Raw genomic sequence first — 60,948 nt, forward strand, 5'->3', positions numbered from 1 at the left:
ACCCTGAATGCCCTTGACTTGGGCATGCCAGGAGCTCATGTACACGTTCTTAGCTTTCCCTGAGGACACGGGCTGGAGCTGATCCTCTAGTCTCGGAGAGCAGCCTGTTTGGTCATAGATCCAGTCAGGCCTGTCTGGAGTTCCTCTGGTCCTCTGTCCTGGAACTGACTAAGGTAATTCCAAGAATGGATGATGAACGTTAGGTTTCTGTCTATAAGATATCTTGTACAAATTGCTGTTTTGATCCTTATGTTAAAAGTAGATATTGAAGCAGGTCCAGATAAGTTCTTTATTTCATTTAGGCACACAACCATCACTAATTGATAACTTCATCATTATTATTTCTTATGCATTCTTGTGTTGATAACTACAATCTTTCTGAATAGAGGGTATCAATGTTTAGAATGGCTAACTATGATTTTGGATATCACTTCAAAAAATGCAAAGAATATCGCACAAAACTCAGGAAAGTTTTTCTAAAGATTTCTGCTCTTTAAGTCTGTTTACATAATTATTATTGCAATGATCCATGAGTTGCCCACACTTGGGATGTGCACAGGACGACCAGCAGATGGCAGATGCACGTGAACTCCTCTGCATCACACTAGGACAACCAGCAGGTGGCAGATGCAGGTGAACTCCTCTGCATCACACTAGGATGACCAGCAGGTGGCAGGTCTATAATCCTTTAGCGTCATTCATGGATTAGTAGCCACTTGTAGACTGTTAATCTACATCACTGAGCATTTCCAACTGACGGCACTTTGTGCGTTTAAGTCCTCTGCATCCTGGAGAATTGAACACAACCCTTGCCTGTTCTGCCGAGCGTTATTGCTTTCTGTGCACATGTAGTCCATCAGCCCTTATCAAACAATATCTTGTTACTCTAATGGGTTTGATTTAATTTTGCTGCTTAAACTAAATGTTAATTTTGTGTTTTAATGGCATGACCATGCATTATATCTGCTGCATCCTTGAAGGCATTATAAGATCCTTTCAGGCAAGTAGAATATCCCCAATGTGTTCTTTAGGTAAATTCATATACACAAAATTTGGCATTTAGAATGCACAATTCAGTGGCTTTTAACATATTCACAGATTAGTGTGAACACAGACTATCCAATTGCTTTTTAAAAAAGATTTATTTATTTATTTTTATTGGAAAGTCAGATGTAGAGAGAGGAGGAGAGAGACAGAGAGGAAGATCTTCCATCCAATGATTCACTCCCCAAGTGGCTGCAATGGCTGGAGCTGAGCCAATCAATCCAAAGCCAGGAGCCAAGAGCTTCTTTTGGGCCTCCCACGTGGGTGCAGGGTCCCAAGGCTTTAGACCGTCCTCAACTGCCTTCCCAGGCCACAAACAGAGAGCTGGATGGGAAGTGGGGCTGCCAGTGCCCAGATGGGATCCTGGGCGTGTAAGGCAAGAACTTTAACTACTACGCTATTGCGCCAGGCCCCAATTGCATTTTTGCTTCTCCCTTAAAGACTTCACATCATAGATTTCAGCATACACTGGTGCTTATGAGAGCCAGGATGGGTGTAGAATGGGGTAAGCTAGGTCATGGCTTTTGCTGAACCATGCAAAAGCTGTGTCTTGGTGTGGACCAGGGGTGGCTGGGCAATAACACCCAACAGTAAGAACTGGAATAGATGTGAGTCAATTGGGCAATGCCATTGTTCCTGTCACAACAGAAGATAGACTAAGTCGGCCTGGGCCAAGAACCCGCTGGTGTGCATAAAATTTGCCACTGGGAGGACACCTAAGAGAGGAGCTTCAGGGATTCCTTCGTCAGGGTGCAGTCCCTGCATGTGGCCACAACAACCAAGGCAAAGAGCAGCTCAGATCAGTCCAGGTTACAGTACCCACCAGCACATGTGTGGCTCAGATCTGGGGGCAGACCAGGCTGGGCTAGTTTATAACACTCACTGGAAGATCTGAGAACCAGTACAGGGTGTGCGCTGGGCCATGTGGGGCCACAGCATCAGTCAGTCCACATTAGGGCCAGGACTTGGGGCTGGCTGGCCTGGGTTGGTGGCAGCACCCACCAGCACGAGCTGGAACTGTGGCTAGATGGGGGATGGGCCAGACTACAGGGGTGGGTGTGAGCCCAGCAGGGAAGCTGTAGGGACTGTCCTGCTGAGCCATTCCTCCTGCTGGTGAACATTGTACTGGATTGTTTGCTTGTGTTGACTGCTGATTTACCTCCTCTGCATTCTACCCCCAAAGCTATGATTTGTAAGAGTCCATTTTTTTGGCTTACAATTGTGGTGTAATTTTAAGGAATCTATGATGAAATTCGCAATTAGAAAAATTTGAGCCTGTATTTTCTTGGAAGAGCATCATGATTTCAGTTTCTGTTCATGTCAAGGTGATTTCCATGTGCAGAAGCAGGCAGGAGCTCAGTTCCATCTTTTGCGTATGAACACCTGGTTGTCTCTGCGTCATTAGCCAAGAGGCCCATGCTTTCTCTATTGCATTTTTATACTCGTGTCAATATTCAGTTGATCTTGGATTTGAGTGTTGACTTCTGAGCTCTGGATTCAACCTCATACGCCTATAAATCTATCTCATGTTAATATTTACTAACACAGTCTGACAGTGATGACGGATTCCAGGAGGCTCCTCTCTTCTAGGGCTCTTGCACACAAATATCCCACAGCAACACTGGGGTCGGTTTTTCAATATCCAGAGGAATGACTGCTGGTACCCACAGCAATAATATGGTATCTACTGATCAATTTTACAAGAATTTTTATTTTGACAACAAATCATCTGATTAATGGATACTACACTTTGTGTTTCTTTATATCAATCTTATAGTTATGAGGTATACAAATATTAAAGTGTGTTATCATTTACATTTAGTGTAAAGTTATGTTGATTTTGATTGTTGTGTCAGTGTTTTTTGTTCAAATTCCAGTGATGCTACACTTTACACGTATGCTTGGCCCCTTTTCACCGTTTTTATGATTGTCTTCATGGAAATGACTTGTGCAGTAAGAGTGTGATTCAATAGTAACTCTATCTGTATCCCTGAAGTCACTTGGAAGGTTCCCCTATGAAATCCTCACTGTGGTCCTCTCCTCCACCAGGGGCAGGCTGTGGTCCTCTCCACCAGGGGCAGGCTGTGGTCCTCTCCACCAGGGGCAGGCTGTGGTCCTCTCCACCAGGGGCAGGCTGCATTCATAGCCCGCAGAAGGGAGTTGGTGCAGTCTGATGCATGTTCCATGCAGACCTTACTGGCCCTGCTCCACTGTGGCTCAGCACATGGTCAGCGTCCTTAATCTACAAGTTTATCTTCAGGTAGGCAACTTTGCATAAGAGCCTTACAACAAATTTTACAGCCATATAGTGTAGGTTGACTCACATTATGAATTTGGAAAATATAATAATCGAGGGAAGTCTTGGAACCCAGCTCTTGGACTTCCCTGGATGCATGAAGAAAGAGCAGCAGGTTGGCTCAGACTGGAGCAGTGAAGGGGCCCTGGGACTGGATGAGCGGGAGGACAGGGAGGTCCCATGCTGCTGCCTGGACTTCCTTGGACTCTGTTTTGGATGACAGGGACCATTAGGACACTTCAGCAAGGACGTGTGCTGCCCATGAATGCATGAGGCCCCAGACGTTCCCGACAACCCCACGTGCTTGGCTTTGTGTCCTGAGCAGCAGCTGACTGAGTGGTGCAGTTCATGACTGAAGCCCAAGCCTGCAACACCTCTGCTTTAGGGGCGGGTATTTCTCCACTGCCTTTAGTACCAGAGTCTCTGGGGCTCCACATCCCACCTTCAACCAAGCACAGGCACAGCCGGCAGGTTAGGTAGGAGGTGTTTATGGGGATGGGCAGCTGAGGCAGGAGCAGGACAATCCTGCCCTGAGTGCATGGGTCCCTTTCAGGAAGGCCAGCAGAGCCTGTGGCTACTGAGGATTAGAGGGGAACTGAGTTCCTGGGTCTGGGTCCCGAGGTGTTGAGACCCCACTGTGCCCTCTCCACTAGCATGTGCACCTGCCACTCTAAGTCAGAACAGCAGTGACACCTGCTGCCTCTCGGGGGAACAGGCCTCAGGAATGTGGTTCCCAAGTGTCCGCCCCTTTGTTTGCAGAGCTGTGATACAACTGAGTGAAACACGGGGCTCCCAGAGGCCCCCCAAGGCTTGCCTGCTGAGACACACTGCACATTGCAGACTGATTGAGAGGTTGCTCCAAGCTTCCCTCTGCCCCAGCCAGTCCCGGGGTCATAGGGTCCACTGTGTAGCCTCTTACGTGGGCCTGCTGCAATTCACATGCATAGTGACAAGTCTCAGGGACCGTGCAGGCTTCCACGTCTCAAGGACTGTGCAAGTCCGTGTCTCAGAGACTGTGCAGGCTTCCACGTCTCAACAGACTGTGAGCGCAAGTTGAGAGTCATGTTGTTTCCTTGTAACCCAGGCAGTCACAGACTTGGCTTCACTGTCTGCACGTGCCTGGGGGGTGGGGATGTTGGCTAACCAGGTGAGGAGGATGTAAAACCCCACAAGCCCGGTGTCCCTGCTCCACGCTGGGCCAGGAATGGCCTTAATTGGTGGAGTACTGGTGCAGCTTGTTTAACCAGGCTTCCGGGATCACTGTGGAAAACTTTTAATGAGGTTGGCAAGGCTGGGCACACGGATCCTTGTTAGCATCTCCCAATTACCAAGAGTTGCAACTTTATTTGTTCCTCTGGGACTGGGGATTAATTGGAGTCTTGGGGTGCTAGAGGAGTGGAGGGAAGTTCTTGGGGATCAATCAGGGCCCTTCAAGCCAATGCACAGGAGACAGTCAGGAGGTTGCCATGGTGACCCTTGGCCGAGAATGTCTCAGGGCCGTGAAGTCACTTTCCTCCAAAGTTACACCCAGTCTGCCAGTGGTTGCCAGCCTGTGCTTGGCAAAACAAGATTACCCGCAATGGGATGAGCTTTCAGCAGCACAAAGTTACCACTGTGCCACCCTACAGGCGTGATGTTAATTCAGACTCACAGATGCAGAAGGAAGTAGACTAATTTGTCATGCTTACAGAAAACTAATTTTCCCTTCCAAATACAATTACTGTGTCATCTGCTGCCAGGCCTATGGTGGACATCTGCCTTCCAGCTACATCCTGGGGACTTCTGCCTCTCCCTGGGGGAGGGCCAGTGCATGTCCAGGCACAGGATGGACAGTCCCTGGGACTGCTGAGGACTGTCCCTGACTTGGGATGTCTAATAGTCCCATCTACCAGATGAGAGGGAGAGCTTCAAACCCAGAGTAATTTAATAAAAGGAAATAGTGCTTGATTTGAGAATATTTGAAATATTCAGGAAAAAGTAGGGGATAGCATAATAAATATACAGACATTTAACACTTGGGTCCAAAAGGCACGTGTCTCCCCAGACTACATCCTTTTGTTTAAGATTTATTTATTTTTATTGGAAAATCAGCTATACAGACAGGAGGAGAGACAGAGAGGAAGAGCTTCCATCTGATGATTCACTCCCCAAGCGGCCACAATGGTCGGAGCTGAGCCGATCCAAAGCCAGGAGCCAGGAGCCTCTTCCAGGTCTCCCACGTGGGTGCAGGGTCCCAAGGCCTTGGGCCGTCCTCTGCTGCTTTCCCAGGCCACAAGCACCAACAATGATATGTGGAAACTGAAAGTGAAAAGATGCAAAAAGATATCCCAAGCTAATTGAAAGGAAAAATGAGCAGGTGTAGCCATTCTAATATGAGGCAAAATATAAGTTTGATGTGAAAAGCATTGAAAGAGATGAAGAAGAACACCATTCAGCAAGAAGTCATGATAATAGATCTCTATACACCAAATGTAGGGCACCCAGCTACGTGAAATAAATACTAGCAGAATTGAGGGGAGAAATAGACTCCACTACAATGGTAGTGGGTGCCTTAACAACCTACTTCAATGGACAGATCAATGAGAGAGAAACTCAGCAAGGAAACAACAGAGCTCACCAGACAATGGAACAAATGAACACAACTGCTATCTGTAGAACCTTTCATCCTACAGACACAGAGTACACTTTTTTCATTAGTACGTGAAACCTCTCCAGGATTGATCATATTATAGGCCACATAACAAGTCTCAGCAAATTTTAAAAAATAGAAATCATACCATGCATCTTCCCAGACCATCAGGAATTAAACTGGAGGCCAACAAGTCAAAATATGCCCAGAATGCATGTAAATACCTGGATATCAAATATGGGAGCCCATCAAGGCAGTGTTAGAAAGAAAATTTATTCCATTAGTGCCCATGTCTTTACAAATGCTGACCAGGTAAGTGGGCTAGCCATACATCTGAAAGAGCTAGAAAAACATCAAAATAATTCCATTGTATTGATGGGCTGTTTGGGAAATATTTGGTCAAACATGTATTAACTTGGTTATAATTGCATTTAGAGCAAACACACAAATAAAGCTGTGAAAATAGCCTGGGAACACTGTCTTTAGTTACTTCAAGAATTTCTAGGGTGTTTTGAAGTACAGTATGGTTAAAATAATTTTTATTACTTCAGAGAGGACAATCAACGTGAGAAAACAAATGGACTTTCTTTTTGTGGGGATTATGGGTAATTGCTTCACATTCTTTCTTTGTTCTTAAAGTTAGACTGACATCTAGCTTTGTCAATCACAGTGGATTTTATTTTCCTGATAATGCTGTGTTTTATACTATAGTTTTATACTATTGTGTGTGCTGGTGAATTTTAAACTGTGTGCTAGCTGCAATAAATTATATGAACTGAGAAAAAAAAAAAAAACACAATCTCAAGGTTAGCAGGAAAAAAGAAAGAACCAAAATAAGGGAAGAAAGAAACCAAAAACAGACAAGAACAACTCCTAAATTCACTGAATCAAAACTCTGGCTCTTTGAGAAAATCAACAAAATAGATTCCCCACCTCTCAACTAATCAAAAAAGGAGAGATAACATATGAATCAATAGGATCAGAGACAGGAGAAAAAGGAAATATAGCAACGGACACCTCAGACATACATGAAATCGTTAGGGAATATTTCAAGCAACTATATGATACCAAATTGGAAGACCTAGAAAAACCAGATTTTTGGATATATAAAATTTGCCAAAATTGAATTATGAGGAAATTAAAAATCAAAATGGGCCTATAACCGGGATGGAGATTGAATTAATAATTAAATCCTCCCTAACAACAAAAAAAAGCTCTGGACCAGATAGCTTCATTTCAAAATTCTATCAAATGTTCCAACAAGAACTTACCCCAATCCTCCACAAACTATGCAAAACAATAGGGAGCAATCCTTCCAAACTCTTCCTATGAAGCCAATATCAGCTTAATCCCACAGAGAGATAAAAATACAACAGAAAAAGAGAACTACACACCTATATCCCTGATGAACATAGATGCAAAAATCTTCAACAGAATACAAACCAACAGGATCCAGCAATACATCAGACAAGCCATCCTTTCAGATCAGGTGGTATTTATCCCTAGCATGCAGGGATGGTCTAACATAGGCAAATCAATAAATATGATACGCTACATCAACAAATTGAATTATAAAATTATATGGTTATCATAATAAATGGAGAGATGGAATTAAGAAGAACATTCTACAACACAATCAAAGCAATATATGAAAAACCCAATGTCAGCATCATACTGAATGGGGAAAGACTGAAAGCTTTTCCACTAAGATCTGGAACTAGACAAGGGTGTTCACATTGACGCTGCTGCTCAACACAGTACTAGAAGTCCTTGCTATAACTGCTGGACTAGAGAAAGAAATAAAAGGAAATCAAATTGGAAAAGAGGGATTACAACTACAGTTGCTCAAGGGTGACATGATTCTATGCATAGGAGAACCAAAAGACTCAATCAAGAGACTATAGCAACTCATAAGGGACTTTGGCAGGATAGGGTACAAAATCAGTAAACATAAATTGATGGCAATAGTCAGTAATATACACAAATACTCCATGGCTGAGAAAGAACTTGTAAGCAGTCTCCCTTAAAATAGAAGGGCCTCTGAAAAAGAGAAGAACCTTAAATATCTTGAAATAAATCAACCAAATATGTGAAAGACCTATATGATAAAAATTGCAAAACAGTTAAAAAAAAGAAAGAAGTGGAAGAAGGCATTAAATTGTGAGGAAATTTACCATGTTCCTGGATTGATAAAACCAACATCTTCACAGCATCTGTATTACTAAAAGTAATGTACAGACTCAATGTGATTACAATTAAAATCTACATTCTCAGAAGTAGAAAAGATGACGCAAAAGCTCATTGAGAAACGCAACAGGCATGAATAGTCAAAGCCATCCCGAAGAACAAAAGTAAATCTGGAGCAATCACAATTTTAGACTTTAAAACATACCACAAGGCAGTGGTAATCAAAACAGTCTGGTACTCACAGAGAAATAAACATCAGTGGAACAGAATAGCAATCTCAGAAGAGAACCCACACGTGGACAGCCAACTATTCTTCAACAAGAAAACAGAAAATAACCCTGGTAGAAAGGGTAGTCTCTTCAACAAATGCTGTTGGAACAATTGGATAGCTGCTAACAGAAGTAAGAACCAAGACCCTGACTAGTCATTTATTAGGAAAATCAGTTTATCCACAAATTAATCAAGGCCCTAAATTTTCACCCAGAAACCATCGAATTATTAGAGAAATACAGAGGAAGCATTCTGCAAGATATAGGCATTGATAAAGACTTTTTAGAAAATCCAAAATACAGCTAGTCAAAGCCAAAATAAATAAATGGGACTATATCAAACTAAGAAGCCTCTGTATAACAAAGAATACAATCAACAAAGTGAAGAATCAAACAACAGAACGGGAGAAAATCTTTGCACACTAAACATCAGAGAGCAACTAACATCCATGATTTACAAAGAGCTTCAGAAACACAACCACAGAAACGCAAACAGCTCTGTGTGAAGACATGCAGAAAGGAAATGAGCAAGTATTTTTCAAAAGAACAAGTTCAAATGGTTAATACACATCTGAAAAATGCTCAGGCCCCCCAGCTAACAGGGAAATACAAATAAAAATCACATTCAGGTTCTGTTTAACTCCAGTGAGAATGGGCTGCATTTGGAGATCTTCCAGTAACACCTGCACGAGGATGTTGGGAGAAAGGAATATACTCCACTGTTGGTGGGATTGTAGATTTATTCAGCCACTATGGAATTCGGAATGGAGAGTGCTAAGACACCTGAAAATCCATCTACTGTATAATGCAGCTCTCCCACTTCTGGGAATATATCCAAAGGAATTGAAACCTGCATACGAGAACTTGACCTGCAACCATGTATTTATAACAGCACAATCCACAATAGCAAAGACATGGAAATCACCGAGATGCCCACGGAAAGAGGAGTGGATAAAAACACTGGTACATTTGCTCTATGTAATACTACTCAGTCCTTAAAAAGAATGAAATGCTATTACTTCCCAACTAGAGTCCATTTGCTCAGAGAAATAAGCCAATCATAAAAGGATAAATTTCACATTTTCTTTCTGATATAAAGCGACCTTCATGCAAAATACAAGCTCAATAGGTATACAGGTAAGCAAGTTTGTATAGTTCCTATTGTCAAGGTGTATTTAACAAGTTTCCTTGGGAGTTCTCCGTTTATTTAGTAGTAGAGATGCATACAGGGACGTATCTTTCCTTCTCAGTATGCAAGTCTCCATTTTAAGTTCATCTATGAAATCTTCCATCCACAATATGGCCACAATAGCCAGAGCATGACCAAGTGGAAGCCAAGGGCCAAGAGACTTGCTGCATCTCCCCTGGGGTCACAACAGCCCAAGGATCTGAGCTGCCTTTCACTGGCTTCCCAGGAGCATTAGCAAGGAGCTGCTTTGAAAGAGGAACAGCCGGGACTTGAACCAGGGCCCATATGGGCTGTTGGCATCATGGCAGCAGCTTAACTCACTGCCATAACACCAGACCCTTATTTCTCATCTTTAAATCCGGTTATTTGCAATGTGTTTTTTATTATTTAATAGTGAGTTGTCTATATTTCGTATATGGTTTTGAATATTAATCTCTTATCCCATACATCACCTGTAAGATATAGGCATTGATTTTTCCTAGATCTTATTCTTAAGCACAGGACATACGCTTATCTGTGTCTTTGACTTTATTTTGTAAATATTTCCCTATCTTCAGTGCACCAATCTTTCATCTTCTTAGGTGCATTAATTATGAAATATTTGTGTGGCAACTGTAAGTGTAACATTTTGTGTCGCTCATTTTAAGGTGTGGAAGTGTTGCTGAGTTTTACCCACCAGCTATGTATCCTCAACATCCTAACAGCTCTGGTGGCGTTTGTAAAGTAAGATCACATCATCAGGAGACAGAACAAAATTCTTTCCTACTCGGATTTTCATCTTAGTTTTAGATTTTTTTTAAAGCTCATTTTTCTTATCTAATTGCTCTGTGCTAACTCAGGAATTGGTTTCTCTTTTTTCCCAGTTCTTTGAAGTGCTGACTTGCAGTTTGTTTACTGTTTGGTTTTGCATTTATCACTATATTTTGTCTATGAACTGCTTTTGTTGACTCATGTAGGTTTTGGCGTGTGAATGTGTATTCAGACTCATCACCCCCTGTCCAGATGACACATGACAGAAAGTCTGTTATCAAAGCCTGCTTCCTGCTGCAGTTGTGCGCACCCCCTCTAGCTGTTCAGATCTATTCTCATCTGCTTTATACATCTAGTGTGAGGACTGACTCGAACATCATCCCTGAAGGACCCCCATCATTGACTGGGTACTATTTTAGGTATCTGCTTTGCCTTCCCAAGGCTCCCAAATTTCACACTGTTCTGGTTGCGCACCAATCCACTGTAACCTCACGGCACCGTCTCTGACTATTGCTATTGTCACCAACCCTTCGCGGTCCCTCCCACTAATCTCTGTCCTTCTGCCAAGCCTGTGGCTCTGACAATCCCGTCCACCAATCCCTCACAGCCTGTAATGCCCACCCCCACCACAAAGCAGGTACACTCTGGTGTGTGTGTCTCTCTTCTCCCTTGGCATGGTTCCCCCTTCCCCTCCCCTTGCAGCCCCCAGGTCAGAAGACATTTGCCTTCTCTCTCCCTCCTTCTGCCTCTGCTCTTGCCCTTACCCGGCTGGAATCATAACACCTCCTAGGTGCCCCACTGCATCTGGTATTTTGGCTTATTGCAGCAAACTTACCCTGAAAAGAGGACCTGGTTCCACATAAGAGCTAACATCTAGGGGTTATAGCATTGGGAGCAAATGAATTCCAAATTGTTCCATCATCGTGAGGAATTTGATCACTTTTGCCTCAATGTCGACTTTGCTGTACATACAACTTCCACTCTCCTGTGCATCTTCTGCCTTCCGTTTGCATGGAGAACCTTTGTTCAGCCTTTAGTTTTCTCTTTTTTCCTTTATTCAATTTTATCAATATGGGGCTTCTCCCCCTACCCCTCTCCTTCCTCCCTCTCCCTTCCTCCCCACCTCATTGTCCCCTGTATTTTATAATAATACAGTCCTTCAGCTACATGACATTGTAGATGAATTTTCAGGTGTCTTAGCACTCTCCATTCCGAATTCCATAGTGGCTGAATAAATCTACAATCCCACCAACAGTGGTAACACCCAGGCAGAACCCAAACTCTCGTGTGTTCCGTTATCCCAAGAGATCCTTGCTGCCTTCTGTCAAATGGTCATGATCCAGCCGGCCCTGCAAGGTTCTCATCACTGGACTCAAGGAGTCATTTGTTTCTCCAATAGGCAAGAACCTTGATGGCCAGTGCAGTCTGGGCAGAAGATTACTACTACATTCATATAACCCGCAGGTCTACAGGAGCCAATGTGGCCATCATGAATTCCGCTACGTCCACGGGAAGCCTGGAATTATGCACCGACTGTTTAACTCCTTGATCCATGCTTTGCAATAAACAGCAATTCCCTTTAACCTCCCCATGTCAGTGATTGGTTTTCTGTGTTTTGGGTGCGACATTTCAGTATGTCCATAGCACTGCACCATATAAAAGGCCACCAAAGCCAATTAGAAACTGGGGAGACTTTATTAGCCAGCAAGCGACTGCCCCCACTCAGAAGAGGTCTGAAGGAGACAGCCCCCAGCTGTCAGGGCAGTGAGCTTGTAAAGGCAGAAACTGGGAGGCAAGATGGCTGTATATGGTGTAGACAGGTTTAAACTGAGGGAGAATCATAAGCCAGGGTGAGGCACAAAGGGAAGATACTAGGAAAAAATAGAGGCCTGACCAATGGCAGAGGCATAACTGGAGACCCATGGACACGGGGAAACAGTGGCGACAGGGAGGGCTATTGCTGGAACCAGATAACCAAGTTGGCAAGCAGTGATCAAATCCAAGTTCCAGCAGCAGCCATATTTTTAGCTGTAGCCAAAGCAGCGGCAGCCAGGCGGGAAAGGGAGTTCAGCAGGAGCTCGGGAGGCACACAAGCAAAGAACTGCCCATCCTGCTGATTTGTGTGGCCAGACCACAAGCAGAGACAGAGCAGCAGACTCCAGGGGTGGTGCAGGAACAGGGTGGATCTCACAGCACAGATCCCACCAGTGCCATTCTGTGAACTGGGGCAAAGATTGTGGATCTCAGGGACAACTGGGAGCTGGTTCATTTCTGGGCCAGTGCTTGGCACTGATCCACAGGGAGGGCAGTGCCAACTTCGCATCCTGCAGGTTCCACATGCAGTGGGTCCCAGTTTGGGGGTTCTACAGCAGCATCTCCAACCAGTTCAAGGAGTTGCTCAGCAACAGCATTAAACTGGGGGCAGTCAGTGTCCCCAGATCTCCAGAAGTGCCATGTCAGGAGCCATTTTGTGCAGGGGGGCATAGGCTGAGTGACAGCAGGAGCAGTAAGCCACACATGCACTGCAACAGGAGTGACTAGATGCTGTTTTCACAGAACCAGACACTGAGACTGGAGGGACAACAGTGAGCTGTGCAAGTGCTAAACTAGGAACAAAATCACTTCCGGCTTAGTGCATTGCACTGATGCTCCAGAAAAATCAGTTCTGCAGGTTTCACCCAAAATAGGTCTGGGTGGCCCACAGACCTAATGGCCAGCAAATGTCTGCATGATCAGCACCACTGACAATCCAGAAGTGGGAAAAAGACAACGGAGTGGCCATAGCACAGGATCACTGGAGGTGGAGAGTGCTGAGCCAGAGGCTGGGGCTACGGAGGGAATTTGTGGCGGAAGTCTAACACAAGAGCCCAGGCCTGAAGTTCAGTAGAAGTGGCACAAGCTACTCAGCCATTAAAAAGAATGAAATTCTATCATTTGCAACCAAATGGTACTGACTAGAGACCATTATGCTCAGGGAAATAAGTCAGTCCCAGAAGGACAAATACCATATGTTCTCTCTGATGTAAGGCAGCGTTAATGCAAATTATAAGATCAATGACCCTTTCAATATGGTTTTGCTGCAACCAATGGGTTTTGATATTGTTTTATTTCCATTTGTTCCAAATAGCTTTTTTCCCCCTCTGATTAAATTCTTCACTGACTCATAGATTACACAGTAGCATAATTTTCTCCAAGAAGTTGTTGTGGTGTTGTAATTTTTTATTTTTCTTCCCATTGTTGATTTTGTTTTGTGGCTTCTCATTTAAGGGGCTGTATAGTAACTGTGTAATAGAGACTATCATATCCAGTTTTGAAGATACAATGCAGTATTTATCTCTACTTCCAAATCAAAGATGAATTCCCAAGGAAACTGTTGGATGTATCTTGGCAATAGTATGCTGGACTGTCTGCCATTGTCTGTGCCAGCATTGTCAGAGCACACTTATATAACAGAATGATGGACTTACGACTACTTATGAAGTGCTACATATTGCAATAAAATGGGAGGAGGGTACTTGGGGAAGGGGTAGGGGAAATCCCAGAGCTTATGGAATTGTATCATAAATTTAAAAATAAAATAGAGAGGGGGAAAAGGAAAAACCCTCATCTTGGTGGCCTTTACGCGGCAAGCAATCAACCAAGGGAACAGAAGCTACAATAAGGTTAGAGCCACGGTGAGCAATTCTGTAGTTATAGTTGCAGTTTAACTTGTTGGAAATTGATTCTATTTTTTCTTGGCGCTCAGTTCCCAGGCCCTGGTTCCTCCTAAATGGGGAGTGTCAGTCTAACCTGACCAGTGACCTGTGCATATGCTCATCCTGTCACAAGTACATGTAGAAATCCAGCATAGCGCGTTAGACAGAAGACTTCCAGAACTGGCTGATGGTGATGGCAACAGCATATTATAAGCACACTCATTAACAGGCATAACTCAAAAACCGTTCCAATGTGGGGTGGGTGTTGTGATGCAGTGGGGGTAAGATGCCACTTGCTATCTGTGTGTCATGTGAGAATGCTGGGGTTCATGTCCAGACTCTGCTTCTGATCCAGTTTCTTACTAATGCTCACCCTGGGAGGCAGAGATAATGACTCAAGTACTTGGTCCCTGCCACCCACATGGGAGACCCCGGTGGAGCTCGTGGCTCCTGCCCAGCCTCGCCCAGCCCTGGCATCTGTGGCAGGTCTGTCATGCCAAGGTTGCCTGTGCACCTCCCTTAGCCTATGCACCTTTGCTCAACTCTGCAGGAAGCAGTAAACAATGTGTCAGGTCGGCCTGTGTCCCACAGTTCATGGAAACACTATAGAGACAACTTCCTCACCGAGAGTTCCTCATGGTCAGGACTCTCAGAACCCAGTTTCCATTCAACCCACCATCCTTAGTGGTCCTAAGATATGTGCAGGTGTGTGGCTCATCATTTAAAGCAGGAGAACTCATTTGGTCAGTTTTGTGTGTGCTGTGTTGCTTCCTACAAGCACTAGTTATTATGGACAATCTTAAATTTTTCTGCCCCCCTTTTCAGTGTTAAGACATCCCAGGACACAGAAACATTCAAAGCACTTATTTTTTGGTGAGTTGAGTAGATGACAAGGTTTCCTAGCCAATTGATCACTCCACGCCATGTCATCCGGATATTTTAGAATTTCCCTGAGGGGGCACAGTTCTAAAGAATTGAGATAAGACCCCATGTGAAAGCCTAGTGCCTAAAGTTCTCACCTAGCATGTGCAAGGGACCCCGTTGGGCCACCAGTTCATATCTTGGCTGCTCCACTCCCTTCCAGCACTCTGTGGCCTGGGAAAGCAGTCGAGGATGGCCCAAAGCCTTGGACCCTGCATCCATGTGGGAGACCTGGAAGAAGCTCTGGCTTCAAACTGGTTCAGCTCTGGCCATTATGGCCTCATGGGGAGTGAACCTGCAGATAGAAAATCTTTCTCTTGATATCTCCTCTTTCCAACAAAAATTAATAAATATTTTCAAAAATTAGGAGTACTTTCTTGGGGACTCCCCCCACTGCACAAATGCGTCACTGGACTCAGAACTCCAACCACGGTGAAATTCACAGAATCTGTGGCCTGACCGCTGAGTATATATCTCAGAACTGGTTCTCCAGTTACTGAGGCCTGTGCAGTGGACAGCATGCCCAGAGGACATGAAAACCAGTTCATTAGGCATGCAGAGGATGTCTAGTACCATGGAGGGCATAAAAAAAGTGGACAGTTCTCTCCGTCAAGCTATGACACATAGTATATGGGAGAACTGAGACTCAAAGGTGGACTATGTCAACAAATGGACCTTGGAAGGATTTCCTCAACCTTGAAGCTAAAAAATCAAAAGCATTTCCGAACTATTAAAATAACTTTAGTAATATTCTCAGAACATGCTCCACCCTGGAGACTCTGAGAGGACTGGGGTGTCTGTTCCCCATTTCTGTATATCGATGCGGTGAGGTTTCTGAGAGCAGACCTCTCACCTTCTCCCCACACTTCCAAAACACAGAAAGAAAAAAAAAGAGATTGGAGGCAGTGGTCTCATCCACTTTCTCCCATTTGTCAAAATCCCCATTCATTAATGATCCACATGGGCGTGTATCCCAATCATGTATGTAATCACCATAAATAATAAAATCAATTTATTATTTAACGAAAGAATTAAGGTCAGCAGTAAAGCTGCAAGCAGTTGCCAACGCCAAGTTGAACAGTGCAATCTAGACTTATCATACAATGCAACAGCAGGTTAAACAGAACACCTGTAAGAGACAATTGGATTGATACTTCACCAAATCCATGCTCTGTCCTTTCCTTCCACAAGTGCAAGAAAGTGTCTTGTCAAGCAAAACTTAACTTATTGTACCTCACTAATTCCCTCCAGAATCCCAGCACACAGCAGGCAGGAAATGGCCACAATGCCAGTTGTACCCTCATTCCGTGGAGGCCTTGGACATACACTACTCATTCATCAGGTACCCTGGGTCCCCAACAGATTGAGGGCTCCCACACGCTTTAGGAAAACCCCACCGCTCTCAGCTCCTGTTCTTCCTCAGAGCGGTTCCCTCTGCAGTCAGATTTGGGCAGTGCTTGCCCTCAGCAGAGTAGATTCCATGCTAGAGTTCAACAGTTCAGGCCCGAGCTGATCTCCACCTCCACATAAAATGCAACGAAATGACCAAGGCACAGGTCTCCGTGGAGTGGGACACTGGGGATCAATTAGAGGGGAGAGAGCAGTGTCTAGAGGTGAGGCGATGGGCTCTGCACACAAAATACAGCAGCCCACACCTCGGACTCCACGCAAAGCCCAAGGCAGCTGAGGGTGACCGTCCCATTTTCACAGGACAAGGTGATGCAGATTTGGGCCCAGCTCTACGCATGCACAGAAGAGAAAGAATTCAAAGATGCAGCAAAGATGTTTTCCGATCCTAGCATGAGGAAAAGCGCTAGAAGTGAGTGTGGTTAGGAAGGAATTTGATGAGACGTCTAGAAATATCCTTCTTCTGACTGATTCAGCCCAGGAAATCTAAGCGCTGTAGAGGAGATTGGCTTGATGAGGACCCCTTGATCTCTGATGGTTCCTGTGGTCCCTGCCTTGGCGGCAGCTCTGGGACCACGCTGTGGCACGGAGACATTTTCAATAAAATGTCGTTGGGCTGTCAGAAGGAAACGTGACTGCTGCATCGGTTTCCTCTCCCACACATCACTGCAACCTGCAGACAAGGTGAGTTCAGGAACAACACTGCCTTCTGATACCTCAGTCAGCTCTCACCAAGGGAGTCATGAGACAGGAACCACAGTCACTGGGCAGTTCCATGAGAAAGCAGAAAGTCAAGATGATTTCCAAGTGGAGACACAGTGTACGCACCTGCTGTCCTGTCCCGTGTGGGGCCGAGTCCCTCTGGAGTCAGGAGGCCTGACCGTGGTTAACATGGAGGGGGGACACGCAGGGTGGCACCTGGGGTCCCGGCGTGTGTGAGTCTGCCGAGCTCACTCAGCGCTGTCCTGTCCCGTGGTGGGGCCGAGTCCCTCTGGAGTCAGGAGGCCTGACCGTGGTTAACATGGAGGGGGGACACGCAGGGTGGCACCTGGGGTCCCGGTGTGTGTGAGTCTGCCGAGCTCACTCAGCGCTGTCCTGTCCCGTGGTGGGGCCGAGTCCCTCTGGAGTCAGGAGGCCTGACCGTGGTTAACATGGAGGGGGGACACGCAGGGTGGCACCTGGGGTCCCGGCGTGTGTGAGTCTGCCGAGCTCACTCAGCGCTGTCCTGGGATGCTGCTGCGTGTGGCAGAGGCTCAGGCAACTTGCCCGTATTCCTGAGCTCACGGGAGCAGTTCAGAGTGTGGATAAACTTTCAGTTCCATACAATGAATCAGGATCCTGCACGTGCTGTGCTCATGTGTAGTGTTCCTGATTTCCTCTGCACTCTTTCAGTCTTAACCCCCTATTGGGTTCAGCAATACACCTTTAGAATGACTAAGAGAGTTATGAATCTCAGACCCATTCCACAGCTATAGGAGCTTTATTCTCCAGGGGTAGCAGAACAGGTGTGGTGTTTCATGTGAGAACAGAGCATCCAAACAGGTCCCTACCCAAGAAGGTGCTTGACATCAGTGGAAACAGACCCTGAGCTCAGCTCCAGGGCCCTGTGTTAGAGCTGGTAGTCTATGGTCTAGGAGCTCTGAATAGGAGCAGTCTCTACTGTTGCCTGACATCATGTGTTTCAGTCTGGAAAGCCAGAAAGTGGTTACTCACTACCCTCAGGTCATCACTTTGATGCACTGAGCTCAAACTATACCTCTGATGCCCCACATGTAAACCTGGGCTCCCCTCAATCAGGAAGTCTGTGGAAATCCTCAACTCACAGGCCACGATGTTCAGGGACACTGTTGGACACACGTGCAGGCAGCCTAACTAAAGTCTTTCTTCCCTTCATTCTAATCCCAGATCAAACAAAGTGATGCAGAAATCGGCCAGAGGCAATTCCACACTTATTTCACTGATTCTGTTTGTGTGTTGTGTGTGTGGATAAGAGGAAATACAATTGAAATTGTTTCACTTCACAAGTGTGAACTCACGTAAGGTCTTGGTTTTAAGTAAAGCTCTGATTCCATATGACAATAAACAGTTGGGCATTCGCATGCAGGCAGTGATGGTCACCGCCGGTGCCCCATGAGTTGGTGAGCTGATGTGGGGTGTGGCAGAGCAAGCAAGCACCCTTAGCCCTGGGATCTGCCCCATAGAGTCACTGCTCATGCGCATCTGACTGAAGTCCTTATCTCACAAGCACTTGTCATGTCCCTCAAACATTTCATCTGGAAACTCTTGTTCACCAGTTCAGCCACACTTAGCAAACACACCGAAAGGACCAGCTGAGAGGCAGCTGTTGAAAGTGAGTAATCACAGTTTGCTCTCATTTGCTGCTTTTCGCAACGGCACAATAAGGACTCTGAGTGTCACCCAGCTCCATGTCCTTGACACAGTACTGCTCAGGTAAGCAGCTGCTCAGAGACCAAGGACAGGGACAGACATATGGTAAACAAAAATGGAATCCAGTTCAGGAGGGAGAGGCAAGGAAGAATACCGTCACCACAGCCCCACGCCGTGACCCAGGATGACCACATGTCCACGCAGCCCCATTGTAGTTACTTAATGCGAGTTCATTGCGTGCTCTGGGCACTGATAGACATTTCCTGAGCAACCGGGAAGGCTGAAACTCTGCTTAGCCGAAGCTTGAAGCAGCCACATGGGTAAAGCCCATGATGGTGTGAGGTTTGCATTCAGTGCAGCGACGGGACATTGGTTGGGAGCCCGGCCTCATGTGTGTGGGTGTTTTGGTTCTAGTCCGGGTTCTGCCTCTGCATGTGGCTTCCTGAAATGCGCTGGGAGTCGGCAGATGGTGCCCCACATCACTGAGAGCACTCAAATCCAGTGTGAGCTCTGGACAAGCTACCGTGAGTCGTAAAGGATTGTGAGTTTGACCATAAAGCAGTGATACTGGGGATCTCCCTGGGGGGAGACCATGGAGAGAACAGTGTCCTTGGGTTTGGTGCTTGCCTGAGAGGAGTACGAGGGACTCAACTGTAGGAGACGGTAAGTCAACGGTGAGCCTAGAATTCACAACTGGAGCAAATCTCGCAGTCACACTTGGCAGCTTCTACTGTTACTGAATTAAACAAAGACATTGGGGAGTGCAGGGAGCCCTGCCTTAGCCAGTACCCCTGAGCAGGGATAGCATGGGTGGATGGGATGTGGCCAGAGAACGCTCAGGAGGATGCCGTCTGTTTCTCCTTGCAGCCTGTGGTGCTGCTCCTCCTGGACTCCACAGCAATGGAAATGTCACCACATGGTTTTTGGGAAATGCATGTTATGCAGACCTCTGTGTGAAGAACACCAACTGCCACAAACCAAGCTCATCATTCAGCATTGCATTGCTGATATACTGAATCCCTCACCAGAGGGGATGGGGGGAGGGCCCTGGGTTCCAATGCTGTGGACGACCTGCAGGGCTGCTGAACGTCCATCCCAAACATGTCTGAGTCAGAGTTCTCTCCTGCAGGTGTCTCCTCCACCATGCTGGGCTCCTCACTGCTTCTTCCCCTTGCCAGGACCCTGAGACACTAAGAGCTCATGGAGAAATGGAACCACACTTCCAGTGATTTCATTTTGTTGGGACTCTTTCCCCAAAACCCAACTGGAATCCTGCTCTTGTCGCTCACCATCTTGGTGTTTGCTATTGCAACATCTGGTAACCTAATTATGGTCCACCTCATCCACGTGGACGCCCGGCTGCACACACCCATGTACATCTTGCTCAGCCAGCTCTCCCTCATGGACCTCATGTACATCTCCACCACTGTGCCCAAGATGGCCTTCAACTTCCTCTCTGGACAGAACACCATTTCCTTCCTGGGATGTGGAGTGCAGATCTCTTTCTTTCTGACAATGGCAGGCTCTGAAGGCTTGCTGCTGGCATCCATGGCCTACGACCGTTACTTGGCCATCTGCCACCCTCTCCACTACCCTGTGCGCATGAGCAAGCAGGTGTGTGTTAAGATGATCCTTGCCACCTGGGTCATAGGCACCGTTAACTCCATTGCACATGCATACTATGTTCTCCACATCCCTTACTGCAGGGCCAGGGCCATTGACCACTTCTTCTGTGACATCCCAGCCATGTTGTCCGTTGCCTGCATGGACACTGGAGTCTATGAGTACACAGTCTTTATGAGCACTAGCTTTTTCCTCCTCGTCCCTCTCCTGGGCATCAGTGTTTCCTACGGCAAGGTTCTGTATGCCATTTTCCGCATGCGCTCCAAAGAGGGGAGGAAAAAGGCTTTCACCACTTGTTCAGCTCATTTAACCGTGGTAACTTTCTACTACATTCCATTTGCCTGCACCTATCTTCGGCCAAGGAACCTGCGCTCCCCCACCGAGGACAAGGCCCTGGCTGTCTTCTACACCATCCTCACCCCCATGCTCAACCCCATCATCTACAGCCTCAGGAACAGGGAAGTCCTGGGAGCCGTGACTAGGGTGTTTGGGGTATTCCCTTCCAGGAAGACATGAGCCTGCCTGCCCTATCCTCATCCTGGCTTCCCTATCCCATGTGATGAAGCCACACTATTGTCCCTCTTAAAGCAATAACACTAGTCACATACATGTTCTTCATGTTCTAGCATGTTCACGTGCATGTAATGACCCTTCGGAGCAGCTTTCCATTCCAGGTTCTCCATCATGTACCATTGGCATCCGTATTTCTAATAATAATTTAATGGCATGAAATTGGTTCGTACCCACTGAATCACTATGTGATTGAATGCTTTGAGAACATCTTAGAAGGAATGCCTTCTACAGAGCAGTTGCCCATGCGGGGCTGAGCCTCACATTATTGTCTCCACTGGGAGCTGGACTGTGATGGGGGCGGGGCAATCATGGGTGGATTGGATGCACTGATCACCAAGTGAGCAAGGCACGTGCCTCTCCTGGTAGACTCAGGTGCCTTTGGGGAGCTGACCATCGAGCCCCCTGGTTCCCTGAAAGCAAGACTGGTATCTGGATCTCTTCCGCACTGTACTGCCGTGTCCAGGGGAGCATCTGTGGGCAGTGGGATCAGAAGTGTCGGCAGAACGTACCTAGGCACTCTGATTTTAATTGCTATGTCAATCATATCTCAGTTTTTTAACTTTTGCTTGCTATAATATTTTAAAGTATTTTTCTGAGTTTCAAAAAGCTTTCAATAGTGTTTCTTTGTCTGATGGGTCTTCATCCATTTAATTTAATGCAATCGAGTGCGATGCCCATGGTATGACAACATAGTGCTTCAAGCAGCAGCAGTGTGACGAGACCCCGACTGTGAAGTCAGCTCTGGACCGGCCTTCCCAGAGCCCTGCCGTAACCTGTGGTGCAGCCATTCATCACGTTTGGTTTGCCAGTCCCTGTTCCCACACTACAGCTTGAACCAGCCCACAAAGGACACGGGCAGGATGCTCGTCCCCATCTCCCACGCTCCTATGCTCCCACCACTGCATGCAAGCCGGGCTCCTCCACTATGTGAGCAGCCGGCTCCAGCTCCCAACCCTTCGCTTAGCCACCCCCCCTTTGTCCCTTAGCTGTTGAGGGGATTGTAGAATAGGAGTCGGGATCTCTCTGCCTGCTCATTTCCAAGAGAGACACCTACAATTGAAAATTGCCTGCTGAACAAGAAGGCTTTTCACGTCCTGTTGTGTGCACTGCTTACTTAATGAGGAAGACAAATACTCGTTGCGGATACAGCAGGAGACGCTGTGAAGCCCCGGGAGCATGTGACTGTTTCTGTGGTGTGGAAGAAATCACTAACACAGCGCTGGCTTTGTATTCAGATGAACCCATGCTTGCATGAAACACATTTCTGTAAAGTTAGAAATTTTGAGAAAATCTCCCATTCAAGCATTATCATCCACAAGACATTTATTATAAAATAATTGATCCAGAATTTTCCCGAGTGTTTTGAAGCCTGCAATCATTCCTGAAAGCATGTCTCACAAAACCAATGGATTTTTCTCAAAGCAAAAATGTATTGAAATTAATGAAGGTTGACTCTGTGGCAAGTCTGACTGACAGCACTTAAATTATGTCAGACACTTACACAGTTGCTGAAAGTCTGACTTTTTGAAAATGATTTATTATAGAGGAAGAGGAATGGCCGGAGGGAATGTTCTGCCATCTGCTGATTCCCTCCCAAACGGTGGCAGAGCCAGGGCTGGGCAAGGCTGGGGCTGGGAGGGGAACTCCACCCATCTCCCAGAGGGTTGTAGGGCCCATTCCTGGGTCACCTTCTCCTGTTTTCTCTGGTGCATTAATGCAGAGCTGGGTCAGAAACAGATTAGCTGGAATGAAAACCAACACCCCAACCTGTGTGAGAGTCCGATGTCCCAGGTGGGAACCTCAGTAATAGACCTAGAAGTACAAATACTCAGTGCTAACCAATTCCTCTCGACAAAGTGAACCATGCAAACGTCAGTAAAAACATTGTACGGGGGCCCGGCGCAATAGCGTAATGGTTGAGGTCCTTGCCTTAAATGTGCTGGGAAATCAAATGGGCTGCTGTCCTGCGCATGCGCTCTGCGGAGGCCTGCAGGAAGGCCCTGGCCACCTGCTCTTCCCACCTGGTGGTGGTGGGACTCTTCTACGGAGCAGCTTTGTTTGAACACATGAGGCCCGTGTCCCACAGGTCGGCCAGCCGCAACAAGGCTGAGTCGGCCTTCTACACCATCTTCACCCCTGTGCGGAACAGTGATGTCAGGGGCGTCCTGATCAAGTGCAGGGCTCAGGCGGCCGCCTTTCTCAGCATGATCCCAGCGATTAGCCCCGTCTTTCATGCCTGTGCAAAGTGATTTTGTGGGACTTCCAGAGAATGTTCGGTAGCTCCTGTTGTTCACCGGGGCTTGCATTGTGGTCCCCAGAGAGGGCCTACTATTTCAGACGGCGGAAGAGCAGGTAACCGCATGCCTTCTCCCCTGGACTGTGCACTCTGCCTGTGTCTATGACTTCGACAGGAAACAGTGTCATTGCTGTTCCTCAGAGCTCTGCAGCAGCACTTGTTCTGCCTTAGTGATCTTGGGCTCCGTTTCCTTCTCTATTAAGTGGAGAACATTCACCTTTTGTAAGGCCTATTTTATTCATTTGAAATAGCGACAGAGGAGGGAGACAGAGACACACAGAGATCTTCCATCACCTAGTTCACTCCCCAAATGGCTGCAACAGCCACAGCTGGGCCAGGCTGAGGCCAGCATCCCTGTCCACACCAGGCACCCAACGACTTGAACTGCCTACCCACGTGCGTTAACAGGGAGCAGATGGAAGACCTTTCTCTTTTCCATGTCTCATTTTCTCCCTATAACTCCACCCTTCGAATGAATAGATAAATCTTTACATTATATTTGCATGCATACTTATATTTTTATGTTGACTTTTCTGCATGTATGTGAAAACCCAGTGGGAACAGCATCAACGGGCAAGGTGGGCCGCGTGCACCCCACATCTGGCTGGAAGGAGCTGCGGCTCCTTCTGACAACTGTTGGCAGAGCCCTGAGAGTCCAGTGCACACACTGCCTCTTCTGTGACCTCAGGAGCTGGGAAAGCTGCCCTGTGAAAGCCGTGACACTGAAATCACTTCATCCAGGCGAGTCTATGCTATTTTGTTTGTTGCTAAGAAAGACACGTCACAGATTTCTGGAATTTCTTTCATTCTTTTCATTCACTTATTTTGACCAACAGAATCAGAGACAGATCAGATGTGCAGATCTCCCAGCAATTGCTCACTCCTCAAAGACTGCTGCAGTCAGGACCACAGCAGGCTGAAGCCTGCAGACCCCTAATCCATAAGGTCTCCCACGTGGGTGTAGGGACCCAAGCATCTTGGACCACCAACTGTGGCTCTCTGGGTGCATCAGCAGGAAGTGAATAGGGCACTCTGGGCCATCACTTGCAAAGGCCACATCCCCAGGGGGGCCCAGACACTGTGGGGTGGGATGTGGGTCATGCCAGCATCAGCCAATCGTCCACCCCACAGCTTTCACTGAATTTGGCCTGTGGACGCTGAGTCTTAGTGGAATGGCAGATCCCACTACCTTACATGGTCTGCTGGATAGTTTAGTTGTAGGCATCATTCCCAAAGGCTGGGGTTTGCCCTGCCAGGCGCGTGATCTGTGGGCTGCCCAGGGTGTTATTTTGCTGTGCAGTTACTTCTGATTTTCAGGGTCTTATTTACTTTTGGTTTTGCAACTTGCTTTTGTGGAGATATATAAAAAATAAAATAAAGTGACCTGCCAAGGCTCACATTACAGAGGTGTCCTTTGAACGTTAGTGTCCCAGGTCTGGAGTTGAGGTGTTTCAAAGCCACTTGTGTTGACTTTCCTTTATGGGGTAAGACTATAGGATACCAGTGCAACTTATTTCTTTTGTTGTGGAAATTCAGTTTTCTAGATTACTTGTTGGAAACTTCTTTACTGTTCATGTGTTGATGAATTGTGAGGCAGGCCAGTGTTTGCTTAAAGACATTTTCAAATGAGGAAATTACCAACAACAACAACAACAACAAAGCAGAAAGATGGAAACACATCCCGTCCAGCTACACATGCAGCTATTACTTCATGGTGCCCACCGGGGCCATGTGTCCGCTGCACTGCAAACTGTGCTGGAAAGCCGGGTGCATCTGGCCTGTCTCCATGGGACAGTACACCCCTGGCACAGCTCTGACTTGCTGCAACCCTGGCCTTCTTCCAGGAGGAGGAAATGGATCAAGTAAGTTGTCCTCCTGCACCCAGAAACAAGAAACTTCTAACAAGAATACCTAGGCCATTCTGAGGGCGACTTGGAAAATTGCTTGATATCTTAAACGTAAAAACTTGAGTAAATGGAGAATGTAAATCTGTCTGAGTAAGTGGGGAAAGGTTGTACACAGATGAGAAGTAAGTAAACAGAAAGTTATAACAATGCAGTCATCTGAAGCCCACATCAATGCTATGCAGGCAAAACAATGTTGCTTATTACAAGGTGGAGGAATCCACCATGGGGGGAGGACTTGGGGAGGGGTGGGAGAATCCCAGTACCTATAAAACTGTGTCACATAATACAATGTAATTAATAAATAAATTTATAAAAAAAGTTGCTTATCAATTCAAACACACTGCATCAAGAACACAACCAAATGTGCACAACCAACTTTTTGACTATGTGGTGTATTTTTTTATAAAGATTTAATTATGAGATTTGTCATTTTGTCTCTTTTGGACCAATAGTCTAATTTATAATTGGTATTTTTCTCCAGTAAGTAGTACTTTTAAAATACCTTATTTGGAACACATTTTAGCAACTATTAAGATTATGGTTTATTATTCTGGCTTTCAATAACATGGCATAACAAATTCAGCAGAAAATACAATTTTGACACTGCCATTATGCTGGAATTCTTTGTGTTTCTGAATCTCAGGCTAACTAAGCTGAGTTCAAAATGAGATTTCTAATCAAAATGAGAGCTCACGTCTGTCCACACAGATCTCCTGGGAACACTTGGTCTCCTGGCCACAATTAAACTCAAATTAAAAAAAAAAAAAAAGTGATGGTTCATTCAAACCGGTCTTTGGTTTCAGGACAATCAGCAATACAGCATTGATGAGGTGAGTTCAAAGCCAAAACAGTGTGATTACAGTAAAAGTATTCAAAGCCAAGATTTCAGCTTGGCTCTCCAGGGCTACAGTCAGCATTTGATATGCACATCACGATTCAGTTGTTTTTCAGGGAAAGGCCTCTTATTATTCAATCATTCATTAGCTTATTCAACATAACTTACAGATTATTATATAAGGACCAGGAAAAACATGCAAGGCCTCTGAATCCAAGCAAGCCATTACCCTCTTCCCAAGATGCCCACTGTGGCCATGGGGACAACAGGTCAGCACTGCCCGTTGCGAGGGATGGATGTTCATGGGACATCAGGTCAGCACTGCCCCTTGGGAGGGAGGTTCGTGGGTGGATGGTCAGCACTGCCCCTTGGGAGGGAGGCACATGGGACATCAGGTCAGCACTGCCCCTTGGGAGGGATGTTCAGGGTCCACACTCACACGGACTCCATGTGCTCAGGCTGAGGGTGGCTCATCTCAGCAGGCTGACGTGAGGAGGAAGGGATGATTGGGGAGACACATCAGATCCAGGGTTACTGAAGGCATGAAAACTAAGTGAAGAATTTGTAAGTGAATTTAGACCTGGGTGAAAACGTGGCAGGAGCCCAAGTGAGTTAATCCTTAGGCAGCCATCACCCCAACACTGTAACTATCTCAGAGCTGTTGGGGAGAAGTGTTACTACACAGATAAAAGTTTAGAGAGAGAAAGCTGGCAGGGTATAACAGTCACCCTATCAAAGAAAGTTAGTTCTAATTGCATATTTCCATTTTCCATTTTAAAAAAGCAGAGTAAGAGCTGTCATTTTGTCACAACTTCTATAAGCAGTGAGCTCCAATACTATACAGATTTAAAAATCAAATGAAATTTGAGAAATTATACATGAACAAAAGTTTGAGAAGGAAATAGAAACTAATAAAATAAATGGAAATCCTGGAGACGAAGAGTGCAAAGGCTGATACAAACATTACAGTGCAGGGACATTCCCCTCCATGCAGTCCCCTCCTGCAGTAGGACAGGAGTCCTTCCCCTTTTTTCCTAAATAAATCCTAATTTGCAAGCTAGAGTTGTCCGCTTGAAAATTTTGAAGAAAACATTATTTATCACTCTCTTACTAACTTGGGGCTGATGCCCCACGTTCTGTACAAGGGCACCTGACGCCTTACTACGACGAAAGGGCAGTGCCTTCAACTGTTACAATCCACTTGGGGTCTGATTCCTCCTGTGGTGACACAAGTCCCTCATGTTTCTCCACAAGAAGCTGTTTTCAGGAATTCCAGGTACATAATTTGCACGACCTCCTGTTTGAAACCTATGAGAGGAGACAGGTTTTGCCCACAGTCACACATGGGGCAGACGTCCACCCCTGCAGGAAGCTCTGTGTGCCAAGCAGGCATGAGAAGCCTGAGAACATGTTGTATTTTAAGGCTCACGTAGAAGGCAGTTGGATTGTGCAGTAGACAGCATGTCCAGATGCACACAGCGGACCTGAGAGCTCATCTAGGCCAGCAGGGTACAGCAACCGCCTCATCAGAAGATGAGAAGAGCAATGGTTGCACAACTCTCCAAGCTTTGGCAGGAAGTGTCTGGGAGAGTGGTTGCACTAAGGTGGACTTTCTCAGACAGTAGACCTTAAATTTTTTTCAACCCTAGAGCAACAAAATAAATAACTTCTTAGAACTGCTAAAATGACTCAAGTAACAGCCTCAGAACACTCTTCTCCTCATTGGAGTCTGTAGGGCATCATCAAATGGCCACCCCCATCCCCAGGTGCTGACCACCCCCATCCCCAGGTGCTGACCACCCCCATCCCCAGGTGCTGACCACCCCCCAACCCCAGGTGCTGACCACCCCCATCCCCAGGTGCTGACCACCCCCATCCCCAGGTGCTGACCACCCCCATCCCCAGGTGCTGATGTGGTTTGATGACAAGGAGTTGCCCCCTCCATTTCACCCCTGCAGACACAGGAGGGGAAAAAACTGAAATATTTGTCCCAACTACCTTCCTCCATACCTAACCCTCTCCACCTTAATCAGAGTCCCACATGGGCATGTATCTCTCTCAACTGTGTAAATAATATTAAAAATAAAATTTAAAATAAAAAAAACAAGTCCAAATTATCAGAGGACTCTGAGCCCCTGACTTCGGAGGTGCCTTATGAAGGTCAATCTCAAGTGGAAATATCGAGACCACACCCTGCACATCCCACCTGTCACGGATGCTAGGGCCATGCCCTCTCCATCTCACTGGGGCTTTACTCTGCCCATACCCCCTTACACAGAGACACTGGGGTCACATCCCACCCATACCACTTGGCACAGAAACACTGGAGTCACATCCTGCCCTTCCCTCCTGTCATGGAGACACTGGGGCCACTTTTTCTCTTTACAGTCCTTGCCTTGTTTCAGGAAAATGTTTCACCCCAGCACATAATCAGAAAGAAAATGCAGTAACTGCAGGTGAACGGATGAGTAGATGCAATGCATGAATACGCATACTGTGTGACAAGGCTCTTATCTTTTACACAGGAAAGTGGAAATAATTCAAATCTCTGTGTTAGCAACAGCTTACCAAGACTTACATAATGGGCTGTCGAGGGAAACACTCACTGTGCTGAACTGGTGGTTCAGCATTTCAGACTATTCAGGAACAAAAGCCTATATCCAACAATTCCATCTCCTTGGCAAAATGATGCCCATACATGGGCCACTCAGCCACTGAGAGCAGCACAAGAGCAAGCGGGACTTGAACCCGTGACAGACCTTGTGGTACAGGAGGTACATGGACCTGCATGAGGCAAACAGGCAGATACCAAGGGACCAAGGCTGTGCTCTATCCCAGACGAGGCATGACCAATCACATGATGGGACAAGGGTTCATATCACGCATTTCATTACCTCTGCTGGAAGATGAGACTCCCCAGAAGCAGCCTTCTCAGAGCCCCCTTCACCTCCTTGTTCCTGAGGGTGTAGATGAGGGGGTTAAACAGGGGTGTGACGATGTTGTAGAAGAGGGTGAGGAACTTGCCCTGCTCCTGGGAGGCGCTGCGGCCGGGCTGCATGTACATGTAGATGATGTTCCCGTAGAACAGGGCCACCACGGTCAGGTGGGAGCCGCAGGTGTTGAAGACTTTGTGCCTGCCAGAGGACGACCGGATTCTGAGCACGGCGCCCACGATGTGGCTGTAGGAGACCAGGATGAACATCAGGGGGCACAGCACAATGCCCACGGCCAGCACAAACACAGCACCTTCCATGATAGATGTGTCCACACAGGACATTCTGATCATTGCTGGCATCTCACACAGGAAGTGGTCCACACGTCGGTTCCCACACCGAGGCAAGCTCAGGGTCACGGGAGACAAGGTCAGGGAGTTGGCCACCCCACAGCCCCAGGCCAGGGACACCAGACCCAGACAGACCCTCGGATTCATGATCACCAGGTAGTGCAGCGGCCTGCAGATGGCCACAAAGCGGTCATAGGCCATGACGGCCAGCAGCAGGCACTCCACGCCGCCCAGTGCCAAGAACAGGAAGAGCTGCAGAGCGCAGCCTGCATAGCTGATGGTCTTGTCGCGTCCACTCAGGTTGTAGAGCAGCTGGGGGATGGAGCTGCTGGTGAAGCTGAGGTCCAGGAAGGACAGGTGGGTGAGGAAGAAGTACATGGGCGTGTGCAGGTGAGGGTCCAGCCGCGACACCAGGATGATGGTGCTGTTGCCCAACAGGGTGAGGACATAGGCAATCAGGATGACCACAAAGAGGACTCTCTCCAGGCGGGGGCGGTCAGAGAATCCCAGCAGGATGAACCCCTCGTGGGTGCTGCCGTTAGACCCATCCATGTCCCTGCCCAGGAGCTGGGTCAGCCACACCTGCAGGAGCAGCTCACATCGAAGGGACACTGACCAGAGCCCGCCCTCCCACTCTGCTGGCCACGTCTGTGACTCAAATCTGGAACTGTCACTGTCCTCTCCTCTCACCTTCACAACCTGGATGCTCAGTGCACAGGGCTCAGAGCTGAGAGGGGCCAAGGACACGGCCCCCAGGTCCTTTCAAAGCAAGGATCCTGCCATATCCGTGCACCAACTTCCCCAGAAGCCTGGGTCCATGACCTGTGGACACTAGGAAGACTCACGACACAGTGTCCTGATGGCCAGGGGACACGGTGTGAGGAGGGATGACGATGGCGTGTGCCTCTTACCAGGACCCAAGGGTCACACTGGTCACTTCATGGAAGATACGAGGTAACTGTAGAGGGCCTGGTAGAGAGATAATGCATGAGACCGCAACCACTTATAAGGCAAATCTCCTGTAGAGCCCCTCTAGCTGCCTCCCTCTCTCTGTCTCTCTGTCTCTCTCTCTCTCTCTCCCTCTCTTTCGTTGAACCTACATGAAGAAACAGAGCATTCATGCTTTACTCCAAAGGCCTTGAGAGAATTCACTGAGCAAAAGGGAGAAGGAAGGAAGAAGACAGGGAGGGAGAGAGAGGGAAGGAAGGCCCCATGCAGCTGCCAGCAAGGACCTACATGAACACCCTCCGAATCCAGGCTCACAGCATGTCACCTACGAAGAAGAGTCTTTGCTGAGGTTCACATGAATGTTGCAGTCACACAGGGCAGCAGACATAAGACGCCCTGGGCTACACTTCTGAGCCCATAGTGGCCTAAGGTTGCCCAGGGGCTTCCACTGTGAGCCCTGGAGATGCCCTTTGCCTACTGCTCACACTTTGCCTACAATGGGACGAGGCACCCATGTACTTATTTACAGATCATCATAAGACAGGATTTCACCTGTGGAGAAGGTGACAATATGCACTCACATGTTTAGGAAGCCGCTGTGTCCTGAGAAAACACACAGTCATAAGCCTGAAGGATGAGTGGGAGGTCCAGGAATGAAAAGCCTGGAGGAGAGTCCTTCTGTGGACCTCAGGTCTAGAGTCAGCAGTCGATCATGGCGGGGAGCCCCTCTGTGGGTATCCCAAGTCCAGAGTCAGCAATGGGCATGAAGAGGAGCCTCTCCGTGTGTACCCCAAGTCCAGAGTCAGCAGTTGAGCATGAAGAGGAGCTTCTCTCTGTGTCCGCAATTCCAGAGTCAGTAGTCAAGCATGAAGGAGAGCCTCTCTGTGTGTACCCCAAGTCCAGAGTCAGCAGTTGAGCATGGAGGGGCGAATTGGGGTGGAGAAGAACCCCACTGGCGGCCCCACCAAGCCCATCACACATCTCCAATGTCTTTGTTCTACACAGTTACAGCTACCCTGAAATGAATGAGAGGAATTCTCTTCGCCTTTGAGCAGATCTTGCCAGCCAAGTGCAATGCTCAAAAGCTGGGAACCAAAATAGGACTAAATGTAACTGCATTCAACAAGAGCCACGCACTCCAACAGGTCAGCTAGCAAAGGCTGCAAGTGAATGACATTTGCAGAATACACCGAGTCTGTGGAACTCTGCCCTGTTGAACACTCGTATTTCAGACTATGGGAAGTAGACCCTTAACAGAAGAGCCATGCAAAGCAGCTCAGATGTTTCATGGGGCGTGCACATCCCACATCACAGGGCTGAGATAACCTCCCAGATCCACTGGCTAGTCCAGTCTGGTGAGAGGGGGATGCTTCACAAACAGGGCAAGAAGCCATGGTGTGCACAACCCTCAGCGGAGAGGGATGTGGCCGGCACCTGACAAGCACAGTGAGTGTCCAGGGCATCCTGTAGCTGAGGAACCCAAAGGCGTGCTGGTGGGTGAAGGAGCCTCACCCACTGGGAAGAATAAATCAGAATGAGCAAGTGAGACCCCTGTCCCGAATGAGGATGGCTCTTCCTGCTGACTCTACACCCTGAGAGAGGTAGGACAGCCCAGCATACTGCTCAGCAGCTTGCAACACTTACTGCAGAGAGCTCAGCCCAGCTGCCAGCAGCCAGTCCTCCTGCACCCAGCACAGCCCACACCCTGCAGCCCCTCCTGCACCCAGCACAGCCCACACCGTGCAGCCCCTCCAGCACCCAGCCCAGCCCACACCCTGCAGCCCCTCCTGCACCCAGCACAGCCATGTCATATCCCCTCCCCAACACTGAAGGGCACCACTGTAGCCCACCCTGCTCACATAGAGGACGAGGTGGCCCTGTGTGCAGTGTGGCCCACCTAGAACCCCAGGGTGCTGATGCTCTCAGCAGCAGGAAGCTCAGTCGGCTCACAGTGCCAGACTCTTCCAGAATATCCAGTTCTGTGTTTCCAGTTGTCTTTCTCGACTCACTTTTCCAGGTCAATGAGGTTCACTCAGAGATGAGCATATTTCAGCCCACATCAGTGGTGGCTGAACTGACTTCCTACCCAGAACACAGCGACCATCTCCCTGTGGGAAGAGCTGGGACCCTGCACTGTGGGCCCCTGTGCTGTGTGTCCGGCTCAAGCTCCCATGGCTACCTGCTTCCTCAGAACTGTCAGACACCCAGACCTGCCCTGTGGGTGTCTGTACTGTGTGTGTCTGGTTCGAGTCCCCACACCACCTGCATCCTCAAGCTGTCACAAACAGACCCTCTGCCCACACTCCCCACCCATGGCCATCCAGGTCAAGACTCGCATCTCAAAGGAAATTACCCACAAATGCACAAGATGCCATGACAGGGACACAGCAAAGAGCCCTAAGTGTGGTTTACAAAGAATAGAGAAAATAAGAGATTCCAGAGAGGAGACAGGAGGGCAAGGCTCCACACAGACACAGGACAGGGCCATGGAGGAAGAGGAGACGGGCAGGGGAGGCAGGAGGCCTGGCCGTCAGCAGTGACTGCAGAGCCGAGCCCTGGTCCCCGGGTGACTGCTTCCCCTCCCTCCTCCAGCCCCACTCTTACAACTGTCCTCTCACTACCTCCACACCGTGTGACCCAGCCATGAAGAATGGCCCAGCACAGTGGCAGGAGCTGAGCTGCTGCTGGCTTCCCTGCCAGGGACACTGGCCCAGGAGGAAGGCCCCAGTGCAGAGGCGTCTGGGACAACACAGGGCGCTGCCCCAGGACGGCCCAGGTTCCGGTCCTAAGGCTGCATGCCTGGGGTCCCAGGGTGGTCTGCCTGAGCCATGGCCCCTGCTACCCTGGAGGGGGCTGCCTACCTTGCCTGACTCTCACAGCACGGGCTCAGGGAGGAACTGCCCTGCCCAGGTTGGGCTCAGGTGACCCTGGGTATTGAGGGTGCAGCAGGCACCACTGCCCGCTCAGCTCGGTGCTCTCTGGCAGCTCTTCCCAGGGGCATGCGCAGCTGCTCTGCCAACCTGCAGATCCAGCATGAATTCCATCAGCAGGTGGAGGACCACAGCAGCACAGGGAACATGGCACAGAGACAGCGGCCCCTACCACAACACCCCCTGCTGAGCCGAGCTGCCATGACCTGCTGCTCCCTGGATCCAAGGCTTTGAGGACCAGGACTGTGGCCCTACGCAGCCAGTGCCCTCTAAGGGGTCTCCAGGGAGTGTGTGTCCACCGTCCCCTGGGCTGGGACTGTTGCAGCTGTGTGCGCAGAGACAAGCAGGCATGCCAGCCCTCAGTGGAGGGAGGCTGAGCAGCCCAGGGGTTGAGGGCAGAGAAGCCAGCCCAGCCCTCAGCCCTTCTCCATCTCCCATCCTTGGCATGTGCCCTTGTCCCCAGATGCCCTCTGTCATGTCCCATGTCTTCTGCCTGGGCACTGGCACACAGGTCTACCACAGCCAGTGTGACATGATCAGTGCTGGAGAGGGGCAATTGTCAGTTATGAAATAAGAAAAGAGACAGACACAAGATAAAGACTACAAAATCAGGCAGCCAGAGGGATATCCCTTCCTCTGAGGAAGAAGGTTGACCTAGAAGGCTTGCTGCCTCAATCTTTACTGAAATGCTTAGGAAGTCAAATCATAGGAATTGATGTAGCGCAAGCATTTTTAGCCATGTCCCATGCTGATGTTAGCCAAAGTTGGATGATCAGGAACCAACAGTGTGACCCAAGCACAGACGTCAGTATGGAGTGTCTCAAAGAGCTTCAAAATCAACAGCCCTGTGGCCTTGGGAGTTGTCCAGAACTGACCCACACCTGCTGGCCTCTACCTTGGACCATCGCCCAGCTGCAGACCCACACCTTCTGCCCTCCACCTTGGCCTTGGCCTTTGCCGACTCACACGTCGCTATGTGCAGTTTACGCTTGGTCTCCAGACGCAGCAGCCTGAGTGTTCAGGATTCCCAACAGTCTCTCCTGGTCATTCTTGTCAAGTCATGTCGTTACTTTTTGAAACTACCCATGCAAGCTCACGTTAGGTCAGAGCAGATTGCAGAAAATGGAGAAACAACTGAGGAAGATAGAAGGAACTGCAAGAGCACACAAGGAGTGTGAGCTGTGGAACACACCCGCTGCCTGTGGGAAGAAGTCCTGGTGGGGACACGGGCACTGGGGATCTGGGTCACGCTGAAACACCAGGAACCCAGGAAGGGAGCAAGAGGGACAGAGGCAGAACCCAGGGCAGCACAGCTCTGCCCTCCTGTGGTCAATGGTGCACATTACCAGAAGCAGACCCCAGGACAGCACAGCTCTGCCCCCCATGTGATCCACACTGCACATCGCTGGGTGCATGTCCAGGTCAGCTCCAGCTCTCCCTGCACCTGCCATACAGGCCAGCTGTAGGAGCAGTGGGCAGGTGGTAGACTGAGCCGTGCTCCAGATCCTAGAAACCCCAAAGCCTGGGTACCATTGGCAGAAAACATGATGGGCATTGCAGGCTCACAGCACATTTCATTCAGTCCTGCGCTGCCAACAGAGTCCAGGACAAAGTAACTTCAGTGGTAGCAGCCTGGCTCTCCTGCTTACCCCTTCCCCAGCGCCAGGCTCCCCAGAAGCAGCCTTCTCAGAGCCCCCTTCACCTCCTTGTTCCTGAGGGTGTAGATGAGGGGGTTAAACAGGGGTGTGACGATGTTGTAGAAGAGGGTGAGGAACTTGCCCTGCTCCTGGGAGGCGCTGCGGCCGGGCTGCATGTACATGTAGATGATGTTCCCGTAGAACAGGGCCACCACGGTCAGGTGGGAGCCGCAGGTGTTGAAGACTTTGTGCCTGCCAGAGGACGACCGGATTCTGAACACGGCGCCCACGATGTGGCTGTAGGAGACCAGGATGAACATCAGGGGGCACAGCACAATGCCCACGGCCAGCACAAAGACGCTGCCTTCCACCGCCGCCGTGTCCACACAGGCCAGGCGGATCAGGGCCGGCATCTCACACAGGAAGTGGTCCACACGTCGGTTCCCACACCGAGGCAAGCTCAGGGTCACGGGAGACATGGCCAGGGAGTTGGCCACCCCACAGCCCCAGGCCAGGGACACCAGACCCAGACAGACCCTCGGATTCATGATCACCAGGTAGTGCAGCGGCCTGCAGATGGCCACAAAGCGGTCATAGGCCATGACGGCCAGCAGCAGGCACTCCACGCCGCCCAGTGCCAAGAACAGGAAGAGCTGCAGAGCGCAGCCTGCATAGCTGATGGTCTTGTCGCGTCCACTCAGGTTGTAGAGCAGCTGGGGGATGGAGCTGCTGGTGAAGCTGAGGTCCAGGAAGGACAGGTGGGTGAGGAAGAAGTACATGGGCGTGTGCAGGTGAGGGTCCAGCCGCGACACCAGGATGATGGTGCTGTTGCCCAACAGGGTGAGGACATAGGCAATCAGGATGACCACAAAGAGGACCCTCTCCAGGCGGGGGCGGTCAGAGAATCCCAGCAGGATGAACCCCTCGTGGGTGCTGCCGTTAGACCCATCCATGTCCCTGTCCAGGAGCTGGGTTCTCTTACACGTTGGTTCAGTGACCCACATCAAGACTGTCTTATCATGTGTCATGCAGCAACAGAGTTGTCTGGATGGCATGTTAAAGGATGCAGTCCACCTCAGAATCTGGAGAACTCGAACAAGCATGATCAGTCCATGCTGTTGGACGTCTGCCTGGCTAAGCTTACAGGATAAACCTGTGACAACATAGGAGCAGATGGTTTCTCTGAAGAAGTGTCTCATGGGGAAAATGCTGATTTACATGCAAGTGACTTTCAAACATCAGAAATGTCCTCATATTAAACTGACCTGATGGAACCTCAATCGAACATCAGGCTGGTCTCTTTTTGACATTTACGTATTAGAAGAGTCGTCATACCCAGTTCTCAGAGCTGCTATTGGGGAACTCATTCATTCGCATGAACTCTTTGGGTGTAAATTGGAATGGTAATTCTGAGGAAGTTTTCAAAGATTCACTATTTTTAAGCCCACACCTGCCCTGACATGGTTCATGCTACATGCCACATTCATCCTTTCAGTATGTTTAAAACTTCTTGTCAGTACAGAGTGTAGGACAGCGGCAGATGGATCTGCCTTCTGCTGCTTACTCCACCAGGTCCAGAGCAAAGCTCAGGCCAGCACAACCCTGGACGCTGGCAGCTCAGTGCAGCTGCCCCCTGGGAAGGCCAAGAACTGGGGACAGCGGCCTCTCGGTGTGTGCACCAACAAGGGGCTGGGATAGCAGGTTGAGCCCCTCCTGGGACCCAGGCACCTCTCCTGAGGCACAAGTGTCCCACTACATGGAACATCTTCCCCTGAACGGATTATTTTAACAAAAGAAACATGTCTTCCCTTAAACTTAAAATCACGTTTTTATTTTTACCTCCCTACCCAAAAGAATAATACTGCAAACCAGAGGAAAGTAAAATAGAGTGTAGTGTGAGACTGTGAGCAGCATTCTTGCCCCTGTCTCTGTCTCTCTGTTTCTCGCTCTGTGTCTCTCTCGCTTGCTCTCCTGTCACATACCCCACTACGTAGACACCTGCATGCACTGTTCAGAGCCTGTAGCCCCACGTGTGCACTTCCAGCCCCTGAGGGGAGGGGGCTGCAGTTCCTGTCTGTGAGGGGAGGGGGCTGCACTTCCCGTCTGTAAGGGGAGTGGGCTGCACTTCCTGTCTGTGAGGGGAGGGGGCTGCACTTCCAGCCCCTGAGAGGAGGGGGGGGGGGGGGAGGGATTGCACTTTCCCGTCTGTGACGGGAAGCTCAGGGCAAGGTCCATGTTTGCATGACCCTGTCTTTAATGTACAACCACCAGGAACCCTCGCCATTTCAAATTTTTAGAATGTGTGTGTGTGTGTGTGTGTGTGCGCGTGTGTGCGCGCGTGTGTGTGCGTGTGTGCGCGTGTGCACGTGTGCGTGTGTGCGCATGTGTGTGTCATAGAGGCTTTTCTCATTAACGCCCCTACAATCCCTTTGCCTGAAGTTGCTGATGTGTTGTTTTCACTGTCTCTTCCTCCTCCTCCAAGACAATTGCCCTGTTCACCTTAGGAAAAACAAAATAATTCCTGAAGCTTAACAAACTGAAAGAGGTGAGCAGCAGGGAGAGAGGCAGGAGACAGCATGCCCAGGACAGACAGCAGCATTCCACAGAGCCCGCTGCAGCGCTAAGGCCCCAGCCTCCCAACTCTGCGAGCGGCAGCGTGATGGGGGACGAGGCTGAGGTTAGGGTCCAGGTCAGACGCCCAGCCTTCCCACAGAAGCTCCCAGGACAGCTGGTGCTGTTATGGCAAAGGGGATACTAGGTCTGGCTTCACAGCATCTCCTTACCGACACCCTTCCGAGGAAGCTACACAGGGCACACAGGGGCTTGCAGTCAGAGGCCTTCTGCCCAGCTGCCCTCCACTAAGATGGGATGCACACAGACTCCCCCGCACCATGCTGGAGGCAGAAGACGGGAGGTCTCAGGATAGAGGGCCCCCTCACTCCAGAGAAAAAAGGCCCTGTTCCCCACAGGTGGACCAGAATCTGCTACCTCTGGGAAGGGCTTGGAGGGACACCCTGGCCGAGGTTGGGGTCGGGGGTCCTGGGGATGGTGGCTGTCTCCCATTTGACATCAGCGTCCCCATGTCCTGCTCCCTGGGCCACCCACCCCTCCACACCCCTCTGCAGCTAGCCAGCCCAGAGGCCCTGCTGAGGCACCTCTGCTGGCACACAGCAAAGCTCCCTGTGGATCACGTGGGTTGGCCACCACTCTCCCAGCCGGGGAAGGAGCTAGCCCGCTCAGGCTACGGACTGGGCACCCTCACCATCAGGGTGTGGCCCGCCCTGGGTCCTTTCAGTCAAAGCAAGGGTCTCATCTCAGATGTCATTTTCCTACTTCTGCCCGACAAATTCTGGAGCATTTTCCCACAAAATCTAATGTTAAAAGAAAAAAAAAAGCAGTGTCTTCACATGGTATCTGTGCCAGGCAGATCGTCGGACAAAGGGAGTACCTGGCTGAGCTGAAGCAGCAAGAGTCGCCATGGGGTGCCCCGGCCTTGTTGGTCATGATCCGCATCCTTTCAGTGGCCAGGAGGCGGTCACTAGGATGTGTAAGTGTCAGGTCAAATCCACAGGGAAGACCAGCACTCAAGCTGGATCCCCCACATGGAGCCCACTCACCGTCTTTCGCATGCGCTGGGGCAGCCCCAAAAGTCGGAGCCCAGAGCTGCTTTCCTGTCTGGCTGGCACACAGAGGCTGCAGCAGGAGAAAGCGCACCTGTGGGAGAAGGTGCTGGTACCTGTCCTGCTGCCCTGGCCTGATCCCCACAGGTCCCTGCCTTGTGCTGAGAGGAGACACCTGCAGGCTGGTGCAGCCCTCCCAAGAGGAACCGAGAGGTGCCTGGGGCCGGGTCAGCTGCACCAGCCGCCCTCAAGCAAGCATGGGGCCTTTTGACCCCAGGGACCTTGCAGCACCCCAGGGGTGTGCCACAGCCTCCATGACTCCCCAGGGTGACGCAGAAAACAGGGACCCTGAGATTTTGTCCCTTGACATAAAGAGGAAGAACTTCTCACAGAAGCACAGCTGGGAAGTGCAGGCATCGCCGTAAACAGCGCGGTCCCCAAGCACCTGCAGGCTGCTCATTCCCAAGAGTTTCTATGCTGGGGAGAAGAGCCTGTCCTCTCCAGAGGAGCACCACGGGGAGACACAGGATGACTGTCCTCACCAAGACTGCTGCCCTCTGAGCCCAAGGTGGGGGGACGTGAGGTGACTGGAGCATGGTTCTCGGGTAGAGTCCAGGCTGAGCAGGACAGCTCAGGTGCCGCAGAGCCAAGGTCACCACCTAGTCAGGGCAGAGGGGTGTGTAGCATGCGGCGGGGGGGTTGTGGACAGACCTGTGCTCCACACACATGCAGGGCCAGCACTCTCACGTACTCCTGGACAACACAGGAACAGACCCCAGGAGGCACACAGAGCAGGCTGGACATGTCCATGCCCAGTCCCCAATGGGTCCACCCGCTGGGACACCAGGTGTGGAGCCTGCCACCCACTGAGCAGGCTACTGCCCTAGGGCTGCAGGTGCCCGCCTCCCGACACCCTCACTCAGCGCCTCTCAACATGCTGGGACACACTCTCAGGATTTAATGCTGCCCTGCAGGCAGGGAGTCACACAGTCCATACACAAACAGGAGATGTGCGAGCGCCAGCCTCATGCCAGCATTGGAGGTGCTGGGAGGTCCGTCTGCAGCAGCTCAGAAGGGCGAAGGAGAAATAAATAAATGAATAAATAAATAAATAAATAACACCACAGGAGAACGCGCTGGAAGCTGCTGCATGAGGTGTAGCGGGTCTGTGGAGGGCAGTGAGGAGCTGGACCAGCAGGCTTGCAGGGAGCGGGCGGCGTGGCGCATGGGCAGCGGGTCTGGAGGGAAGGGGCTCCCAGAGCCCGGGGAAGCTCCCAGCGGAAGGTCGGTGTCAGCCCATCAGAGTGCACCTGCCCAGGCCTGAGCGGTCCTGGTGGACATCGGCAGCAAACTCGGACCTCCAAAGACTCAGCGGTTGGTGGGAAGGACAGAATCATCACCGCCTGTCCTTCTGTTCAACATTTCCTGGGAAGGCTGACCATGAGACCCTCAACATTGACCCGAACCCCGAGGGGCCGTGGCTGCCCCAGGTGCCAGAACCAGCAGCTGACTGAGGGCTTAGCATCCATCCTGCCTCTGGGTTCAGGGACTGTCTGACCCGAAACAGGAAGAATTCCCATGTTAAAGCTGCGTCCAGGTGAAGCGTGGGTAAAGCCGGACTCCAAGGGCCTCAAAAGGGAGAGGAGGCGGCAGGTGCGGGAGCTGCGCCCGGCAGTTCTTGATCCACATCTCACAGCTGGACGTGAGAGGGCGTGGAGGGTCAGCAGTAACAAGGGCCAAGCAACAGGCTCAGTCAATCAATAAACAAGGTAAGGCAGCGCTGGGGAAGCCAAGGGAGCTCTAGAGTGACGCCTCCAGGCAGTGCGCTGAGTGCCTTGGCTTGGTGGGCCTGGGGAGGCCACTCCGCAGCTGCAGCCTCCACCCCGCGCTGTCCTCCTCCACGCAGGACTCTGGGCGAGCCTCGTGACAGCGTCCTCGGAGGCGAGGGTTGCGCCAGTGCAGCCAGGGCTGGACGGTCCCGGGTCTCAGGCAGGCCCCACCCCGGCGCCAACGTCCCTCAGGGGCCACAGGAGCAGCGGAGTCCTGTCGCAGACGAAGAAGTAGGGCCGCAGCGCGCCTGAGAACAGGTGGCTGAAGGTGTAAATGTGCACGCCGGCGGGCGCGTCGTAGAAGGAGACTTCCCCCGCCTCGTAGTCCAGGAACACGCCCACGCAGCGGGGCCGCCGCGGGCGCGCACGGGGCACCGGGGGCGAGGCCAGCACCAGGTATTCGTCTTCCCGCAGCAGCCACACGGCCCAGACTCCATGCTCAGGGGACGGCGTGTGCTCCCCCTTTCGGGCAACGGCGTCCCGGCACACGCCCAGGCCCCACTCGGCGCCCTCGCCCACAGCCACTTCCCAGTAGTGGCGCCCTGAGGAGAAGGTCTGCAAGCCCAGCACGCATGGCCACGTGTCGAAGCGCTCAGGGTTGCCTGGGACGGCCCTCCAGTGCTCGCCATCTTGGACGCTGCGCAGGTCGGCGGTCAGCAGCAGGCTGGGGTGCGCCGTGGCAGGGTCCAACTTGACGTCCACTGCGTTTGGAAAAGGGGACGTCTCCGGTCAGATCTCAGGAAGGCCACACGGCGTCCTTGCCCGGAGAACAGGCAGGTGACTGACAGATGGCCCTTCCTGGCACATCCCTCAGGTTCTGCCGCAGGCTGGCATGCAAGCCAGGGGTTACCCAAGAAGGCCAAGGCCATGGCAGCCAACCTTGTACAGAGCCCTCTACCGTGTAGGGCAGCTGCAGTTACCGGACTTCAGCTCTGGACCGGCAGGAAATCCCCATGGTGTAAAATCAGCCACGGTCAGCTCCCTAACCCCAACTGTTGGCCTGGTGTCTGGGTGAGGCCTGTCCTGCCATCAGGGTATCTGAGTGTGTCTGGTGGACAGGTAGGAACAACTGCAGGGACCCAGACAACCTCACCTGGGAGAGCCCAGGACCCCTGATATCCACTCACACCCACCCAGTACCACCCATCATGTGGCTCACCTTGTGACTCAAGTGTGGAGTTACAGCCCCAAGCTGCTGCCAAGCAACCCTGGGACTGGATTCTCCTGACTCCCAGGAAGCCCAGCCCGGCCAAGGAACACCCTGGTCAGGGGCCAGCTGATCCCACAAGCGAAGTGGTACATACCCCAGAACCTCCTCAGCATGTCCCTCAAGCCCGGGATGCGGCACAGGGTCCTCAGCTCCATGGGCACAGTCTCCAGCTCCAGCGGGGCAACAGCCTCACCTCTGGGTAGGCACAGAAGCAGCACAGCCACAGGTGGGCACCAGCAGGGCCCCTCAGCCCTCTGGCCACCCTCCCACAGGGATGCCCAAGGCCAACGTACCTGCTCAAGGCTCCTCCTACTCCCTGCAAGTGAAAGGGAACACACACAGGGCTCAGACCTCAGGATGGCTCTGTCCCCGGGACGGCTCTGTCCCCAGGACAGCTGTGACCTCAGGACAGCTCAGACCCTGGAACAGCTCTGTCCCCAAGGATGGCTCTGTCCCCAGGACGGCTCCGTCCCCAAGGATGGTTCTGTCGCCAGGACAGCTGTGACCTCAGGACAGCTCAGACCCTGGAACAGCTCTTCCCCAAGGATGGTTCTATCCCCAGGATGGTTCTGTCCCCAGGATGGCTCTGTCCCCAGGACGGCTCTGTCCCCAAGGATGGTTCTGTCCCCAAGGATGGTTCTGTCCCCAGGATGGCTCTGTCCCCAGGATGGCTCTGTCCCCAAGGATGGTTCTGTCCCCAGGACGGCTCTGTCCCCAGGATGGCTCTGTCCCTGGGCTGTCTCAGACCAGCTTGTGGCCTGGGAAAGTAGTGAAGGATGGCCCAAAGCCTTAGGACCCTGTGCCCACATGGGAGACCCAGGAGCAGTTCCAGGCTCCTGGCTTTGGATTGGCTCAGCTCCAGCCATTGAGGCCATTTGAGGACTGACCAGCAGTTGGAAGATATCTCTCTCTTCTTCTCTGCCTTTCAAATAAAAATACATAAATAAGCTGATATTTGAGACTTGGTAAGGCAAGACAGTGAATGCTACTGAGAAAATTTAAATTCTTGCATTATTTGCTATCACTTAAACATTGTTATAAGGTGCTCCCCGCTCATAAGGCAATTGGCATAACAATGATTCCAATACTGTTAATAATTTTGACTTTTATCTGGCTATTTTGAGGATGAAATGAGAAGATTTTAATTAAAATGCCTTGTAAATAAAAATGGTAGTTTCTATAAGATCCCTCACTGGTTACCAACCATCCTGTAGGAATCACACAGAGCCTAAGGCTGCCAGCTACATTCACGGCATCCACAGCGAGCAAGATGTTTCACTGATGTTTCATCAGTGAAAAATCCGATCAGGAATTGGGGCTGAGGTGGGAGAGGGAGGCCCAGACGTTGCTTTTCCTTTCTTTTCTCCTATTTACTTGTTTTCTTCGAAAGGCAGAGAGACCAAAATAGAGCTGGAACGCAAGCTCTCAATCACTGAATCACCCCCCAAATCCCCACAGTGACTGAGGCTGGACCAGGTCAATCAGAACTCCACTGGCTCTCCCTCCTGGGTGGCAGGGACCCAAGCACCTGTTTGCTACCTGCTGGTCAGCGACGGGAAGCTGGAACTAGAAGCAGAGCTGACCCTGGAACCCCAAGCAAGCTGACCTTGGATACGGCACCCCCAGTGGGCATCAACTGCAGGCCTTAGAGACAGCTCACACCACCCACAACCATTCTCTGTCCACACACAGGGCCGGCCAGCTCCAAGGCACGTGTCCATCCAGTGTCCTGTGCCTCCTCCCTCAGCCCTTCACCCCCAAGCAGAGTGAGAGAGACCCTGGGAACCACCAGCCAGCCCGCGCCCCAGGCATCAGCACCTGCACACCAAGTTACCAGGGGATGTCCCACTGGACAGTGTTAACACAGAGCGAGTTCCAAGAATCATGGCTGCCCAGCATTGCTCCCTAGGCCTGGCGCTAGCCACAACCCAGTGCCCGCCTCACCTCCAGCAGGTCAAGGTCTGGGCTCCGACACCGCTGTTCCAGCTCTTCGGCCAGCTCCTTCAGGGCCTTGTTGTGCTGTGCCAGCCGGCTCTTGCTGTCCCGCAGCCTCTGCAGTGTGGCCCGCTCCTCTTCCTCCAGCCCCCGCAGCTGCAGTTGCTCCTCCATGGCCAGGTAGCCGCGGTGCTTCTCAAACTCCAGCCGGAAGCGTTGTCTCTGTGCTTCTACCTTCTCCTGCAGCCACACAGAGAATCAAAGCGTCACCCCCAGGGCGCAGTGCCAGGGCCCAAGCCTCCCGCCCATCCCTCTGTGTGCTGGTGTCTTATGCCATCCTCAAGGGAAGTGGCTTCCATGCCCGGGGTCGGACAGACAGAGACAAGGGACTGCGGTCAGATCCCTTCCTAGGGCTCTGTCCCTCAAGCTCCACACAAGATGGCCATGTCGCCAGCCCACCAGCGTGCAAGGGCATCATTTGTATTTGCACGAGCTGCGTCACGCAGAAATGAGTTCAGTCAGTCAGTCTGGGAAGAGACCAGGCTGTAACCGCCCAGTGATTAAGTCAGAACGAGACAGGGATAGAAAGTCAGAGAAGTAGTCAGATTGGAGCCTTACGTGATTGGAGCAAACCATTATTAGGTTCTATAAACGACAGGGCTTTATCTTTCCATCAAACCCAGAAATCATAATGTGGAAATCAGGGCACACAATCTACACACTCCAGGTGGAGCTCTTGTGGGAGGGTGACTGACCCCTCACACTCCGCTAAAGCTGAGTTCCCACACAGGAACCTCACCAGAGCATTCCAATAAAATCGCCTGGGCCCAACGTGGTAACCTAGTGTCTAAATCCTTGCCTTGCATGCACCAGGATCCCATGTGGGTGCCAGTTCATGTCCTGGCTGATCCACTTCCCATCCAGCTCCCTGCTTGTGGCCTGGGAAAGCAGTCGAGGACGGCCCAAAGCCTTGGGACCCTACATCCGTGTTGGAAACCCAGAAGTTCCTGGCCCCTGACTTTGGATCAGCTCAGCTCTAGCCATTGCGTCCACTTGAGGAGTGAACCAGCAGATGGAAGGTCTTTCTGTCCCCCCTCTCTTTAAATATGTCTTCCTAATAAAAATAAATCAATCTTACAAAAAAAATTGACCCTGGCAAAGAATGTTCCTTAGAGCCATTCGAGAAGGTCAGACATGAGTTTGGGGTAGAAACTGCGAAGACGTCTCTGCCGGAGCTTAACACAGCCGCTGGCCTCAGAACCCCCAAGTCTGTCCTGGCCTCCTGCCGTGGCTCGTGCTGACCGCAGCAGGAGACACACGCGTGTGTGCTGAGCATCGAGTCCTTCCCTGCTCCCACCTGCTTGCACGGGGAAGGCGAGCAGTTAGCACCTCTCCCAGCAGCTGCACTCCTACCTTCCAGATGACGGTCTTCTTTCCCACGTTGGCCTCCTGTGCCAAGGCCTCCTCCAGCTCCTTCCGTACATGCTCCAGGGCCCGCCGGAGCTTCACCTGTCCGGGAAGACATGCCAGAGCCGTGAACGGGCCCGGCTTTCCCCTGGACACGGGGGAGCTCAGAAGGCAGCTGCAGCGGAAGGCTGCTCTTCTAGTCAGTAACTGAACAAGCACAGATGCACTTTAACACCAGACACAGTCACAGATTTGGCTATGCCTATGTTCATTGCATCCACCTTTGCAGGAGTTAAAGTAATTTTAAAATGTTAAGGGCCAGCATGATGACTCAACAGGCTGATCTTCTGCCTGTGGCACCTGCATTCTATATGGGCATTGATCTGTATCCCAGCCACTCCACTTTTTATCCAGCTTCCTGCTTGCAGCCTGAGAAACCAGTGGAGGACGACTCAAGTGCTTGGGACCCTGCACCCACCTGGGAGACCTGGAGGAAGCCCCTGGCTCCAGCATTAGACCAGCCCAGCTCTGGCTACCAAGGCCACTTGAGGTGCGAACCAGAGGATAGAAGACCTGTGTCGCCTTCTCTCTTTTTGCAACTCTTTCAAGCAAAATAAATAAGTCCTTAAAAACTAAGAGAATATTATATATTAGCAGAACAAAATATGTAAGTAAGGTGTTAAAGGATATCCAACTAGAATTACAATTACAATGCTAAATAGATAAATACATTTTAATATTTGCCTAATTTTCTGTTTCATTTTTCATTTGAAAGGCAGAGAAAAGGAACCACACACACAGACCTCCATCCACTGGTTCACTCCCAGCTGCCCACAGCACGGATGGGCTGACATCAGAGCAGGAGGCTCAACCCACGTCTCCCCTCCAGGGAGCCACTCCAGGACGCAAGCCCTGGAGCCACCACCTGCTGTGCCTACAGTGCATGGTCACAGGAGGCAGGGCTGGAACTGGACCCCAAACACTGCCTTGTGGGATGCAGGACTGGACCCCAGACTCTGCCCTGTGGGATGCAGGACTGGACCCCAGATGCGGCCCTGTGGGATGCAGGACTGGACCCCAGATGCGGCCCTGTGGGATGCAGGACTGGACCCCAGATGCGGCCCTGTGGGATGCAGGACTGGACCCCAGACTCTGCCCTGTGGGATGCAGGACTGGACCCCAGATGCGGCCCTGTGGGATGCAGGACTGGACCCCAGATGCGGCCCTGTGGGATGCAGGACTGGACCCCAGATGCGGCCCTGTGGGATGCAGGACTGGACCCCAGACTCTGCCCTGTGGGATGCAGGACTGGACCCCAGACTCTGCCCTGTGGGATGAGGCAACTGAAGCACCCTGACCCAACCCTGCTCTGTTACACTTCACAAACCACCACCTGCTGAAGCAAACACTTACGCCCTCAAGGTCCCATACACAAAGTGTTCCCAGTGGTAGCACCCAAGGGGGAAAGGGTGGTGGTGCTTCCAGGGAGGCCCCGTGTACTTCTGCTCTGTGAGGAACAGCTGGCAGCACAAGTGAAGCGGCAGGGCAAGGCAGCAGCTTTGGAACAACAGTGAGAAGGCGAGTCACAGAAGCATGACTCAGCACCTGCTGCAGGGTAAACCCTTCACCCCAAGTGTCACCTGAGAGAGCCGGGAAACCAAGCCAGCACTTGCTGAAACAACAGTCAGAGGGAGTGCCTGGAGGAGCCGGGGTTTGGTAGGTGGAAACAGAAATCAAGGACAAGCAGCAAGATGCAGGTGGGGGAGGTGGGGGAGCAGCCCAGTCCTGGTCTGGGGCACTCACTCACATTAGCGCTGGAAGGAAGGTTCTAGATGCGTCTAGGCTGCTGCTGAGATGGAGGCCCCTAACCCTATCCTTAACCCTAACCCCTGGCTCCAGAGGTGCCACAGCAGGAAGAGCTGCTGCAGCGCCAGGCTCAAGCCTATTCCTTACGTGCTAGGCGCGCCACTGAGTCTATTGGGGTGGCCAGCTTCTCAGGCCATCACCTCCCTGCTCCTGTACCCCTGGGGAGGACTTCTCGCTAGTGCCGTCACTCCCAGGGGCGGAGGGGCAGCCCCGGGAATGCCCACCCACCAGGTTGCCTGAGTGGCACACAGTCCTGGGCAAAGCTACACACAGTACCACACACCCGAAACCCCTGGCAAGAGGTCCCCACAGACGCACCCCTATGACCGGGAGCTTGCAGGACGCCCCACCTCACCCCCCAAGGGGGAGGGGCAACCGCGATGTTCGAGGGCTGGAGGGCCTAAAGGAGCAATGGCCAGCCCATTGCAGAGCGTCCACCGCCCAGAGCAGAGAACCCCAGCTGATCCAGAGACTGGGTCTGACCAGTGCACGCGAGGCATTCGTGGGGGTCCTCAGGCGGTGAGCGAGTTCTGGGCGCCATGCGTGAGCCTCACTTGGTAGCAACTGGCGGCCGCACCTGCTGAGGCCCAGGCTCCCCCAGCACTCCATGACCCTCACCTGGTAGCGTGCAGCCGCCTCGGGCAGCGGCGCTGAGCGGTGGCCCCGGTGCTCTGCGGCCGCGCACACCCAGCACAGCGCAGAGCAGTCCTCCTCGCAGAAGCGGCTCAGCGACTCCCCGTGTCGAGCGCACCGCCGCGCCCCCGCCGGGATGGCCGCCAGCCCCAGGCGCCGCACGCTGTCCACTAGCCCGGCCAGCTGCCGGTTGGGCCGCAGGCTCGCGGGCCGGAAGGGGGCCCGGCACTGGGGGCAGGCGTAGACGCCACCGCGGGCGCTGTCTGCCTTGTCGCACAGCTCAGAGATGCAGGCGCGGCAAAAGCTGTGGCCGCAGTCCACGCTGACTGGCTCCTGCAGGAAGTCCAAGCACACAGGGCAGCGGGCCTCGTCGCGCAGCCGGTCCACGGATTCCCCCGAGGCCATGCCGCGCACACAGTCACCACCACCCTGACTCTCTGGGCCACCCTGGCCTGCTGCTCTGCCCCCACTTCCCGAAGTCCCCGCCCCCCACAGGTTTATCTGCTGCCCTGAGCAGGACTTCTACTGAACCACTCCTGGTGCAAACTGGCAAGTCACACCCGGAAGGAGGACACAGTGATAGCTCCAGGCCTCGCCTTCCTGGGTCCTCGCTTCCAGCTGCCTCTGCCCCTCCCCGACCTGTACCCGCACTCCACATTCCAGTCTGGAAGAGTTAACGAAATCCTGCGCTGAATGAATCAGCCCATTGGGGTTCTCCTCGCATAATTAAAACCTTGAAATCAAATTTTTCTTTATGCAGCATAACTGTTCTACACACACACACACACACACACACACACGTGCTTCTATTTTCCTGTCTTCTGCTAATTAATTTGCAACCTGTCCTGGTGGGTGGAGGTCTGACAGTTGTGTGCAGGTGACAGCCCAGCGACCCCCTCTGAGCAGGTGAGCTCACCTGTGTCAGGACTGCAGGAGGCTGCAGAGGGCGGTTTCCCCAGTGGGAGGCAGCCTTGGGGAGTGGACAAGTCCTGGGCACACGCATCTGTGGGACAGAGTGACGAGTGTGGGCGAGTTTGAAGGCAGTCTTGGCACACCATGGTGCTTGTTGGTGCACACGGAGCACACAGCATGGGGTTAGGAGGCATGTGAGTGATGCAGAGATTGGACAGCATCTCTAAGGACTGACCTTGCCATCACAAGCAGATCCTGCAGACACAGAGCAGAACACTGTGGAGGGGCTGCAAGGGAAGAGGAGACCCCTCCTGGGCTGTGGGGAAGGGGCAGCATTTCCCCACACACACACTGTGACTCAGCGGTGCTGTGCAGGCGGGGGTGCAGGGCCCAGTGCACAACAGCAGATAAAGCTGAGCGCAGAAACCCATGACTCAGGCCCTGGCAGCTCCTGGGAGGTGTGTGTTTGTGGTGAGGACAAGGTCTTGGCCTGTGCTCTCACGGACAGTGGGGTCTGAGGCCACCTGCCTACCTGTCTTTTTGGATGACACAGACAGGCAGAGGGTGTGAGCAAACCATTAGAAAGAGAGCAAGACGGCAGAGAGTTTAGCAGCAGGAGTACAGCCCCTGGCTGCAGGATGCTGGCTATGCCACCTGCCATGATGCTTGAGGCAACAATGACCGCTAATGCCCACAAGAGCCAGGGCAGGGCCAGGGTGAAGCCAGGAGCTCCATCCCACTCCGCCACGTGGGTGGGGGGGGGGGCATTGTCCATGGCTACCAGGTGTGCTAGCAGGATGCTGGATCAGAAATCCTGGTGGGACTTGGTCCCAGGCACAACCTCCTAGAACACAGGTGTCTCTGTAGCAGCCTTAGCAGCCAGGGCAAGTGACGGCATGAGCAAGAAGCCCTCCCCAGGGGCGGAGGGCAGGGAGGGCAGGGAGGTGACTGAGTGAATGAGAAGCACCCCCCCCCCCCAGGTACTGTGTAATTCTGTTCACTGCTGAGTCTCCAGGGCTGCAGCAAGAGAGCCCACAAAGGGGCCCCCAATAAGCCCCAGGGGGCAGAGCCAGGGCCCGAGAGAAGAGCCTCTCTTCTCTTGTCCAGAGCAGTTTGTTCCCAGAGCCCGAAGAGCTGCCATCACTGGGGCCACTTGGGGGGCCAACGTCTCACTTGAGAGCAATGCTCTAGTCAGACTAGGTGTTTGATTCCCCATTGCAGAGACCTCCCTAAGCTCAACGTCTTTAAAACCCAGATCACAAAGAACACAGGTATTGTCACACTCCCACGCATCTCGTTGGCAGCCCAGCCTTTGGGGTAGAGTCAAATCCCAGAAGGTTAACATAGCTCACTAGCATGATTGGCGCCTGGGGAACAGGACTCTGAACACCCCAAGATTATTGCAGGGAGCGGCTGCTGCCCTCACCCAACGCCAGTGGGAGATGGCAAGCTTCAGACCCCGTGGCAGGAGCATGGTACAAGATGACATAGAGCAGAATAACACGGGCCACAGGGCAGGAGCCAGACAGGGCAGCTCGTGGGTTCACTGGAGAGAGTGGTGCACATGCGGTCCCCTCTTCTGGTCTGACTGTGCTGGTCCTTGATGCTGGGCTTGGAAATTAGACCTGCTTGCCTTGGCACATCTGTATGGAAGCAGTGGGACTTTCTGCTCAGAGTGCAGCGCACACGTTAGCTACTCCAGCAGCAAGCGTGACTAAGACAGAGGTGTCAGGACGCCTACGGCTGTTTTGTCCATTGCACAGAAAAGCGACAATGCCCTTCTGATGGGGGTGCTTCCGTGCCCCGTGCGAGATGGACTGGGATTCCCTGCCAGGCTCTGCACTGAACCAGCATTGTGGGAGCTGAGTTTTGTGTGTCACCCCAAAGTTGGGCAATTGAGGTAATGTCAGCCCTGAAAAGTGGGTTCCTGGGATCTAAAATGGTTTTGGCTGTGAGTGGGGGGGGGGGTCTCCGTATGGGTGTGCATGGAGGGAGGAGCCCCAACTCTGAACAACTCCAAGCGAAGTGGTGGCACTTGCTGGCTCTCCCCTGTGGGCTGATGCCCCCATTGAGCCGGATCTTGTTAGAGATGGACTCATACATGAGGTCCTGTAGCAAGCTGCTCGCAGAGGCATAAACTGCGAGGCGTTCTGTTCTTGAGACATCCACAACATCTACGTCCTGTGCCTGTACCTGCACGGCTCCCACCCTGTGCCTGTACCTGCACGGCTCCCACCCTGTGCCTGAGCGGCTCCCACCCTGTGCCTGTGCGGCTCCCACCCTGTGCCTGAGCGGCTCCCACCCTGTGCCTGTGCGGCTCCCACCCTGTACCCTGTGCGGCTCCCACCCTGTACCCTGTGCGGCTCCCACCCTGTGCCTGCACGGCTCCCACCCTGTGCCTGAGCGGCTCCCACCCTGTGCCTGAGCGGCTCCCACCCTGTGCCTGTGCAGCTCCCACCCTGCGCGGCTCCCACCCTGTACCCTGTGCCTGTGCGGCTCCCACCCTGTACCCTGGCTATGGGAAGATCTCACATTTCTCTGCCCCCATGGGCAAAGGCCATCTCCCCAAACATGTCCACAGTCACCGAGTTTCAGCTCCTGGGATTCTGGGACGTGGCTGAGTGGCAGATCCTGCTCTTCGCTGTCTTCCTGGCCATCTATGTCCTCACCATCGCAGGGAACGCAATGATCGTGACCATGGTGAGCCAGGCAAGGCAGCTGCATTTGCCCATGTACTGGCTCCTTCAGCACCTTTCTGTCTTGGAGGTATGCTACACGTCCACCATTGTGCCCCGTTTGCTAGTCACCCTGATCTCTCGGGGCCAAGCCATCGCCTTCTCCGCCTGCATGGCACAGCTCTACTTTTTCGTGTGCTTTGGGGCTACTGAGTGCTTCCTCCTGGCCACCATGGCTTATGACCGGTACCTGGCCATCTGCAGCCCCCTCCGCTACCCCTTCCTCATGAGTCCCAGGGTCTGCACCAAGCTGGTGGCTACCTCCTGGCTGGTCGGGGCTGGCACAGGCCTCCTGCCTTCCCTGATGATTGCCCAGTTGGACTTCTGCGGCCCCAACCTAATCGACCACTTCTTCTGTGACCTCCCCCCTCTGATGCAGCTGTCCTGCTCCAGCATTCACACCACGGAGCTAGTCATCTTCACCCTGTCCGTGGCTGTCCTGTGCATTTGCTTTTCTCTGACCCTCGTGTCTTACGTTTTCATCGTGTCCTCCGTACTGAGGACCCCTTCCGCCTCTGGCCGAACCAAGGCCTTCTCCACGTGCGGGTCCCACCTAACCGTTGTCAGCATCTACTATGGTGCCATGATCTCCATGTATGTGCGCCCCAGTGCCCACCCATCCCCGGAAACCAATAAGACTGTCTCTGTTTTCTACACTGTGGTCACTCCGCTGCTGAACCCCATTATTTACAGCTTGAGGAACAAAGACTTCAAGGAGGCGGTGAGGAAGGTGGCTGTCAGGAAGTGCAGCTTCCATAGAGTCGGGCCAGATGGAGGCGCCGTGCTTGGATGGAGTGGCCTGCAGAGGTCACGGTGGTAGGTGAGCGGGGCCAGGGCTGATGGACTAGCTCTGCTGGGCATCGCTGTGGCCCAGACGGGTCCACAGGCTGGGCTGGTACAGCAGCTTCAGCCTCTCTTGGTCAGAAGCCAATCATCTCCATCAGATCATTTGGGGGAACTTTTATCCTTGCACTCTATCAGATCCTAAAGTGTACAAGTGGTGTTCAGACTGCCCTTCTTCCTGAACCCCTAGGGACAAAAACTTCAACTTTGAAGAACCATTATGAACCTGACCTTGTACCCCTAAAATCTTCAGGGACATGAGTGTTTGTTAAACAGCTCTGGAAGGAGTGAATGAGAACAGGATGGCAAAAGGCATGCTGACCCACATGTTCTACTAAAGAAAGACCAAATGAGGGTTTTTGAAGTGCCAAGCATTTATCTGGAGCAACTTGGAATTTCTAATGTCTTTTGTTCAATGCAGTTATAGGGGACAGAGGGAGGAGGAGAGGGGAGGAGGAACCTGGGGATATAATCACACAGAAAGGAACAGGGTCGACTGGGCCCCAGTGGAAAGCATAAATGAATCAGAGGGAATTACCATTGAGCCAAAGCAGGAGCACAAATGTGGAACAGTATGGCTGGGGAGCTCTGTGTTGGCACCAGAGCAGAGTCGGGACCACCTCAGAGCAAGGCACAAGCAGGAGGTGGGGGGAGGAGGGCTGAAGTGTCCGCAGCTCAGGACTTGGAAGCAGTGGAGCTGCCGGATGTCACTTATCTGCAGCTTGCACCTGCCGGGGGCCATTTCAGCAAGTGCACAAACAGGCTGGAGCCAGACACCGGACAGCTAGCAGCCTGCACTGTGTCTAAGCAACAGGGTCCAGGATCCTTGGAGACTTTCCACCCAGCAGAGCCAAGGTTGAGGAGGCCAGCAACAGAAGCAGGTGACACTAGCAAAAACCTCCTCCCTGTGGGAAACACACACACACACTCACACACACACACACACTCACACACACACACTGCTGAGGGCCACCACCCCTCCCTGTGAGGACACACACACACACACGCACACACACACTCACACACACACACGCACACACACACACTCTCACACTGCTGAGCCCTTCAGCCTCCTCTAGGTAGCTGAGCTGGTGACTTACTGGCCCCCATGCCGTCAAAGCCACGGCAGTCACCAGACCCGCCTCTGCTCTACACCATTTTCCAGCCATCTAATGGAAAATCAAAGGATCCAGGGAACTCAAACAGCCAAACTCACTGTGCTTATAGCTCCAGGCTGATGCTCAAACCTCTGACAAGGTGTGTGTGCGTGTGTATGTGTGTATGTGTCCGTGTGTGTGCCTCTGCTGAGATGGTTGAGGTGGAATTAAGAAACTTCTTCACATCCCATAATTTTATAAAGAATTCTGGGACAATTAGGCTACTGTTATTTAAACATGAATTTCCCCAGAATTGGCTCTTCTTCAGGGAACTGGCTTTGGTCCACATCATATTCCCATAATTTCACTCATTTCATCCATTTGTATTCTTGTCTGTGGCTCCTGTAACGGGCTCATTTGCAAAATAGTTGAAATCTTCTGTGTGGATGTATTAATCACCAAAACGTCCAAAACTATTTTTAATGTGAGGGCAAAATTTGAGCTACGCAAAAGTGAAAGTGAATCAATTACGCATTCGTGAGCCACAAGAACCCTGTCTACAAAAGGTGTTAGCAGAGACCACCCGCAGAAGCTAAGCTGAACCCTGTTTCTCAGGTGGGACAGAAGGACTTGCAACCACTGACAGGAAGCAAATGGGGTCACCAAGCCAAAAACATTGTGTGTCAAAGGACACCATCGATCGAACAGAGGCTGCCCATGGGAGGGGGACAATTATTTGCCTTAATATACATGATAAGGACCAATATTCAAGGAACAGGTTGTGATGTAGAATCCCGCACAGACCCCAGATGGGGTCGCAGCTGCTCCGCTTCCCATCCAGCTGCTTGCTGGTGACCTGGGAAGAACAGCCGAAGATGATCCAACTGCACGAGTTCCTGCCGCCTACACAGGGACACCTCACCCCTGACTCTTGCCTCTGCAGCCATGGGGGGAGTGAGCCAGCAGAGGGAAGAGTTCGCTTTCTGTGTGACTCTCTCCCTGAGATTCTGAGTTTAAAATAAATGAGTCTAAAATAGAGATCAGTATTCTGAGTACATTCACATAGAGAGCTTCAGAATGTAAAGTAACACTGTGAGGAGTCCGACGGGATAGCAGACAGGTGGGGTCTCTGGTCCCTGGTGAAGTTACCTTCCAAAACATAAAGCCCTGCTTCTCCCTGTTTCTTACCCTTCCTTCCCTGCAAGGAATCAACATATCCCTTCCCTCTAACAGCACAACCAGAACGGGAGGAGGAAGCCACCAGACCCACCCTGCTGGACAAGGTGCTACATTTTGCCCATTGTGAATCAGGTTTTTCTCTACTTGCCCTTTGAACGACTCCCCTGAGACGTTGTATAAAAAATACTATTTCCACAAATTCACAGGACTTTTCCTTCTTTGGAGCCCCCCTGCCACCATGGCAGGAGATCCCTGCTAGAGTTCTTCCCTGTGGCTAGGGCAGGAGCCTTTTTCTACTTTTCCCTAAATAACCCTGCTTTGCACACTAGAGTTCTCTGCATGAAATTCTTCTTTGTGTGAGACAAGAAGCAGGCTTGGTGCCGTGTGTCTTGTCGAATTTTCCGCAACACGTTTAGAAAGAACCCAATTCGAAATGGTAAAGGGCTTGAACCGAGGTTCTCCCAAGAAGATAGGCAAAGGGCAAACACGCACATTGATCAATAGGGGATACAAATCAAAATCATAAAATCCACTGCAGCAGGGGAAGTCTAGCGACAAAAACAGACGTAATGAGTTTCACAAAAGTTCTGCACCCTGAGACAGCACAGAGATAACTTCTCAAAAAAAAAAAAAGCGGGTGTCAATCAACTTACAAAACTAAAGACAAATATGTGTGCAATTACCGCATGGCACGTCAGCGTCACTCCCGGACACACTCACAAGAATGGTAAGCAGTTTTCTAACAGGTGCGTATGAGCCAGTGTGCTCCTGGAAGTGCTGTTCCTAGCAGTTACCGGTAGGACAGCATGAGTGTCCACCTGCAGGGAACAGGACAGGGAGAGACAGTGTGCGTGTCCATCCACTGGGAGCACAACAGGGAGGGGTGGCATGTTCCTATAATGAGCTGCCAGGCCATGCAAGAGAAAAGAATTCTGGTATAAACCTTACGAAATCACACCAACTAAAACAGCGGTGAACATCGTTTGGGGCCCCTTACAGGAGGTGCGGAAAGTACCCAGTCCATGCAGACAGCATGTGGAACGGAGGCTACCTGTGCCTGGGGCAGCGGCGGTGGGGACTACTGCTCCCCTGCTTCAATCGGGTGACAGATTTCTGGGAGTGACAGTAATGGTTGTATGGTATTGTGAGTGCTTAATGTCACTGAAATGAACACTCAGAGGGGAAATGTCAGCCCAGCACAAACATTTAGCATGTATAGATCTGTGACTGTACTGAAAGTCTCATTTAGAAAAGACACCATGGGAGGGCTGGGCGTGGGGTGCACAGCTCCCCAAGAGGCTCCTGCAACCTTACAGAATTGCCTGGCCCAGGTCCCAGCTACCAGGTTCTGATCCAGCGCCCTGCCAACATGTACGTTGAGAGGCAGCAGCGAGTCCTCACACTGGGACTCCTGCCACCCACGTGGGAGACCCTGACAGAGTTATGCACTCCTGGGCATTTGCCTAGCCCAGCCCTGGCTGTTGAGACATTTGGGAAGTGAACAAATAGGTGGAAAATCTTTCCATTCATCTCTCTCTGTCTCTTTCTAAATGCTATTTAGTCATCTATAAACATATGTATGCACAGGTAAATAAACATGAAAGATGCACACACACATATGTGAGAGGACTTCTAGAAGTTCATAAAATTTTGGAAAATATTCTTGTAAAAATGTACGGACCCAGTGTAATGGCCCAATTGGCTAATCCTCCTCCCTCTAGTGCCAGGATCCCATGTGAGCACAGGTTCATGTCCCGGCAGCTCCACTTCCCATCCGGCTCCCTGCTTGAGACCTGGGAAAGCAGTCAAGGACGGCCCAAAGCCTTGGGACCCTGGGCCTGTGTGGGAGGCCAGACAGCAAGCTCCCATCTGCTGGTTTATTCCATCTGAACGGAGACACTGACTACATTTATCCAAGAACTGGCCATGCAGAAACCAGAGCCTCCTCTCCCACGTGAGCAACCATTGCCTCCCAGGGTGTGCGTGAGCAGGAACCGAGCAGAACAGAGCCGGGAATTGAACTTGGGCATTCTGCTGTGGAACATGTGCCAGGCTACACCCCAGCCCTCCTCCTGCGCCTGTGTTGGGGAGGGGGGCTATGGCCTCCAGTCCACACACTGTCCCTGGGTCGGGGGCAAGCGGACTAGCCGTGCTTTACAATCTCTTTGATTTGTGATGGGACCCCTTGCTGTTACATCTGGACTCTGGAGTCAGCATGTCACTGTCACACAGTGTCATGTTCACTGAATCCAGAGTCAGTACTGGACTCTGTCACCTCTGCCATGAGAAGGAGCCTCAGGAAGGCCACATGGAGCACCTCTCAGAAAAACTGTGTGCTTGCTGGACTCTATGCTTGGTATATGCTTGCAATGAAAGAATCTCAACTGAATTTGAACTGTGGCAATGCAGCAAGGTGGAGGAATCCACCATGGGGGAGGATTTGGGGAGGGGTCGGGGGAATCCCAGTACCTATAAAACTGTGTCACATAATGCAATGTAATAAAAAAAAAAACTGTGCGCACATCTAGCCTTTCTTGCTTTCTTGCTCCAGGAGAAGCTCATCCTCCCAGTGAAGTGCCTAGTGCAGTGTCATGCCAGGCCCTGTCCAGGAGTTATCCTCCCCTGCCCTGGTCTCCATGGTGCTGCGCCATGCCAGGCTTTCCTGTTTGGGAGGCCACCCCAGAGCCAGGAGCTGAGAGTCCTCAGGGCCTCCTGGCAGGGGCAGCCATGAAGCCACAGTCTTCAAGTATCCATCCGTGAGACTCATCCCATGAGCTCAGGAAGTCCACGGCTGTCCCCTCTCATTGTCCCTGAAACAACCAGTGCCCCGACCATGATTACCATGTAGGTCTACCCATAGGGAGACCCCATCTACACCACCCACGTTTCTTTGCTCCGAGCCTCTAATGACTACCTCACTGATTCATCTGTTTAAACACCATTGCCCTGTACAGATATCTCTATTTGTGTACACATATCTCTATTTGTGTACACGTTGTGCCTTTAACAGGCAACACTGCGCTGGGGTGTATCCCAAGGGTTGTGCCGAGTGTGCTGTCTCCAGTTCCCAGGTCAGGTTTAAGCTGTCATGTGCCTTCCTGTAGGAGCCTTGCTACACCGAGGTATGGAGAGGCTGGCCACCCAGGACCACATGTGCTCAGACCACCAGATATTCCCTCAAAGCCCCTGCACCATTTTCTTCAGTTTTTATTAAATGGAATGAGTAGGCTTCACATTTTCCATGGTACAGATCTAGACACGTGGGGACCCCCACCCCCTCCTCTTCCTCCTTTCTGACAACCCTCCCTTATCTCCCCCAAGTGATTACAAAGGTGTATCCATTCGTTTCAGAGTAACAAACTCAAGATTCCAGTATATAAAGTGCCATGACAGTGTTTCGGGAGCACAGTTAGGAGCCACGGGAGCGCAAGGGGCAGGTGACAGCCGTGGACTGAGAAACCATGACCCTGGCCCCTAGCCTCCTAAGGATGCCTAGACTGACCACTCAAAACAAAGAAAGACACACGATTACCAAGATGCAGCCCAGAGGGAGTGTTGTGAGCGCTGAGAGGCACTGCCAATGGAGCGTAAGCTGGTTCTGGGGGCGGGGAGGGTGACAGGCTTCAGTTTGTGTTCTGATCCCCAGAGTCCCTTGTGGAGTCACCGTTGGGCAAGGACACTAGCCCAGAGGTGGCTGTGAACATGAGCCAGCCCTAAGGAGCCCACTCATTTGGGGCAAAACAAAAACATATTGTGGTTCTGGCAGAAGACATGAGAAAGACATCCTTGAGGTTCATGAAGGAAGGTAGCCAGGGTTTTCAGAATCTCCATAGCAGGAAGCATGAGAGAGAAATGGGGTGGGTGGGTGATGGGGATGAGCCGCGGAACTGCCCACTGAAGGACTCACTCCCAAGACCCCACAGGACAGCACCTTCCACAGGTTCCCATGTGACCCAGGTGCCCTGGCAGGGGAGGGGTCTGGCTCTCATGCCCCAGGAGAAGGCCTCTGAGAGCTGTGTCCCACCTGGTATCTAAGGAGCAGGTGCAGCTGGCACCTAGAGAATGGTAAGGCCCTTCTTATTCCCTGTAGCCAGAAGACCAGGGTAGAAAATGGTCTCAGGGACCTGAGAAAACAGTGAACCTGCTTTTGAAGTTACTGATAAAAGTGAATTCTAACACATCATAGAAAGAGATCAATCCTTCCTCATACTGGAAAAAAAAAGCCTCCGCTCTGCAGGGGTACTGGGACGTGAGTCGTGCAGGGGACATGGAGAGGTCTGGTACTCATAATTCTTCGAGAGAAGAACCCAGAAACCATTCCTGGGGTGAGTGTAGGCATAGAGTGTTTTCTGGTCAACTGAAGAGGAGCACAGGCCAAGTCTCCCCTTGTCATCTGAGACGTCCACCTCCCAGCAATGACCGCCACTGGAGCACCTGTTGTGAGACATCATGGCTGGCATGAAGAGAAATCTCTCACCGCTGTCAGGAACCTCTCCCTCTTCGAGCTGGCTTTGTACGGGACGGGGATTGGGTGAGCATTGGCTGCATCCAGGGTCACATCGTCTGCAGAAGAAAGGAGTGGTTCAGCCCATCGTGGACCTTAGAAGAGCCTTTCTACTTCTTAGATGTGGGCCCAGAGCACAAGGAAGAACAGGTCACACCCAGGGTCCTTTCCACAGACAGAGACGAACGGGGCATTTCCCTGTGTCCTCAGCCATGGAGGCCCCACCCTCAGACCTGAAGCTGTTTTCCTATAAGATCTGTGTGCAAAACGTTTCCAAATCCAGGACCTGCTGGATTCTGACTCAGGGCCAGCACGGCCTGTGTTCTCCAGCAATGTAAACTTACCTCTTATCCAGAATCCGGTGCTTGCTGAGTCCAGCTGAGGCTGACCAGTTCAGCAAAACCATTTTTTTCATAAAGATCCCAGAGAAGTTAGCAGTAAGCCAAGTCATTTTTATTTCCAACTTGCTGATTTTGCATTTACCTGCAAATCTCCAAGCCTGATTCAAACCTAAAATGCAAAGGGGACATTGAAGGTCAGCTGAGTGGAGGGCAAGTGGAGTGTGGTGTGTCGGGGTGCGAGCCGAGAATGGCTTACATTTTCCCCAATACATTCTTCATTCTGCAGCTCTGCAACGAGGGGGAGAGAGAGAGAGAGAGAGAGAGAGAGAGAGAGAGAGAGAGATAGAGAGAGAGAGAGAGACTGACTATTGGTGTTTTGAGAGCTGATAAGCTAGATCTTCAACTTAGCAAAGGAAGGAAGCACAGAACTTACCAAGTTCTTCCATGATTTCATCTAAAAAGAAAAAGAAGCATTAACTCAGAGCAATTAACCCAGGGATCCATGAAATCCCCTCTTGGCTTAAACCTGCTGTAAATGTCAGTGGATTTGGGTCACACCCTTTCCCCAAAACAGGGAGATACACCTCTGAGGCCGCAGCACAGCCTCCAGGATTGTCCAGGACTAAGGTGGCAGTGGACACACCTGCTTATCCAACAGGCAAGACGCTGTGGGGCCGGGAATGTGTGAAGACGCCTTGTCTTGTGGGGCAAGGAAGAAGCTTTTTCTGCCCCGTGGGAGGATGGCACAGCAGGTGCCCCTCAGGGTCTGTGTTCCCCAGAAGCTGTGCTGGGGCCATGAGTGGAGCAGGGACTCTGGGCAGCCACCACCGAGACTGAAGTGGCGCTCAGCCCAGTTCCCTCCTTCCCCCCTGCTTCTCTTCCTCCCCACATCAAGGCCCTTCAGTCTCTTCAATCCAACTCTCCCCAGCCCCAGGAAAGGGCCTCTGCCTCACAGCCGTGAGGTCAGGGGCAGGAGGGGAATGGGGAGGTCACCTCCCTCAGAAGAGGTACCTCCTCCAAGCACTGAAGGTTCCTTTTGGCCTTAAACAGACAGCAGCTTGATCCTATGACTGAGACACCAGGCAGGACGCCCCTGTTCCAGTCAGTTGCCTGCCTGGGTCTCTGCAGGTGCAGACTTGGGAGATGGCAGGTCTCTGCTCATCCAGTTAGATCCCTGCCACACCACTTGGCTTTAGCCTGACCAAGTCAGGGCCATTGTAAGCAATGGGGGAAAGATCTCTCTCCTCTCTCTCTCTCTATCTCTCCCTCTCTCTCTCCCTCTCTCTCTGCCCCCTCTCTTTCTCTCTTTCTCTCTCTACCTCTCCTCCATTCTCTCTCTCTCCCTCTCTTTCTCTCTCTCTCTCTTTCTCTCTCTGCCCCCTCTCTATCTCTCCCCCTTTTCTTTCTCTCTCTCTCCCTCTCTATCTTACACACACACACACACACACACACACAAACACACAACCTTTCAAATAGAGTGCGTATTAAGGACAGGGAGTTTCCAAATCTGCTTGAAATGGCAGCAGAGTCACGCACCTGCTCACCCCAGGACTCCGCCTTTCAGAGCTCAGTGTGACGAGCAGAAAATGAAGCGAGATGGGAGCCACTCAAGCTGTGGGCCAACGTCCAGGTCTATGGCCCAACATCCAGGGAGGGACCAGCATCTGGCAGGGAAGACGGCAGTAAGGCCATGCAGCAGACGAGGTGTGGCACCACTAAGGTTGGCAAAATGGTAGGGGCTCATCCTGTCTAGGGAAGCAGGATCCTGCATGTAACACTGACTCTGGAATTCACCCTTGGACATCGCCCAGGTGCAAAAGGGGAGGGGTCAGAGAGAGCACGAGAGGGGTTGGGCCGTGCGGGCTGCGGTCTCCAGGTCTGGAGCAGGAGAAAACCCCCACCCCCACTCACCCATGTCCAGGCAAGGCAGCAGGACAAAGAGCAGGAGGGTCGCTGGGAACACACACAAGGGCCACATCCCTGGCAGGGAGGCAGGGCTAGAGCTCTGCTGGCTCGCTCGGCCCCACAGT

At 51.4% G+C, this 60,948-nt stretch overlaps 5 protein-coding genes across 6 annotated transcripts; 2 read left to right on the forward strand and 3 right to left on the reverse strand.

Annotated features, from left to right (window-relative positions):
• Positions 1-19,936: 19,936 nt before the first annotated feature.
• Positions 19,937-20,914, forward strand: LOC101528034 (olfactory receptor 2L13-like). Its single transcript, XM_004599825.3, has one exon. The coding sequence runs from the start codon at positions 19,976-19,978 to the stop codon at positions 20,912-20,914; it is 939 nt and encodes a 312-aa protein (XP_004599882.3). The 5' UTR covers positions 19,937-19,975.
• A 7,985-nt stretch (positions 20,915-28,899) lies between these two features.
• Positions 28,900-29,979, reverse strand: LOC131482611 (olfactory receptor 2W3-like). The gene has a single exon (XM_058677402.1). It carries the CDS (start codon positions 29,842-29,844, stop codon positions 28,900-28,902), a length of 945 nt encoding a protein of 314 aa, XP_058533385.1. The 5' UTR covers positions 29,845-29,979.
• Positions 29,980-34,815: 4,836 nt separating this feature from the next.
• Positions 34,816-35,760, reverse strand: LOC131482612 (olfactory receptor 2W3-like). The gene has a single exon (XM_058677403.1). The coding sequence runs from the start codon at positions 35,758-35,760 to the stop codon at positions 34,816-34,818; it is 945 nt and encodes a 314-aa protein (XP_058533386.1).
• A 4,626-nt stretch (positions 35,761-40,386) lies between these two features.
• Positions 40,387-47,777, reverse strand: TRIM58 (tripartite motif containing 58). 2 transcript variants are annotated; one of them, XM_004586555.2, is made up of 6 exons: positions 47,293-47,777; positions 44,815-44,910; positions 43,411-43,641; positions 41,760-41,782; positions 41,561-41,661; positions 40,387-40,957 (listed from the first exon to the last, which is right to left on the reverse strand). In XM_004586555.2, the coding sequence occupies exons 1-6, from the start codon at positions 47,710-47,712 to the stop codon at positions 40,413-40,415; spliced, it is 1,416 nt and encodes a 471-aa protein (XP_004586612.2). In that variant the 5' UTR covers positions 47,713-47,777; the 3' UTR covers positions 40,387-40,412. The 2 variants fall into 2 exon arrangements, with proteins under 2 accessions (XP_004586612.2, XP_058533702.1); XM_058677719.1 differs by lacking the exon at positions 44,815-44,910.
• Positions 47,778-50,736: 2,959 nt separating this feature from the next.
• Positions 50,737-51,774, forward strand: LOC101518550 (olfactory receptor 11L1). Its single transcript, XM_004586554.3, has one exon. The coding sequence runs from the start codon at positions 50,737-50,739 to the stop codon at positions 51,772-51,774; it is 1,038 nt and encodes a 345-aa protein (XP_004586611.3).
• The last annotated feature ends 9,174 nt before the right edge of the window (positions 51,775-60,948 follow it).

The sequence above is a fragment of the Ochotona princeps genome, chromosome 19 (genome assembly GCF_030435755.1).
Source record: "Ochotona princeps isolate mOchPri1 chromosome 19, mOchPri1.hap1, whole genome shotgun sequence".
NCBI lineage: Eukaryota > Metazoa > Chordata > Mammalia > Lagomorpha > Ochotonidae > Ochotona > Ochotona princeps.

What these genes read in the sequence shown, in the direction of transcription:
- TRIM58 (XM_004586555.2), bottom strand. Translation starts at nt 47,712, where the DNA reads ATGGCCTCGGGGGAATCCGTGGACCGGCTGCGCGACGAGGCCCGCTGC. An exon ending in CAGACCTTGACCTGCTGGAG is followed by an intron (nt 41,783 to 43,410) that starts GTGAGGCGGGCA and finishes TTTCACTTGCAG; the next exon opens with GGAGTAGGAGGAGCCTTGAG. An exon ending in CATGCTGAGGAGGTTCTGGG is followed by an intron (nt 40,958 to 41,560) that starts GTATGTACCACT and finishes TTCCAAACGCAG; the next exon opens with TGGACGTCAAGTTGGACCCT.
- LOC101528034 (XM_004599825.3), top strand. Translation starts at nt 19,976, where the DNA reads ATGGAGAAATGGAACCACACTTCCAGTGATTTCATTTTGTTGGGACTC.
- LOC131482611 (XM_058677402.1), bottom strand. Translation starts at nt 29,844, where the DNA reads ATGGATGGGTCTAACGGCAGCACCCACGAGGGGTTCATCCTGCTGGGA.
- LOC131482612 (XM_058677403.1), bottom strand. Translation starts at nt 35,760, where the DNA reads ATGGATGGGTCTAACGGCAGCACCCACGAGGGGTTCATCCTGCTGGGA.
- LOC101518550 (XM_004586554.3), top strand. Translation starts at nt 50,737, where the DNA reads ATGGGAAGATCTCACATTTCTCTGCCCCCATGGGCAAAGGCCATCTCC.